Source organism: Gobius niger (assembly GCF_951799975.1).
Source record: "Gobius niger genome assembly, chromosome: 3".
NCBI classification, from domain to species: Eukaryota; Metazoa; Chordata; class Actinopteri; order Gobiiformes; family Gobiidae; genus Gobius; species Gobius niger.
In genome coordinates, this window is record NC_136854.1 from 41,300,998 (window position 1) to 41,372,395 (window position 71,398).

General features: G+C 40.7%; 5 protein-coding genes across 5 annotated transcripts in view; 3 read left to right on the forward strand and 2 right to left on the reverse strand.

The window, feature by feature from the left end:
* Positions 1–7,647: 7,647 nt before the first annotated feature.
* On the reverse strand, positions 7,648–33,178 carry LOC306961105 (uncharacterized protein). Its single transcript, XM_079553721.1, has 11 exons — positions 33,019–33,178; positions 31,256–31,343; positions 28,111–28,261; positions 25,610–25,786; positions 24,246–24,438; positions 19,762–19,847; positions 17,637–17,826; positions 13,593–13,680; positions 11,415–11,565; positions 8,279–8,455; positions 7,648–8,056 (listed from the first exon to the last, which is right to left on the reverse strand). Exons 1-11 carry the CDS (start codon positions 33,128–33,130, stop codon positions 7,859–7,861), a joined length of 1,611 nt encoding a protein of 536 aa, XP_079409847.1. The 5' UTR covers positions 33,131–33,178; the 3' UTR covers positions 7,648–7,858.
* A 1,551-nt stretch (positions 33,179–34,729) lies between these two features.
* Positions 34,730–39,866, reverse strand: ddt (D-dopachrome tautomerase). The gene is made up of 3 exons (XM_079553517.1): positions 39,707–39,866; positions 35,501–35,676; positions 34,730–34,873 (listed from the first exon to the last, which is right to left on the reverse strand). Exons 1-3 carry the CDS (start codon positions 39,812–39,814, stop codon positions 34,801–34,803), a joined length of 357 nt encoding a protein of 118 aa, XP_079409643.1. The 5' UTR covers positions 39,815–39,866; the 3' UTR covers positions 34,730–34,800.
* A 1,145-nt stretch (positions 39,867–41,011) lies between these two features.
* Positions 41,012–45,629, forward strand: chchd10 (coiled-coil-helix-coiled-coil-helix domain containing 10; the record flags this gene model as incomplete). The annotated part of the gene is made up of 4 exons (XM_079553722.1): positions 41,012–41,188; positions 43,408–43,657; positions 45,376–45,517; positions 45,610–45,629. The coding sequence occupies exons 1-4, from the start codon at positions 41,145–41,147 to the stop codon at positions 45,627–45,629; spliced, it is 456 nt and encodes a 151-aa protein (XP_079409848.1). The 5' UTR covers positions 41,012–41,144.
* Positions 45,630–46,973: 1,344 nt separating this feature from the next.
* Positions 46,974–53,376, forward strand: LOC306961107 (uncharacterized protein; the record flags this gene model as incomplete). The annotated part of the gene is made up of 4 exons (XM_079553723.1): positions 46,974–47,318; positions 49,283–49,602; positions 51,062–51,189; positions 52,516–53,376. The coding sequence occupies exons 2-4, from the start codon at positions 49,299–49,301 to the stop codon at positions 53,374–53,376; spliced, it is 1,293 nt and encodes a 430-aa protein (XP_079409849.1). The 5' UTR covers positions 46,974–47,318; positions 49,283–49,298.
* Positions 53,377–65,448: 12,072 nt separating this feature from the next.
* The window catches only part of LOC306960848 (uncharacterized protein), a gene marked incomplete at its 3' end in the record, with an annotated part of 7,280 nt that continues 1,330 nt past the window's right edge, over positions 65,449–71,398 (forward strand). Inside the window, exons 1-3 of the mRNA XM_079553434.1 lie at positions 65,449–66,063; positions 68,720–68,787; positions 69,040–69,145. Of these exons, the coding sequence (XP_079409560.1) occupies positions 65,733–66,063; positions 68,720–68,787; positions 69,040–69,145 (505 nt within the window). The 5' untranslated portion in view covers positions 65,449–65,732. The remainder of the gene's footprint in view (positions 66,064–68,719; positions 68,788–69,039; positions 69,146–71,398) is intronic.

Genomic DNA, 71,398 nt, shown 5'->3' on the forward strand with positions numbered 1-71,398 from the left:
CCGAGATGGTTCATTCGGCTGTAACATGTCAGAGATGTACTTTGGTGCTAAACCATGAAAAGACTTGTAACAAGCAGAGCTGTTTTAAATTCTATTCTCTGAGTGACAGGAAGCCAGTGCAGAGACCAGAGCACTGGACTAATATGGTCGAATTTCCTGTTCTTGTCAGGACTCGAGCAGCGTTCTGGATGTTCTGCAGCTCTAACAGTGAACAGCCATTACAGTATCTAACCTGCTGGAGACAAATGCATGGATAAGTCTCTCTAAGTCTGGTTCTGACACTATTCCTCTGATCTTAGCCATGTTTTTCAGATGGTAAAAAGCTGCTGATGTTATGGCTTTGATGTGGCTGTTTAAGTTCAGGTCTGAGTCCATGATTACTCCTAGATTTTGAACCTGTTTTTTTGGTGTCAGAGAGAGAGACTCCAGGTGACTGATAACACTTTGTCTTTGTGTCTTTGGCCGAAAAACAATGATCTCAGTTTTGTCTGAGTTTAGTTGGAGAAAGTTGTTTTGCCTCCACAGACTGATCTGTTGGATGCAGTGACAGAGTGAATCTTCAGGCCCATGTTCACCAGCCGTCAGTGACACGTAGATCTGAGTGCCATCTACATAGTTGTGGTACGACACATTGTTGCTCAATTCAAAAACAGATCCAGGAAGATGTACAACTGCCTCACCGAGTCATTTTTCCAGCAGAAGCCTTTCACCCCATGGGATATACGTTGGAAGCTAAAGACAGATGTCAGTGTATGAGGTAACGTGACTCGATCCTTTTCGAAGTAACACTATAGTAACAGTACTTATTACTTGGCTGGGTGAGAGCCTGTTTGAGCGTTGGAAAGCTGCGTGTCGATCTAAATATTGCCGCACCAATCAGAGGCCTGGGTCCGACACACACCTCCCCGTGATCCTGTGTCAGTTCCCAGCCTACCAACACGGTAGCGCAGCGGTTAGCGCCTCCGCTTCACAGCTTGAAGGTCCCGGGTTCGATTCCCACCAGGACGGGGCCTTTCTGTGTGGAGTTTGCATGTTCTCCCCATATCTGAGTAGGTTTCCTCCGGGTACTCCGGTTTCCCCCACCACTAAAAACATGTGCAATAGGTGAATCCTCCAGCCAGGTGATTCTGACCATCAGCCTGGCTCCATATCATGGAGATGGGTCCCCGGGCGCGGCACTGCCATCGACCTGCTCCTTACGGGTCGCCCCAGCGGCATCGAAGGATGGGTTAAATGCAGAGGACAAATTTCCCTACGGGGACAATAAAGTAAACAAAAAAAACAAAAACAAACAGCCTTATCACAAACGCCTCTGTCCCGTCCTGGTTTCAAACAGACGCACATGACCTGGCCGCCGTCCCGGGACTCACACGGTCACCCCAGTCCACGGCTGTTCCTAGTCAAATTTACTTTTAGTGTTTGTTGTAGCTGCAGTTTCCATGAGTGGCCAATTGCTTAACCCACTGCATCAGAATAACAGGATCTCGAATGCTAAAAGTTCATTTGTAAAGCAGAAGGAAGCTCATAATGCTTCACAGTTATAGAAACCTCTTCAATTGTGTTGAATCTCCGCCTAGATTTACACAGGCCATTGAAACGTAACAGTTTTTTAAAAAGTAGCTCACAGAGTAAAAAGACCCCTCCTTTCAAGCTGCTCTAGGCGATCCCGTTTTGCCGGTCCGGCACCCGTGCATTACCAATAAGCGCCACCATGTGCACCACCATGTGCGCCACCATGTGTACCACACCCGCACACAGCAGAAGAAGACCTGTGCTGCACCTCACACCTCCCTCACCTGTTTATTACAATAGATCAATGTTCATGTGTTTGTGTTTACACTGTGCGGGGGGGCCCAGCACAGTGTAAACACAAACACATGAACAAGAGATCGCAAATGTTCGTTGCGGGGAAAAAAGTACTGCACTGTGTGTAAACTTATGTTCTAAACGGAATTATTATGTTCTAAATGTCCAATGTCCATGTTCCACCTACTGATGAAAAAAATAAAAAAAAGACACTATTTTGATGCTATTTTAATTTCTAAGCAGCCTGCACAGAAGGGAGAAGCCAAAAACAAAAACGGAGATGTCCAAATCCAGGACTGGATCCTGACACGCAGTCCAGATGTCGACCACAGGGAGGAGTTCAGCTTGGCTTAGTCCCTCCCCTCTATTATTCTCACCTGAGGGTAAACATCTTTGTATTTTAAGTCTTTGTAATTTTATGTCCTAACGACCTAAATCACACGTATTTCAGTCAGAACGACCCTAATCTCAGCTGATCACTGCTAATCACCTGCCTATTGATCTGTCCTGGGCTGAGTTTCAGCCTCATCAACATGACAGAACCCTCGAGATATGGGCTGTAAGAGATTTCTGTGCACTGGAGAGAGATGAAATTGAAGTCTTCCATTCCTGTTCATCGAGGGGTTCTCTCTCTGGGGTTCCCCTCAGGGCTGCGTACTATCGCCATTGCTCTATATCATGTATACAGACAGCTGCAGGTCTGTCCATGAGAGCAGTTACATTGTTAAATTCTCCGATGATACGGCTCTATTGACCCTTTTGCATGGTCCTGCTCTGCCTGCCTTCATCCAGTGGTGCGATGACAACTTTCTTGACTTAAATGTGACAAAAAACTAAAGAGCTTGTTGTTGACTTTAGGAGGAATCCAGAGAGCCCCAAACCGAGCTTTATCCACGGGGAGGAGGTGGAAAAGGTCGACTCTTTTAAGTACTTGGGGACTGTTTTTAATTCCTCTCTACGATTTGATAAAAACACAGAGCAAATTGTCAAACGTGGACAGCAGCGAGTCCACCTGATGAGGAAACTGAACTCTTTTAATGTCTCAGCAAATATTTTAAGTAACTTTTATCATTCTTGTATTGAAAGTGTCTTAACCTCTTCTTTTATTTGCTGGTTTGATGGCCTGTCTGTGAAAAATAAGAACAGTTTGAACCACATTGTCAAAGTGTGGAGTCAGATTTCTGGTGTGCGTTTTGAAGACCTCGCCTCACTCTGTAAGAAAAGAGTCGTCCAAAAGACTCGATCGATTTTGGGTCAACAAAATCATGTCTTGCGGTCGCACTTTACTCTGATGCCCTCCGGGAGGCGATATGTCGTCCCCCAACAGAAAAGAAACCGCTATTCAAAGTCCTTCATTCCGACTGCTGTCAGAAATTCAAATGACAACAGCTAGGAAGGCAGTGTTTATCTTGTTCTTTTTTCCCTAATTTTCACTGGTCCTCTTGTGTCCTGATGCACTTACAGTTCATGACGTCTGTATATGGTCGTATGTGTCTCCATATACTGTTTTTATTTTTACCAGAGAGCAGTGAACAGAATTGCCCAGTGAATTGTTTGCCTTTTTCAGTGAACCACTGAAAAAGTTTTTCTGGATACTTTTGTACTTCTTTACCGTGTTTTTGTGGAGGTTTGGTGGATTTGTTTACTTTTAGAGTCCAAAATGGTCCTGAAGAAAGCAGCTTTTTGAAGGTAAACAAACTGCTAGCTTCTCAGCTAAACCTATTTGAGATCTACAAACATCTTCTTCTGAGACACTGAACAGTGAAGAGGCACCAAGAGCCCCCACACCTGCAGCACGGAGGAGGCGTCACAAGAGGAGCTACAGGAAACAACAAAAGGGACCAACGAGGAGATGGTGAGAGACTGTGGAGGGAGCTGTGCAGGAGGAAGAGGAAGGACGAGGTGGAGCTGACCAGTGCAGGACACCACGCTCTGAGACGGGGACAAGCCCAGGAGGCGGTGCACCGTTTCAGATGATCAGAGGAGACAGAGGTCAGCTACAGTTTCTCCATCCTCCAAGGTCATGCGGGTGGAGTGGCTGAAGGACAACGAGATCATCGACCCGGCCGAGGACAGGAACTTCTACATCACCGTGGACACAACCTGATCATCAAGCAGGCGCGTCTGTCCGACACGGCCAACTACACCTGTGTGGCCAAGAACATCGTGGCCAAGCGCAAGAGCTCCACCGCCGTGGTCATCGTCTACGGATTCCCCATCAACCAGTGCTCCTCCTGTGACCAAAACAGTGAAGATGGCGGCCGCGACACAACCATCTTTCACCAAAGAAAAAAAAAGAGTGGAAAAAGAGTGGTGCGCACTGAATGGGTGCTGCTGCCGGATGCTCTCTCATCGAATGCAATTTCTCCATCTGTGAGATCAATAAAGTATCATCTTATCTTATAAAGTTGTTTTGATTGATTGATTGATTTGATTGAAACTCAGCCCAGGACAGACCAGGAGGCAGGTAATTAACCGTGGTCAACTGAGATTAGGGGCGTTGCTCGGAGACATCTCTTCATCAACACTATATATGCACAAAGAATCAGAGATCAGCTGACGACCTGAACCCCATTGAGTATATTTTGCGATGTGCTGGAGAAGGCTTTGCTCTGTGGTCATGGTCTCCCATCATCAATACAAGATCTTGGTGAAACATGATGGATGGAAATTATTTTTTTTCAGATTTCAGAAGCTTATCAAAACAGCGACTCCTGGTTCACGCTCGCTATCATTTAAACACATAATAAACTAATTAATATTCTGCCATTGTGAGAAATATGTTAGCCACAGTGGAGATGGTTTTCAATTCTAGTTTAGACTTGGTTCAGTCCTGTTTTGATTCTCATCTGAAGTCCTGTTTTAGCTTGCTTTTTAGCACAGTTTTAGTTGTAATTTAGTCCTAGTTCAGCTGTTTTCCAGTTCCGCTTTCTCCCAGTTCGGGGAAATAACTTGTTTTGGAGCGAGTTGTTCCCAGAGGAGGCGTCACATTCACATTCCTCACATTATACAACAGCAGTGTCTGTGTCCCCTTTTCACCGCGCCTTCCACTGTCCAGGCACAAAACACGGCTTTATCTGAAAACCAGCGACTCCGGAGTCAGTTTAAACATTCACAAAACATGCAAAAGGAAAACAGAAAGGTGCTCATTGAGTAGCTTAGTTAATGTGCAACGTTTTATGCAAATCTGCATCAGCTTTCTCAGACCAAAATCCAATATTTGATGGTGAATAGTTCCAAACGTTTTGTCTCCGAGGGCCTGCGGGCCAAACGCGATGAAATACATGCAAATAACATAATAATATACATAATAGTTTATCTATGTAAATATCATGCTACATTAAAACAAATGTTAACCTCTTAACTCCCACCTGAACGGATCCCATTTCATCCAGTTTGACTTTACCCTAATCAAAAAGCTTCTTGGGGAAAAAAGCACCAAAACAGCCACAAAAATGAGAAGAAAACAAGGATGTAAACGCAACAAAAAAGTGACAAAAATTCAACAAAAATGTGACAAAAATTAAACCAAAAAGTGACAAAAATTCAACAAAAATTTGACAAACCTCAACAAAAAATGTAACAAAAATGTGACAAAAATTCAACAAAAATGTGAAAAAAACTCAACCAAAAAGTGACAAAAATTCAACAAAAATTCAACCAAGAAGTGACAAAAATTCAACAAAAATGTGACCAAAAAATCATCAAAAATTCAACAAAAATGTGACAAAAACTCAACCAAAAAGTGACAAAAATTCAACAAAAATTCAACCAAGAAGTGACAAAAATTCAACAAAAATGTGACCAAAAAATCATTAAAAATTCAACAAAAATGTGACAAAAACTCAACCAAAAAGTGACAAAAATTCAACAAAAATTCAACACAAACTCAACCAAAAAGTGACAAAAAATCAATAAAAATGTGACAAAAATTCAACCAAAAAGTGACAAAAATTCAACAAAAATGTGACAAAAACTCAACAAAAATGTGACAAAAATTCATCAAAAATGTGACAAAAACTCAACCAAAAAGTGACAAAAATTCAACAAAAATTCAACCAAGAAGTGACAAAAATTCAACAAAAATGTGACCAAAAAATCATTAAAAATTCAACCAAAAAGTGACAAAAATTCAACAAAAATTCAACAAAAACTCAACCAAAAAGTGACAAAAAATCAATAAAAATGTGACAAAAATTCAACCAAAAAGTGACAAAAATTCAACAAAAATGTGACAAAAACTCAACAAAAATGTGACAAAAATTCATCAAAAATGTGACAAAAACTCAACCAAAAAGTGACAAAAATTCGACAAAAATGTGACAAAAACTCAACCAAAAAGTGACAAAAATTCAACCAAAAAGTGACAAAAATTCAACAAAAATTCAACAAAAATGTGACAAAAACTCAACCAAAAAGTGACAAAAATTCAACAAAAATGTGACAAAAATTCAACCAAAAACTCAACCAAAAAGTGACAAAAATTCGACAAAAATGTGACAAAAACTCAACCAAAAAGTGACAAAAATTCAACAAAAATTCAACCAAAAAGTGACAAAAATTCAACAAAAATGTGACAAAAATTCAACAAAAATGTGACAAAAATAATCAAAAATTCAACAAAAATGTGACAAAAAAAACAAAAACAAAAAAAAGGTGACACAACACAGCAACATCGTGAGGAAAAAGAAGTTTTGCGGGTCTTAGCTTTCAAATGAGGTGTTACACAGGCCTAGCCAAAGAGGACAGAATGCATTTGGTTTAGGCGGGTGGTAAGAGGTTAACTATGGCAAAAGCTTAGTTTTAGTAGAACAAAATCAACAATTGTAGCAGTATAGTGCAAAATGTAAACAACAACACCTGTATCTACAGCACCTACAGTGACTTTGCCTCATTCATTTGTTAACTCAAAGAAAATGCCACATTAGATCATTTTTAACGTGTCAGTTCAGCATAAAGTACATTTTTAACATGTACCTTTGTTGGCGTCAACAACGTTTGCAATAAAAGTTGGAAAAATAGTCACGTTGGTGGGCGATAAGTAACACTGTGATTGATAAACACCAAGACACCACGCGTTTCCTTACCTTTGCAACACGAGTGAAACAGCGCCCCCAATTTGACGCTGGTGGCCAAGAAGTGTACTGCATCCATATTTACCATTGAGAATGAATGGTAGACAGTATTAACAATTAGGTAGGTCACGCTCTGTCTCTGTCGGGCCAATGTAATTATTCTGGTGGGCCGAATTTGATGTTTTTTGTGTTTTGTTTTTCATGTTATTACATTCCCAATATATATTCCGTGCACAGGCTAATGAAAGAGAAACGCCATATACAAAAGTACAGATTTCAATACCTCAGACATGATTTAATAGATTGTGTAACATGTCTCATCACTTTCGATGCCAGGAAGTCCGTTATTGACAAATTCTTACACTAAGGAACGTCCCAATTGACTGTATAACTTCAAATCATAAAGCCGCCCAAGAAGTGACTTCCTGTTTAGATCCAAGACACCAAAATAAAAGCCTAACTATTAACCGACAAAACACTTAAAATGTGTATATTTAATTCTATTCTCATAATGTTGCAAGCACCTGCTGAGCTGATCAATGAGACGAGCTGTGTGCTTTTATTTTGGCGTGCGGGATCGAAACAGGAAGTCACAGAGTCAATTCTTCTGATTACAAATCTTGTTGATTAAGAACTTGTTATAAAAATGATAACAGGACATTGTCTGAGAATTAGATGAATTTACTTCGCCATGAGTACAAAGCTTTACAGACCAAGAGGGAAAACTGTTTAGAGAATCTGCAGTCTTTTATTCAGAACCAGAGCGAGTGTGAATAGAGAAAGATGGATTAATTCTACTTTCACTTGTCATTAAAATTGAGCGTTAGTAGCTTCCACAGTCTCTACAGTCTTTGGGAAAAAAATAACAGGAACATTGCATCCTGTTGAGAATGTTTTGATGCCACTTGAAACCCAGGTATCAAGAGTTACACATTTGGTCAAACTTTACGCCACATTTTTCCGGTTTCTATTTGGTTTTAGCTGATCAGCCTGATGATGCGTGGCCTGAACATTTCCATTTTGCTGACGTCGAGTTGGTGCACGGAGTCTTTCGCCGCCAGGATGGTCTTGTGGGCCTCGTCGAACAGCTCCTTCCCCACGGCCTGCACCACGCGCTCCTTCCACGCGCTCAGCTTCGCCCGGCCCTCGAAGACGTCAACGCCGGCGGCAAACGGCTGGAAACAAGAGGGAACCGTTACTGAGGGACTAAAAGCTGCAAGGTCCTGCTTTAGAAGAGGGTTAGCAAGGTAACTTAAGATAACCCTGGTACTACGAAGCTGTGGTTTGCCAACAGGACTCACGACCACCACCAACAAGCGCAGCCCCAATTAAAATGATTATTCCAAGATTTTAAAATGAGTGGCACAGGTCTAAACCCCGACAGGACCCGCTCTCACCTGCATGACTTCCACGATGGCCACCAGGTCTGCGATGGAGATCTGGTCCCCGCCGATGAAGCCTCCCTCCTTGATAAACGTCTTCTCCAGCAGGTCCAGAGACGCGTTCAGATCCTCCAGAGCGGCCGCCATTTTGTCCTCAGGCACCTCCAGCTTAAACACTACGGGGGCCATCAACTGCACAACGAGCAGAAGCACACGTGAGGTCCTTTACGGGGCTCTACGATCAATCAATCAATGAATCAAGCAACGTTTATTTGTAGCACTTTAAACAACACCAGAAGACCACAGAAAGATACAACCATTTGAATGTAAACTCAATTATTGCATCCACAGAATTACAGTGAAATATGACAATATTTGAGAATGAAGTGTAGGAACTCGGCTTTTGCGGCGCACTGGAGTTCCATCCATCCATCCATCCATCCATCCATCCATCCATCCATCCATCCATCCATCCATCCATCCATCCATTTTCTTCTGCTTTATCCAGGGCCGGGTCGCAGAAGCAGAAGTCTGAGCAGATATGCCCAGACCTTCCGATCCACACACACCTCCTCCAGCTGTTCTGACCCCGAGGCGACACCAGGCCAGCTCAGAGACACAGTCCCACTAGCGTGTCCCGGGCCTTCCACGAGGTCTTGTCCCACTAGGACATGCCTGGAACACCTCCCACGGGAGGCGACCAGGAGGCATCCGGAACAGATGCCTGAGCCACCTCAGCTGCTCCTTTGGACGTGAAGGAGCAGTGACTCTACTCCGAGCTCCTCTCGGGTAACTGAGCTCCTCACCCGATCTCGACTGGAGTTACTGGAGTTACTTCCAGGATATATCTCCAGCTCCCTTGCAGATGTACTAAAATAAGCATCAGGTGGGGTAGGTTTTGTCATTTTTATGCTCTAGCGAGAAAATTGACCACTGCGTGACAAATCAAAATCAATATTGTCTCACCGTAACTTCCAGACTCACCTAATCGTCATGACACACAACCTTTGACTCTATAAATAAAACTGCTCCACTTTGCTCACACTTACCCCTGGCTCACATTAACTACGGTCCGGGTTCGGTCCTGATCCAGTCCGGGTTTGCCCCAAACTACCACTCACAGTGAGTCCAGCACTGTGGCTCCGCCGGCTCCGGCGCCAGACGCTGCGCCAGGCACAGAAACGGCACTCATGAGAACAGAAGTGCACGTGGGTTTGCCTCTTGGTGCGAGTTCACGTGATGATTAGCCCCGTATATACAGTGCCTCTCGAAAGTATTCATACACCTTGAACTTTTGCACAGTTTGTCATATTTACAACCCTAAACATAAAGATTTTATTTGTATTTTTTTACTGAACGTTCACACACAAGTAACCGACAACTGTGAAGTGAAAGCAAAATGATACATGATTCTGTTATTTTTCAAAAAATAGAAAATATGTTTTTAAACCATTCCATTGTAGATTTATCTTTGTGTTTCGGGTCATTGTCCTGCTGAAGGTGAATCTCCGCCCCAGCCTCAGTTCTCTTGCTGACTCCAGCAGGTTTTCCTCCCAACTATTCTTACAATCTCCCCAGTCCCCACTGAGAAAAAGCAGCCCCACAGCATGATGCTTCCCCCCGTATATTTGACACTGGGGATGGTGCACTCAGGACCATGAGCAGTGTTAGGTTTGCTCCATACATAACGTTTTGCATTTGGGCCAAAAAGTTCATTTTTGTCTCATCTGACCAAAGCTCCTTCTTCCACATGGAGCTGTGTCCTCCATATGACTTCTAGCAAACTTCAAACGGGATTTCTTATGGCCTCCTTTCAATAATGGCTTTCTTCTTCCACTCGTACATGAAGGCCAGATTTGTGTAGATACGACTTATAGTTGTCCCATGTACAGATTCCCCCAGCTCAGCGGCAGGACTTCACAGCTCCTCCAGAGTTATCTTGGGGCACTTGGTTACATTTCTTACCAGTGTCCTCCTTGTTTGATCTAATATTTTAGGTGAACAACCGTGTCTTGGTAAGTTGGCAGTGGTGCTTTACTCTTTCCATTTCCAAATGATGGATTGAAAAGTGCCCCGGGAGATGTTTAAATCTTGGGAAATCTTTGTATAACTTAACGCTCATTTAAACTTCTCCATAACTTTATCCCTGACCTCTCTGGAGCTCCTTGGCCTTCATGATGTTGTTTAGTGACCAATACACTCCGACCACAGCTCTGAGGGCCTAAAAGAACAGCTGAAATTATACTGAGAGTAGATTACACACAGGTGCCTCTATTTAACCGTTAGGCCAAGGTGTGAACATTCTGGAATGAATGTTATAAAGGCAATTTAATGCACTCAGAAAATGCTGTATGAATACTTATGCAAGCCCCACTTTTCACTTTTCTATTTAAAAAAAAAAAAAAAACAGAATCATGTATCATTTTGCTTTCACTTCACAGTTGTCTGTTACTTGTGTGTGAACGTTCAGTAAAAAAATCTAAATAAAATCTTGATGTTTAGGGCTGTAAACATGACAAAATGTGCAAAAGTTCAAGGTGTATGAATACTTTCGAGAGGCACTGTACGTAGTTTTTGCCAGTACAACGACTCTCCCCAGTGAAGTGGATGCTTTGCAACACACTAGTGCCCCTTTGTCACTGGTACTGAAGAAATGTTTACATTTACGACGTTACGCGCGTGTACAGGTGGTAAACGAGTCCGGATAAGTAGTGAGAAGACAGATTTTATTTTGAAATACAACTGAGCTTCTTTCCTCACGAGACCCGACTTCCTGTTTGGCTCGTGTTTTTCCGCAGTGCTCCAGGCTCCGGCAAAAACAGACTTCTTGCGGATTCTTTCCGTTGCCGCCGGACGGCCTCGGTAACCGGACCCGGACTTCGCGGAGCAGTGCGAGTGTGCAACATTGGTTTGAATGACTTTGTAAGATCGCGGAGGCCGGACCGGACCTTAACCGGATTTAATGTGAGCCGGGCGTGGGCAGTGAGTCATTTGACAGGCACAATCTCCCTAACCTCTCACATGAATTACAACATAACGACTGTCGACACATGATAGCAGCTGCTGTGACCGACAGGCTGCAGTGACGAAGCATTTTTACTTGTTCATGTTTGATCATTAGTAAAACTGGTTAGTCTTTTGTGTACTGTACCTTCATCCAGAATATCTTGGAGCCGGCCATGCGACACCCCAAGTGCTGCCAGGACAGGTACTCGTTGACCCGCGCTCGCTTCTGCAGGTCTTTGGGAAACCAGTGATCGGCCGTGTTAAACTTCTCCGCCATGTACTCTATCATAGGAATGCTGCAAAACACACACAAAAAAGGAACTTTAGGGCGTTTTGTTCAAATATAGACTTGTTTCATTCTTTATTTTGTTTTTTTTTACGTTTTGTTTTGACATATCATAATGAAAAAAAGGGAAATTGTGAAACTGTATTTCGGATTTCAGACATCAGAAAAACATTAAACAGAGTGTCCTCTTCCGTGTGAGCCAAGCATTTCACAAGACAGAATAATGGTTATTAGCGTCTGGATGATTAAGTTAGCATTCTCCGTTACTTATGTATTTATGGGCTGTTGAACCACTTTAGATTTTTCTCCAAATGTTTTCCCCTTAACTGTTTTCAAACATGACCATATATGGGCGGTTCCAGAGATGCCGTCTGTGTCTATGGTTTGACAGATAAAAAATCTTGCATCTTGAATCGATGAAGTAAACTTAAAGTTAATGTTTGTAGGAGGCTCTCTATGGTTTGCTCAAAGCTGCACATGAACACAAGTACAAGTTTCTGTGAACAGGCCATTTGTCATTTGAAAGCTAAGAACCTCCAGAGTTCAGACACTGAGCTTTAACGACTGGAGCTGCACGGGCGGTGACAGGGACTTTTATCGAGGACGTTTATTTCCAAACTGGCTGAAACTGTAGGAGACTTTCCGATTGGATAATTGTCCTGAGACACAAAACGATCATATTTATTCAATTTACAATGTACAAAAAACTCTTTACAGACTTTAACCTCTTACCAACCGCCAAAACCAAATGCATTCTCTCCTCTTTGACATTGTCGTCACTTTTTCGCTGGATTTTTGTCATATTTTTGCTGGATTTTTGTTTTGTTTTTTGCTGGATTTTTGTCACTTTTTTGCTGGATTTTTGTCATTTTTTGCTGGATTTTTGTCATTTTTTGCTGGATTTTTGTCACTTTTCTGCTGGATATTTGTCACTTTTTTGCTGTTCTTTTGTCACTTTTTTGCTGGATTTTTGTCTTTTTTTTGCTGGATTTCTGTTATTTTTTGGTGGATTTTTGTCACTTTTCTGCTGGATTTTTGTCACTTTTCTGCTGGATTTTTGTCACTTTTTTGCTGGATTTTTGTCACTTTTTTCGCTGGATTTCTGTTATTTTTTTTGCTGGATTTTTGTCTTTTTTTTGCTGGATTTTTGTCATTTTTTGCTGGATTTTTGTCACTTTTCTGCTGGATTTTTGTCACTTTTCTGCTGGATTTTTGTCACTTTTCTGCTGGATTTTTGTCATTTTTTCGCTGGATTTTTGTCACTTTTAGGTGAATTTTTGCCTTTTTTTTGCTGGATTTTTGTCATTTTTTGCTGGATTTTTGTCACTTTTCTGCTGGATTTTTGTCACTTTTCTGCTGGATTTTTGTCACTTTTTTGCTGGATTTTTGTCACTTTTTTCGCTGGATTTCTGTTATTTTTTTTGCTGGATTTTTGTCTTTTTTTTGCTGGATTTTTGTCACTTTTTTGTTGAGTTTTTGTCCTCATTTTCTTCTCGTTTTTTAAATCGCTGTTTTGAAGAAGCTTTTACATTTGGAGAATTTGAAGAACAGGAGAAAACATGTTCAGGTGGGAGTTAAGAGGTTAATGCTGCCCTGCTCTGCTCCACCACCCCCTCCCCTCCCCTCCTCTGACTCTCCACCCTCACCCCTCCCCTCACTCCCCTCCACACCTTAGACCACAGGCTGCTGATATTAAAATCGTCGTCAATAAAACCAATATTTAATGTTTACCTCATGTCTACATCGCATTAACTTTAATTAACAGCTGATTTCCGCAGTCAGGTGGGGAAGTCAGGCAGCTTGTTTTGACCCGTCTTTCTCCCCCCCCCCCCCCCCCCCCCGACTTGTGCGAGCGTTCATGTGCATTTTTCAACTCGTAAAAACATTTCCCAGAGGACCTCGTGAATAACAACGGCTAAAGAGCAAACATCATGAGACGGCAGACTCATGATCCGACTTTCTTACAAACACAGCGATGAGGCTTCTATTACACCAGTGTTTGAACAGTCTCTGGCAGGACGGGATTTTCCTCTGTACCTCTCGGCCATGCAGAAGTCTCCATCTTTGAGCGCCGGCACTTTTTTCAGGGGATTGACTTTTACGAACTCCTCCTTGTGCTGCTCCCCTGAAACAGTTACACAAACATATGACCAGGTCAGTCAGTGGGTGGACTCTCACAACATCTTATAACTTATGGGGCGTTGTACGTAAAAAAGAAAATAAAAGGGCGGAGTTTGACATTTTAAATGCACTTGGAACTGGAGCTACTTAAACTGTGATGACGCTACTGCATTTAGTTTAAGTAATGTTCCTCAGTTACAGATAAGTCAAATATTTCTATAGCTCGTTCCTTTTGTAACAGTTGCACATAAGGCCTGAGATGGCAGTAGTGAGCATAAAATCACAAACTTGTATCTAGCCCCTTTAAAGCAGTACTAAATAACTCTTCCCCCTAGAGGCCATAAGCGCAACTGCAGGTGTAGTAGCAAGTTACGATTTTTTAACTTATTAATTGTCTTGGAGAGTAAATACTACGCTGACAGGAAAGGCGAAGGGAGAGAGGGTTACTGTGCATCCAGTTATACAATGGAAATATTTTTTTTCAATCAAACTTGGCTGTGAATACTGTTTAAAGTGACGTTAGCCCGCAGTTAGCTTTGCCCGTTAGCATGTTAGCTTCTTCTTCGTGATTACATTAGTGTGTATTGCTTTCTCCGCACCGGTGGCAGTGAAGTTGCAAACATGGTTTTCTGGCCACAGACACCAGGGGGAGATGAAAGACCCTCCAATCATCCCATAAACACTTGTATTACCCCCACAGGGACTACGGAAAGGATATATTAAGGTAAACACGTTACTTAGTACTGCTTTAAAGCCACACCGCGTAGAATTTTAACCAAATTATTAAATTGAAATTCATGCATTTGTTTTATAACAGATATTTTCATCATTTAAAGAGGGGGTATTCTGCTTTTTTCAATCACATAGCACCAGTCTATATCACACTACAATGATGACCAAACCTTCTGTTGGTCTGTAAATGCAGTAAATTAGAAAAACTGCCTTGTATAAAATGTCTCTCTCAAAATGGCTGTAGTGAATGTCTTGAAATAGGCCTCTGTCTCTTTAAGAACCTCTGTCCCTTTCCGACACGCCCCCTCCACACGCTGTCTGTGGCATCAGTGGGGAGGGGGTTCTGCTGAGGAGCAGTGGTCGGTTACTCGGCTGGTGACGAAAGCTCGGAGGCGTCTCCAGGAGGTGGGGGCGTTCCTAGGAGGACTCAGACAAACCTATCCCTAAAATGGCCGCCATCAGAGTTTGTACAGATTACTCAAAAATACGTGAATGTGCCAAGGCAACACTTCAGGCATGTTTTTAATGAGGGAGTGACATGATAAAATGATGTAAAGCTTGAAAAAGTTGATTTTGCATAATACCCCCCCTTTAAAAATCCCTCATAAATGTACCACATGAGTCTTTGCTGTGAGCGGCTCAGCTCTCCTAAGACATGACTGTAACTTTACCGGGAGTGGGGACGTCTCCAGCTCGTCTCCATGGAGATGTCAACTAAAGTTAGCAGAATGTGAGATTTAAACAGGTTAGGTCCTGATTCAAAGCCATTCTTTGATTAACCACTGCAAAAATAGCATTTCCTGTGTCGAGCATGTTTTGTACTGATGACAACAGCATAGTCCAAAAGGTTACGCAGTGTGCCTTTAAAGGAATAGTTCACCGTGTTCTTACCTGAGCTGAGACGGGCGCCCTCAGTCAGGCAGAACGACCTTGTTAGCATTTGGCCTCTCCCAATGTATTCCTATAGCTCCAAACGGGGGTGAAGTTGGAAGTGACCACGTTCTTCCACGCATCAACTCGTCTAAGCTCAGGTAAGAACATATCTCAGTATGAAAAAAACTGTGGCCTGTTCCTTTAATCTTAAAATATCCCAAAGTGAACAGGAAATACACTGAAATACGACTTTGGCTGAAAATAAAGGGGAAAAAATGCAAATAAATGTACAAACGATGCACTTATCGTATTGTTTATGTGTTTATCTTATTGGACGATAAGTCCTCGTGCACTTTCAAGGACAGGGAAAAGGATCGTTTACAACAGGGGTGGGAAACGTCAGGTCCAGGGGCCAAATCCGGCCCTCCGGCACAGAACCTCTGGCCCTCAAGGTGATTATGAGAAACATTTTGACACAAATCAGAAAGTACTTCAACATTTTTAAGGTTAAATGGGAGAAATACTGTCAATACACCCAATTAGGTCATATTATGTTACCATGTACAACTCCGGCATTTGTAGAACTGGAAAAAATAAATAAAAAATTATAGAAGAAATGACAGAAACCTACTTGAATTAAGAGATTGAATCTAAAGTTTGAGTAGATTTGGTCTTAGATCAGATAAAACATCTTATCACCAATGGAACAAGTCATTATTCTCTCAACTCAGATTATATTGCATCATTTCAACTGAAAAACAAATCTTTTTAAAAGTAAAAGTTAATTTGTCTGATTTCAAAGTGGGTTTCATGCTTGTTCCATCGGCATCAGCGTTTGTATCTTTATCTTACACTAGTCCAAACAGACTCAAGTTCAACATAAAGAACCTTTATTCAAGCAATTTTAAGTCATTTATCTCATTTAAGGTGGTATTTTTTCCAGTTTAGTGCTTTACTTTGGCCCTCGGTCATTTTACAAGGAAAAAAAATTGGCCCTCACGTTAAGAAAACTTGCCTCCCCCTGGTTTACAAGGTCGGTTTAATAATTATCCCACAGCTGCAAAATGAGTGAGTTTTAAGTGACAGTTTGATATTATACAACTGTGTGTTCGCTTCAGGGCCGAGAGTTACATCATGAAGACGTTCATCAAAACAAATTCTGAAATGAAAAAGGCATCAGCTGATCGGTCGCATGATAAGCTACACTTCCATCCGCCTCAATAAACTTCATCAGCCATTTGGCACCAGGCAGGTGGACGCAGGCTTTACGAGGGTTGCATTTTTTTGTCACTTTTTGTCACATTTTTGTCATTCTTTCGTCGATTTTTTATCACATTTGTCATATTTTTGTCATTTTTTGTCACATTTTTGTCACTTTTTTGTAAAATCTTTATCATATTTTTGTCATTTTTTAATCGTATTTTTGTCATTTTTTGTCAATTTTTTTAAATTTTTTGTAAAAAATGTTATCAATATTTTGTCATTTTTTTGTCAAATTTTTATCATATTTTTGTAATTTTTTGGTCATTTTTTGTCACATTTTTTGTCACATTTTTTGTCACATTTTTTGTCACATTTATGTCATTTTTTTGTCAAATTTTTATAATTTTTTTGTCATTTTTTGTCATTTTTTGTCACATTTTTGTCATTTTTTTGTCTTTTTTTGTCAAATTTGTGTCAAATTTTTATCAATATTTTGTCATTTTTTTGGTCATTTTTTGTCACATTTTTTGTCACATTTTTTGTCACATTTATGTCATTTTTTTGTCAAATTTTTATAATTTTTTTGTCATTTTTTGTCATTTTTTGTCACATTTTTGTCATTTTTTTGTCTTTTTGTCAAATTTTTGTCAAATTTTTATCAATATTTTGTCATTTTTTTGTCATTTTTTGTCACATTTTTGTCATTTTTTTGTCACTTTTTGTCCATTTTTTTGTCATTTTTTTGTCATTTTTTGTCACATTTTTATCACATTTTTGTCATTTTTTGGTCATTTTTTGGTCTTTTTTTGTCATTTTTTTGTCACATTTTTGTCATTTTTTCGTCGATTTTTTAATCACATTTTTGTCATATTTTTATCATATTTTTGTCATTTTTTGTCACATTTTTGTCATTTTTTAGTCAAATTTTGTGTACACTTCCATCCGCCTCAATAAACTTCCTCAGCAGTTTGGCACCAGGCACGTGAACGCGGGCTTCACGAGGGTTGCGAAATAAAAACAGCAAGCGAGTCCATCCAAAGTCAATCAGTCACAAAACACGCGCGCTATTCTTCACGCTTGTTGGTGCGTTTCCAAAGCGCGCGCGCGCACACACCCGCCTCGCCCTTTTATATCACCGACATTCGCACTCACCGTTCATCAGCGAAATCAGCCTGACCTCCACGGGAAGATTGTTCTTTTTGGCGAACAGATACACCGAGCGGCAGGGCTGGGAGAGCATGTCCAGGAACAGCTCCATCTTAAACACAGACGCGGGAGGATTCAGCGGTTTGGAGGGAGAGGTTTGGTCTGCAGAGGCTGGAGAAGGAGCACGAGCGTGAAACTTTTATTATAAGCGAGGGGAAAAAAGTTCACGCCCCCCAAAATCTGTGTGAAGGTTTAGCCCCGCCCCCTTGCGTCGATGTGTGTCAGAGGTGGAATCAAGTGTTCTTAGTTTCCAAGTCACAGATGAGTCCAAGCCAAAGTCTCATGCTTTGAATTACAAATCCCTCCGACAGTCAGAGGATGTGGAATCAAAGGACAAAGTGCAAACAAACAAGCAGAGGTGGGAAGTACTCAGTTACATTATGAAGTAGCTCCGTGTTACTTCTCATTGTGGCTGATGTTAAAGTGAAGTGTGTTTCTTAGCAAAACAGTCACTAGTGTCACCGGGAGTAAATCTTTAACCTCTGAACCCCCGTCTTTACCAAGTGTATTTTCTCCCAATTCAGCCTTACCTTAACCTCTGAACTCCGGCCTGAACCGAGAGGATCTTTTTCCTCACGTCATCCGATTTTTTTTCCATCATTTTTTTGTTGGGTGTTCAACTCATTTTTGTAACTTTTTTGTCCTTTTTTTTCACACTTTTGTAATTTTTTCGTCAATTTTTGTCACATTTTAGTCAATTTTTTGTCAATTTTTTGTAATTTTTGGTCAAATTTTTATCAAATTTTCGCAGATTTTTTATCACATTTTTGTCATTTTTTCGTCAATTTTTGTCACATTTTAGTCAATTTTTTGTCAATTTTTTGTAATTTTTGGTCAAATTTTTATCAAATTTTCGCAGATTTTTTATCACATTTTTGTCATTTTTTTGTCAAATTTTTATCATATTTTTGTATTTTTTTGTAACATTTTATCACATTTTTGTCAAATTTTTGTCATTTTTTTGTCACATTTTTATCACATTTTTGTCATTTTTTGTCACATTTTTGTCATTTTTTTTTTGTCTTTTTTGTCATTTTATGTAATTTTTTGTCAATTTTTTATCACATTTTTGTTGAGTTTTTGTCACTTTTTGGTCACATTTTTGTCACATTTTTTTGTTGAATTTTTGTCACTTTTTGGTTGCGTTTTTGTCAAATATTTGTTCAATTTTTGCCATTTTTTTGTTGCGTTTACATCCTTGTTTTCTTCTCATTTCTTTGTGGCTGTTTTGGTGCTTTTTTTTCCCAAGAAGCGTTTTGATCCGTTCAGGTGGGAGTTAAGAGGTTAAGTGACAAATCATTATTTTGACACATAAAACAGATGTATTTTTCTGTTTTGTTCATTAATTCTTCATAGCAATTTCGTGGTTTACATTTTAATGATATTTCCTTTGAAAATATAAAATGCTTCACTTTATTTCATGTTTTGTTTCTCATCATTTATGTCTCGACTCAAACACTCACTCAGTCACTCACAATACTCAAGTAAAGTTTTCTCTAAACACTCTTTACTCTTATCTGAGTTAATATTTGGTCACTACTTTTAACTTCTGCTTCAGTTAAATTATTTTAAAGTGTAGTTCGCATTAGTCTTACTTGAGTGAATATTTTGGGAACTCTAAGTAATAATAGAATAAAGGTTAGCACATTAGTAACATGGCAGTAGGGTTAGAAGATCCGGTTTCTTTCTAAAACTCACCACACTAAGTCAAGTCAAGTTCATGTATAGAAAACGCACCCTTTGTTTGAACGACACACCCCAAAGATTTATCCACTTAGTTAAAAGTTAAAAACCGAAAGCGTTCATTGTCATGTTAAAACTAGGTATAATATAAAGTGACAATAGCAGGGTGGATGAATGACTTTTTACAGCGCACTCTTTGGAGGTATTCACCTTTTTCCACCCCGCCCACTTTTGCCACTTGAGCCACTTATTGGGTGGGAGCCTAGTTCTTTAATCAAACGGCATCTTTTGAGTCTTTCCTGTTAAACGGGCCTGATCACCCCTTTTTTATGAGCTTGGTCCCTAAGGGCAACCCCGGTCCAGTTGTGATTTTAGGGGCCCCCTTCACAGTCTCAGCAGAGATGCACAGCTTTCCCCATGGCACACTGCTGCTCTTCCAGGAGGATCCAGAGTTACTTCCCCCAGCAATATCCACTTGAGGCCGGAAGAGGGCATTCAGTGTGCAAAGACAAAGGTCCAACATAGCAGTGTCCTATTAGAAATAATTTTGTAGGAATGTATCATCCATATGCATGAATGCGAGTGTGTGTGTAGTCGGTGCTTTCTTTTAAAGGGATATTTCAGGATTTTTGACATAGGGCCTCATTTCCTAGTTATCCAGAGTGTGGCTGGTACCTGGAGATATTTTTTGTTGTAATTCATGCAGTTCTTATGTTTGAAGAGTTTCGTGGCGCTAGGCTAATGCAAGGCTAGCACATTTCTATGGTATCGGCTAGCCTGCATTAAAGGGGGGGTATTATGCAAAATCGACTTTTTCAAGCTTTACATCATGTTATTATGTCGTTCCCTCATTAAAAACATGCCTGAAGTGTTGCCTTGGCACATTCACGTATTTTTGAGTAATCTGTAAAAGCTCTGGTGGCGGCCATTTTAGGGATAGGTTTGCCTGAGTCCTCCTAGGAACGCCCCCACCTCCTGGAGACGCCTCCGAGCTTTCGTCACTGATGCCACAGACAGCGTGTGGAGGGGGCGTGTCGGAAAGGCTCAGAGGTTCTTAAAGAGACAGAGGCCTATTTCAAGACATTCACTACAGCCATTTTGAGAGAGCAATTTTACACAAGGCAGTTATTCTAATTTACTGCATTTACAGACCAACAGAAGGTTTCCTCATCATTGTAGTGTGATATAGACTGGTGCTATGTGATTGAAAAAAGCATAATACCCCCATTTTAAAAACAGTGTGACCCGCTCCACAGAGCACCTGAGGCAAATCACTTACAACACCAGACTAACCATATAAATGTCTGTGTCAATAGAATAATTTGTCGAATATAACTGACCTTGCATCACATGAATGATCGCATTTTGAGGGACTATTTTCTAGCAGATCACTCCGCCGCCGCGTAGCTTATACAACCACGAAGCTGATGCGCCTCAAATATAAGGTATTTTAAATGCAAAATGTTCAAATGATTCTATGGACACAGACATTTATATGGTTAGTCTGGTGTTATAAGTGATTTGCCTCAGGGGTCAGACTGTTTTTAATGCAGGCTAGCTGATACCATAGAAATGCGCTAGCCTTGCATTAGCCTAGCGCCACGAAACTCTTCAAACATAAGAACTGCTTGAATTACAAAAAAAAATATCTCCAGGTATCAGCAACACTCTGGATAACTAGGAAATGAGGCCCTTTGTCAAAAATCCTGAAACATCCCTTTAACCTTGCCTTCCTCATTCATAACCTACGTTTATTTCCACACTGTCCATCTTTGTGGGCAACTTTTTGCTTAGTTTACAGCACTACACCGTCACACGCCAGCTGGAGACCAAAATCCAATATTTGATAGAATAAGCTAATAGGCTGACAGCACTATTAGTTGACTGAAGCATTCGGTTACCTTTTCCACTACTATGAAAGTGACAAAAGCTTGAAAGTGATTATTTGATAGATTTGCATGAAAAAACGTTAGTGTAATATGTCTCATCAAAGCAGCAGCCCAGACTATCTATGCAAATGAGTCCGTTAAAGACAAATACTTACACGGGGGACCGTCCCAATTCCTCAGATTACAAACCACGTCATTTAATGAATCTTGTTGATCAAAATACTTGTAATAAAAATGACGACGGGACATCATCTGAGAATTAGACACATTTATTTCGCCAAGAGAACAAAGCTCACTGGCCTGGCACGAACCAGACTGATCCTCCATGTTCAGAGATACATGAGCCAATCATAGCACGGGAGGCGGGACTTAACGGTGCATCATCTAGGATTTCCCATAAGCCAGTGCTCCTCCTGTAACCAAAACAGTGAAGATGGCGGCCGCGACACAACGGTCTTTCACCAGTGCCCTTTGTTCGGTTTTGTGGACGACAAACATCATGGTGTAGGACAGGGGGAGGCAACGTCAGGCCCGTGGGCCAAATCCGGCCCTCCAGCACAGAACCTCTGGCCCTCAAGATGATTTTGAGAAACATTATTACACAAATAAGAGAGTACTTTTAAAGGAACAGGCCACCGTTTTTACACACTGAGATATGTTCTTACCTGAGCTTTGACGAGTTCTTTAGGACCTGTCTGATCTTCCCCCGTGCCTTCAGTCACGTAAACACAGCGCAGACGGCGTTAGCATTTAGCCTCTCCCTCTCTCCTCTATAGCTCCAAAACAGGTCAAGATAGAAGCTACCAAGCTCTTCCACGTTTTCCCTATTTAAATATGGTTACGTGAAGTGTTCCACTACAAAGTATAATTACACAAAATTAAACAATGTGGATTTTCTAAGCGGATAAAAGGGGGGACTATATTGTAATAATACCAGGAGTAGTTTGGCATCCGCACAGTAAAGTGAAGATTACTGCATGGATTTTGAACTACTCCTGGTATTATTACGTCTTACATTATAGTACATCATGTAACCATATTTAAATAGGGAAAACGTGGAAGAGCTTGGTAGCTTCTATCTTGACCTGTTTTGGAGCCATAGAGGAGAGAGGGAGAGGCTAAATGCTAACGCCGTCTGCGCTGTGTTTACGTGACTGAAGGCACGGGTGAAGATCAGACAGGTCCTAAAGAACTCGTCAAAGCTAAGGTAAGAACATATCTCAGTATGTAAAAACGGTGGCCTATTCCTTTAACATTATTAGTTTAAATGGGAGAAACAAAGGTAGAAATACTGTCAATACACCCAATGAGCTCATATATTATGTGCAATACTGACATTTGAAAGAAGTGCACTGGAAAAAGAATAATTGTTTTAAGGAAGAAATGACATAAAATTAAGAGATTGAATCTAAGGTTTGAGTAGATTTGGTCTGGTCTTAGACGAGATAAAACCTCTTGTAGTCGTTATTCTCTTAATTCAGATCATTTTGTGTAATTTCAAGCGAAAAACAATTATTTGTCTGATTTCAAGTGTGTTTTATTCTTGTTCCATTGGCGCTGTAGCATTTGTATCTTGGATTAGTTCAAACCGACTCAAATTCAACATAAAAGAACTTTAATTCAAGCAATTTCAAGTCATTTATCTCATTTAAGATGATCATTTTTCCAGTGTTGTGCTTTACTTTGGGCTAATAATCGGCGGCTTCGGCCCTCGGTCTGTTTACAATACAGAAGTCTCTTTTTGTTTGGTTGGTTCGCTCTCGTTCAAACTGCGATCCTTAGCCCCGCCTCCAGTCTCGATTTGGAAATTGCGTCCTACTACCACAATTCCAGACTGTCTTTATATGTATTTATAAATACATAAATAAAGCCAGTCTGGTTTTATGCCAGGCTAAAAGCTCACAGCCCCAGAGGGAAAACTGTTTTGACAATCTGCAGTTATTTATTCAGAACCAGAGAGAGTGTGACTAAAGTATTTGTGGCAACACAGAAGAGCGGACTGTTCTTCTTCATGAGTTCATAACTGTACAACAAAGTAAGATGGATATTAATTCTACTTTCACTTGCCATTTAAATTTCTATCTACAGCCTGTGGAAGAAATTGACGCGAATTTTGCATTGTGTTGAGAATGTTTTGATGGCACTCGAAACCTATCAAGAATGATCCTGTGACGGATTGACACTTTGTTATTCTTTTTGTTTTTTATTTTTATTATGATTGTTAAGTTCTTTTTAGGGGTGCCAGTCAGGTTTCCCTCCTGACGTATAGGATAAAGGGGTTTGTTATAATCGGTGAGTTTTCCTTACAATGCTGCAATGCTACAATCCTCACAAGGGCATGTGCTACATGGCATAAACCCTTTTGTATATATGACATACTATGAACACCATCAACACAGACAGAACATGTGGGTTATGCAAGTGTGTATTATAAATAAATACTGATATCCAAATAATATCAGTAGTGTTCAGATTTTTCTTCCCCCCGTACACAAAATAAATCCCCACTCAAAAAGGGAAAAAGTCCACAGGAGCCAGAAAGTGCCCCCCAATTTCCTCCGCTCCACAGCGTATCTAAATAAACAAAAACTGTGGTTGGCTTAATTTGTCCCTTCCAACATTTCCTTTTCAAAAATACACACACAAAAGCATTAACTTGTACGTACTGCGAGAGCACTAAGTGACGTCACACTGACGTAATGCGGAAGTGCGGTCTAGCCAGCACCAGAGTGATCTACAGTAAACATCAGTATTATTTTAGCATACTTTTATCAAGGCTCGAAACCACAGCAAAAACGCAGAATAATACATCAATCAAGGCACAAAGAAAGAAAACTCACGGACAATCTAGAGTCCAAGCGGACCTGTACGTGCGGTGCGCGGAATGACGTCACCAACGTACGTAGCAACCAGGAAGCGGTAGGTCCGGTTCATTTGGTCAAATCTTACGCCAAATGTTTCCGTTTTCTGTTCAGCTTTTAGCTCATCATCCTGAGAACCAGCGGCATGTACAATTTCATGTTGTCGGGGTCGAGATGTTTCATGGAGTCGTTGGCCGCCAGGACCGTCTTATGGGCCTCGTCGAACAGCTCCTTCCCCACGGCCTGCACCACGCGCTCCTTCCACGCACTCAGCCTCGCACGGCCCTGGAACACGTCCACGCCGGCGGCAAACGGCTGGAAACAAGAGGGAACCGTTACTGAAGGACGATGAGTTGTAAAGGTCCTGCTTTAGTCCAGGTCTGACACGCGACTACACCGACACTTAAAGCAGTACTAAGTAACTCTTCCCCCTAGAGGCCATAAGCGCAACTGCAGGTGTAGTAGCAAGTTCCGATTTTTTGTCTTGGAGAGTAAATACTACGCTGACAGCAAAGGCGAAGGGGGAGAGGGTTACTGTGCATCCAATTATACAATGGAAATATTTGTTTTCACTCAAACTTGGCTGTAAATACTGTTTAAAGTGACGTTAGCCCGCTGTTAGCTTTGCCCGTTAGCCTGTTAGCTTCTTCTTCGTGATTTCATTAGGGTGTATTGGTTGCTCCGGTCCGGTGGCAGTCAAGTTGCAAACATGGTTTTCTGGCCAGAGACACCAGGGGGCGATGAAAGACCCTCCAATCATCCCATAAACACTTGTATTACCCCCACAGGGACTACGGAACGGATTTATTAAGGTAAACTCGTTACTTAGTACTGCTTTAACCTTGTACTACGAAGAGGGTCAGTGAGGTAACTTACAAGATAGCCCTGGTTTAGTGGCAGGGCCGGATTTAAGTAAAATGGGCCCCGGGGCTAAAGTTTTTTCAGGGGCCCCCATACTGTATGTCTGTCTGATTTCTCTCTCTCTACAATGACAGGATAAATGAATGAATTTTTACATTTTGAACACAAGCACAAGTAACTTCTTAAACATAGTACTAGTTTAAAAATATAAAAATAAGGACCCCATTTTGAGCTCCGAGGCGCTCGCGGAAGAACCTTTGCTACTGCCAGACTGGTGGGGGGACTTATTTAAAAAGGGGGGCCCTCCCACAGAGATCTTTTTTATTTTAATAGTGCAATTTGGTGCATTCTCACGCATTTTAACAGACCAGTAGGTACATATTTTTTCCCAGTGTCGACTCAAAGAAAATGGCTCAGACCCTGCCTAGACCTGGTTTAGACCTGGTTTAGACCTGGTTTAGACCTGGTTTAGACCTGGTTTAGTCTTGGTTTAGTCTTGGTTTAGTCCTGGTTTAGTCTTGGTTTAGTCTTGGTTTAGTCTTGGTTTAGTCTTGGTTTAGACCTGGTTTAGACCTGGTTTAGACCTGGTTTAGACCTGGTTTACTATGACCAAACCCGCTCTCACCTGCATGATTTCCACGATGGCCACCAGGTCTGCGATGGAGATCTGGTCCCCGCCGATGAAGCCTCCCTCCTGGATAAACGTCTTCTCCATCAGGTCCAGGGACGCGTTCAGATCCTGCAGAGAACCCGCCATTTTGTCCTCCGGCACCTCCAGCTTAAACACTACGGGGGCCATCAACTGCACAACGAGCAGAAGCACACGTGAGGTCCTTTACGGGGCTCTACAGTTTATTTATGGCACTTTACAACAACACCAGGAAGACCAAAGTGCTTCCAAAACCATTTGAAACTCAACTCAATTATTGCATCCACAGAATTACAGCAAAATATGTCAATATTTGAGAATGAAGCGTAGGAACTCGGCTTTTGCGGCGCATTGGAGTTACTTCCAGGATATCTCCAGCTCCCTTGCAGATAAACGCCATAAAAAAAAGCATCAGGTGGGGTAAGTTTGGTCATTTTTATACTTAAGGACGTTAAGGGAGACAAATCAAAATCAATATTGTCTCACCTTAAAGGGATATTTCAGGATTTTTGACATAGGGCCCCATTTCCTAGATATCCAGAGTGTTGCTGATTTCTGGAGATGTTTTTTTTTGTAATTCATGCAGTTCTTATATTTGAAGAGTTTCGTGGCGCTAGGCTAATGCAAGGCTAGCGCAAAAACAGTGTGACCCGCTCCACAGAGCACCTGAGGCAAATCACTTATAACACCAGACTAACCATATAAATGTCTGTGTCCATAGAATCATTTTTAATAATAATAATAATAATACATTTTATTTATATTGCACTTTACATTTCAACGAAACCTCAAAGTGCTACAACAGAAGAATAAAATCAGATAAAAACAAAAAGAACATTCACATAGTAAAACAAAGCAGCAAACAAACAAATTAGTCCGAATAAGCCTTTTTAAATAAATGCGTTTTCAGGCCTTTTTTAAAGGCCTCAACACTCTGGGGAGCCCTCAGGGACTCTGGCAGGGCATTCCAGAGTCTAGGGGTGACTGCCTTAAAGGCCCTGTCTCCCATCGTGGAGAGCTTGGTCACGGGCTGGTGAAGGGTGTGGGTGAAAGTGGACCGTAGGCGCCTTGTGGTGGTGTGGGGAGTAACTAGCTCAGTGAGGTATGCCGGTGTAGCGATTTCAAACTACCCCCCCAATTCACCTTACCCCCCGGTACTTTGAAATTGATTTCAGACTACCCCCAGGGGTAACCTGAAACTGATTTCAAGTTACCCCCCCTGATTTCAGATTACCCCCGCCACAACATGTATTGTTTGTTTGGCTGTGTTAAATAGAAAATGCCCGGATGTTAATTGCTAATAATAGCTACAACTCTCGTAACTTTTCATCTGGTAAGGTTAGCTTTAGTTCGTAAACTCCACTATCCTTAAGGTTAGGGCTAAGGTAAGGTTAGCTTTAGTTCGTAAACTCCACTATCCTTAAGGTTAGGGCTAAGGTAAGGTTAGCTTTAGTTCGTAAACTCCACTATCCTTAAGGTTACGGCTCCAACCGCGGTTCCTGTAAGGTATTTTATGGATGAAGAAAGCAGTTGAGAAGGGGGTAATCTGAAATCAGGGGGGGTAGCTTGAAATCGCGTTCATCTTACCCCCGGGGGTAACTTGAAACTGATTTCAAAGTACCGGGGGGTAGCCTGAAATGGGGGCTAGTTTAAAATCTTTACACCGGGGCTGTTCCATGGATACACTGGTATGTGAGGAGGAAGATTTTGTAGTGGATTCTGTAATGGACGGGCAGCCAATGAAGGGACCGGAGGACGGGGGTTATTTGGTCATATTTGCGCCTCCTCGTCAGGATCCTGGCTGCACAGTTTTGGATGTGCTGGAACTTCAGCAGGCTCTTACCAGGGATCCCGACGAGGAGGGCATTTTTGGAATATAACTGACCTGCATCACATGAATGATCGCATTTTGAGGGACTATTTTCTAGCAGATCACTCCGCCGCCGCGTAGCTTATACAACCACGAAGCTGATGCTGCTCAAATATAAGGTCTTTTAAATGCAGAAATGTTCAAATGATTCTATCGACACAGACATTTATATGGTTAGTCTGGTGTTATAAGTGATTTGCCTCAGGTGCTCTGTGGACCGGGGCAGGCTGTTTTTAATGCAGGCTAGCTGATACCATAGAAATGCGCTAGCCTTGCGTTAGCCTAGCGCCACGAAGCTCTTCAAACAGAAGAACTGCATAAATTACAAAATAAAAATCCCCAGAAATCAGCAACACTCTGGATAACTAGGAAATGAGGCCCTTTGTCAAACATCCTGAAATATTCCTTTAACTTCCAGACTCACCTAAACACTGCTCCACTTTGCTCACACTAACAGTGAGTCACGATCTGAACCAAAGAGAAAACAGGAACGATTGGGGGGGGATTTCTCCGTCAAAATTCACTTCAACTTTTTCGTATTGTTGCTCCACACTGGCTTGTCCGTTTTGATTATTAGTAAAACTGGTTCATCTTTTGTGTACTGTACCTTCATCCAGAATATCTTGGAGCCGTGGAATCGAATCCCGAAGTGCTGCCAGGACAGGTACTCGTTGACCCGCGCTCGCTTCTGCAGGTCTTTGGGAAACCAGTGATCGGCCGTGTTAAACTTCTCCGCCATGTACTCCATCATAGGAATGCTGCAAAACACACAAAAATGTTGAGTGCGAGTGAAGCTACAGCCAAACAATGATGAAAAACAACTTCTGCCGTGCCCGTAATCGCTCCAACAATCAAAAAACATAATGCGGAACGACAAAGCTCTGCACACGAGGTTCACGAGAGCTTTTCTCCTGATCGACTTTTCAGAAATCAGTAGATAAAAAGTTTCGGATTATCTGAAAGGGGCTACGTGCAAGTTGGCCATTTTATACTCACTACTGCCACCTCTGGTCATACGTGTAACTGCAGCTTCTATATTAAGCTCGTGCATGGCGGCAATTCGGACCCGAAGTCACAACTTTTCGAGTGACAGTGCAGGATTTTAGAGGCAGTTGTGGTGAACAGGTCTGGGCTCATTCTACACCACAGGAAAGTACATAATTTTAACATTTTTAAACTCCGTATAGTCCCTTTAAGCTTTGGTTGAGTGGAATTGGATATATTCATTTCAGTCTCTTCGTTTACAGTAGCGAACCAAGGCGCAATGCATTATGGTATTGCGCAAGGAGCGAATTGGATAAATGTTCTGAGACACACAATTTACAATATTCAAAACACTCTACAGACCTTGACAAAGTACTTTTTCATTAAAAAAATAAATTGCTCGTTTTGAGGTGTGTAAACCAGAATACGATTTATCGATGTCAACTATTTCAGTAATCAATTACTTGTTTCAGCCCAAGAACCTTCAAACCTCTGAACGTTGACGACCGGAGGCTGCACTAGATGTAATTAGTAGGGCTGGGACGATAAGATTTTTTTCACGGCCCGATATGTATAAGGTTAAGGTTAAAGGGTCGCTCAAAAAGTTGTTACTTCAGGTCTGAAGTCATGCACGAGCTTAAAGGGATATTTCATGATTTTTGACATAGGGCCTCATTTCCTAGTTATCCAGAGTGTTGCTGATTTCTGGAGATATTTGTTTTGTAATTCAAGCAGTTCTTATGTTTGAAGAGTTTCGTGGCGCTAGGCTAATGCAAGGCTAGCGCATTCCTATGGTATCAGCTAAGCCTGCATTGAAAACAGTGGCAAATCACTTATAACACCAGACTAACCATATAAATGTCTGTGTCGATATAGTAATTTTAACCATTTTGCATTTAAAATAACTTATATTTGAGCAGCATCAGCTTCGTGGTTGTATAAGCTACGCGGCGGCGGAGTGATCTGCTAGAAAATAGTCCCTCAAAATGCGATCATTCATGTGATGCAGGTCAGTTATATTCCAAACATTATTCTATCGACACAGACTTTTATATGAAAGTGAATGAATTACAAAAAAAAAAAAATCTCCAGAAATCAGCAACACTCTGGAGAACTAGGAAATGAGGCCCTATGTCAAAAATCCTGAAATATCCCTTTAAAGGGGGGGTATTACGCAAAATTGACTTTTTCAAGCTTTACATCATGTTATTATGTCACTCCCTCATTAAAAACATGCCTGAAGTGTTGCCTTGGCACATTCCAGTGTTAATTTTGACAACATATTTTAATTTAGTTTTAGTCTTAGTCTTTTGACGAAAATGTAATTCAATTTTAGTCTAGTTTTAGTCGACTAAAATTGCAAGTAAATTTAGTCGACTAAATTTAAGACGAATTTAGTGGACTTTGCATTGATAATATTCATTATAATCATGTTTAATCTTGTTCCTCTGCTTCATGGAGCTGCTCCTCATGAACAAAGCTCAGAGTTGATCCTTTGGCAGAGAATTTAAATGATCTGAGGCTCTTTCAGACGCTCAATAGAAGTTTGGATGATTTTAGTCTCTCCTTTTCCTTTTTATTTAGTTCTATTTTAGTCGACTAAAATATCTGGACATTTTAGTCATAGTTTTAGTCTCATGAAAAACGTTTAATTTAGTTTTAGTCCAATTTTGTCGTCAAAAATATCATTTTGACTAAAATTAAGACTAAATATTTTAGTCGACGAAATTAACACTGGCACATTCACGTATTTTTGAGTAATCTGTAAAAACTCTGATAAGATAAGATAAGATGATACTTTATTGATCTCACAGATGGAGAAATTGCATTCGATGAGAGAGCATCCGGCAGCAGCACCCATTCAGTGCGCACCACTCAATGGCGGCCATTTTAGGGATAGGTTTGCCTGAGTCCTCCTAGGAACGCCCCCACCTCCTGGAGACGCCTCCGAGCTTTCGTCACCAGCCGAGAAACCAACCACTGCTCCTCAGCAGAACCCCCTCCCCACTGATGCCACAGACAGCGTGTGGAGGGGGCGTGTCGGAAAGGCTCAGAGGTTCTTAAAGAGACAGAGGCCTATTTCAAGACATTCGCTACAGCCATTTTGAGAGAGACATTTTATACAAGGCAGTTATTCTAATTTCCTGCATTTACAGACCAACAAAAGGTTTGCTCATCATTGTAGTGTGATATAGACTGGTGCTATGTGACTGAAAAAAGCATAATACCCCCTCTTTAATATAGGAGCTGCAGTTACGCACAAGACCTGAGGTGGCAGTAGTGAGCATCGAACCCTGGACCTTCTAGCACGAGTTTAAACCATTTGACTTTTATTGAAGTGTTAAGATTGAACAGAAAATGTAACAAAGTGTAACTGTTATTTTGTCCCAGCCCTGCTTATTAGGCTTTGATTGAGGGAGTCTCTATGTTCATTTTGAAGCTGGTTTTAGCCAAAGTATCTGGAAGTGAAATTGAGGATAAGTTAATATTAAAATTGTTATCAGTAAAACCAATATCTGATTTGAATGTTTACCTCATTTCTACATCGCACTGGTCAGTTTAATTAACAAGTCATCCCTGTGGTGGGGAAGTCAGGCAGCTTTCTTTTTCCATTCATTTTTCAACTCGCAAAAACATTTCCCCGTGGACCGCGTGAATCATCATGAGACGGCAGACTCATGATCTGACTTTCTTACAAACACAGCGATGAGGCTTCTATTGCACCAGTGTTTGAACAGTCTCTGGCAGGACGGGATTTTCTTCTGTACCTCTCGGCCAGGCAGAAGTCTCCATCTTTGAGCGCCGGCACTTTTCTGAGGGGATTGACTTTTCCGAACTCCTCCGTGTGCTGCTCCCCTGAAACAGTGACACAAACATATAACCAGGTCAGTCAGTAGGTGGACTCTCACAACATCTAATAACTTCTACTATTGCAACAACGTATGGAGCACGTAAAAAAGGAAACAACATAAAAGAGATGGACAGACGGATCGGTGCGGCGTCAGCAGTGATGCGGTCGCTGTATCGGTCTGTCGTGATGAAGAGGGAGCTGAGTCGGGGCAAAGCTCTCGATTTACCGATCGATCTACGTTCCCGCCCTCACCTATGGTCATGAGATTTGGGTCATGACCGAAAGGACAAGATCGCGAATACAAGCGGCCGAAATGAGTTTCCTTCGCAGGGTGGCTGGGCGCACCCTCCGAGATCGGGTGAGGAGCTCAGTTACCCGGGAGGAGCTCGAAGTAGAGTCGCTGCTCCTTCACGTCGAAAGGAGCAGCTGAGGTGGCTCGGGCATCTGTTCCGGATGCCTCCTGGTCCTCCCGCGGGAGGTGTTCCAGGCATGTCCTAGTGGGACAAGGCCTCGTGGAAGACCCAGGACACGCTGGTGGGACTATGTCTCCGAGCTGGCCTGGTGTGGCCTCGGGGTCCCCCCAGAACAGCTGGAGGAGGTGTGTGTGGATCGGGAAGTCTGGGCATCTCTGCTGAGACTGCTGCCCCTGCGACCCGGCCCGGATAAAGCAGAAGAAAATGGATGGATGGCATTCTACGCCGACTTGGGAAACACGTTAGAACGAGTTGCTAATACGTTCTAATGAGCTGGTGTTACGTTCGAACGAGAAAGCTCAGTCAAAAATGTTACGCCAAGCTCACATTAAATCCGGTTAAGGTCCGGTACGGCCTCCGCACTGGCAGCAGCGAGTTGCTGTATTTATTGGACTATAAGTCCTTGAAGTCACTTGCAGGGGACAGGGAAAAGGAGAGTTTACAAGGTCGGTTTAGTATTTTCTCATAAAATGATTAATTATTATGAAGTGACAGTTTGATATTATGCAACTGTGTGTTCGCCTAAAGGTGTCTACACACCAGACGCGGCTCTCACGGCAGGTGCGGTTGATCCTGTATATTGTCAATGGGAAGTGCGCGCACATGTGCGGGTGATGAGTGCGCGTGGCGGCAGGTGCGGAAGAGCGGGGCGAACGAGCAGCAACACGCGCCAGCTGTTCAGAGCGGAGTGAACACAAACCCGAAAAAGTATTGAAATAATATCTGAGAGAGAAAGAGGCGAGATTTGCCTCAAATGTCAGAGAAATACAGGCTGGTAAAACTATTCCACTGTCAAAGTACAAACAAAGTCAAAGTACAAACAAACAATCGGGAAACCGTTTAAGTTCATGTCTTAGTGCTGAGCAGCAACTGCGCAGTTTTTTCCCCCTAGAATCGCAGCGGCTCCGCCTGAAGTGAACACATGAGCGTCTGAAGAGGTAATGAAAGCAGCGGCGCGGTCCGTGAGGAGTGTCGGCACCACAGACTGTGTATATATAAGCATATACAGGCACATTTAAGGCTGGTTATAACATGAAGATGTTCATCAACACAAATCTGTCAAATTCTGCATGAAAAAGGCATCAGCTGATCGGTTCATGATAAGTTACACTTCCATCCGCCTCAATGAACGCGCTTCTTCTCACTACTTTACGAAGCGCACGCGCCGCCTCGCCCCATTATGTCCACATGTAACAGCAACACTCACTGTTCATCAGCGAAACCAGCTTGACCTCCACAGGAAGATGATTCTTTTTGGCGAACAGAAAAACCGAGCGGCAGGGCTGGGAGAGCAAGTCCAGGAACAGCTCCAGAGCCATTTTAAACACAAACGCGGGATGAGTCAGTGGTTTGGATGGAGAGGTTTGTATCTCTGGTTTGCAGAGGCTGGACAAGGAGATAGAGAGAGTGCGTGAAACTTTTATTTTGTGCATGTAACAAATTCACGCCCCCAAAATCTGTGTGACGGTTTATCTCCGCCCCTTTGTGATTTGTTTTTAGGTGGAAACAAGTGACAAGTCCTTAGTTTTCAGGTCACAGATGAGTCCAAGCCAAAGTCTCATGCTTTGAATTACAAATCCTTCCTCAGTTCAGTTTTGCAGCAGCACAGAGAGAGTTTGTAATGACAGCAGTTTAAAAAGTCCTGCTTGTCTTTTATAGAGATGATAAAATGATACTGATAATCGATATATTGTTATTTGTCACAGTCCAGTTACAGCCTTAACTTTTACCTGCAAAAGGTGAAAAAATGGACACATGACATGAGTCTTAAGATTGGAAATTTAACCCCTTAACTCCCACCTGAACAGAGCACATTTTCTCCAGTTTGGCTTTAACCCCAGTCCAAAAGCTTCTGGGAAAAAAGCTGTGAAAATAGCAACAAAACTGAGACGTAAACAATGATGGAAATGTGAGAAAAAAGTGAGAAAACATTGACAAAAACATTGACAAAAAAAGTGACGAAAAAGTGGCAAAAATGTGACAAAAAGACAAAAAAAGGACAAAAATGTGATAAAAAAAGACAAAAAACGTCAAAAAGTGACAAAAAAATACAAAAATATGATAAAAATTTGACAAAAAAATTACAAAAAATTGACAAAGACAAAAAAAATGACAAATGTGATAAAAAAAAATGACGAAAAAAATGACATGTGACAAAAAATTGATGAAAAATTGACAAAAAATGACGAAAAAATGTGACTAAACTAACTAAAAAAATAAGAGACAAAAATGTGATAAAAAAAAATTACAAAGTTGCAAAAATGAGTTGACCACCCAAAAAAAAATGATGGAAAAAAAAAATCTGACGTGAGGAAAAAGATCCTTTCGGTTGATCGGGCGGGAGTTAAAAGGTTAAAAAGCAAATAAATCACAATAAACGGACAATAAATAGTAATAATGTGACATGTTTTATTGGGCACAAGTTATTATACAGTACATTATTTGATTCTACAGTAGGGTTGGTCCTTCGTTTTTCAAAGTCACGCTGCATTAATACTAATAACCTGGTCTTATTTAACACAGTATGTCTACGAGTTAATAGTTACATTTGTGATTAAACTTCTAAATTCACCAAAATGCAAATATAGAACTGCTAAAGCCGACAAATGCTGAACAGTGGGTCATTTATGACACAACCGGACTTGGTTTTAAGCTCAGGAGGTTTAAAATCCACCATAGTAGCACTGTGTATATTACAAATTACTGTCAAAACACCCATTTAGTGTTAATAAATTAAAATATTCCAATACTTTGATTAGAAAGTACTTCATATACCGTCACGTGAGGTCTGGATCTCGTTTATCCAACATTGATAAAAATAATCATCATTTTGAGGTTGACCTAAAACCTTCATTTCGGAATACTGACTTATTCTATGGTAACGAAAACACATATCGTTGACTGGACTGGGTTGATTGAGTGGAAAATCTTTGAAAATCCTCCACTACGAAAAATCTCTTCTTGTTGCCTGTGACTTCGCAGGCGACGTTCACAGGAAGCTCATGACAGTTCCCTTCTTGCCCACTTGATGGGGCTGTAGAGCGTGGAACAGGATCAAGACTCTGCAAAGTAAACGTTTCACCATCATTAGATTAAGTAGAAACAGCAAAATAAAGAACATTTTTGAAATTCAGATCCGTCCATTAGAGACGTTTGTGTGTCAAGAAAAATGTACATTTTCGGGAAAATAAAATTGGTTGTTTAACCTCTTACCGCATGGAGTAATACCAGGAGTAAGAACAGTAAAGTGAAGATTACTGCGCGGATGTCGAACCACTCCTGGTATTATTCCGCCTTACAATATAGTCCCCCCTTTTATCCGCTTAGAAAATCCACATTGTTTAATTTTGTGTAATTATACTTTGTAGTGGAACACTTCACGTAACCATATTTAAATAGGGAAAACGTGGAAGAGCTTGGTAGCTTCTATCTTGACCTGTTTTGGAGCTATAGAGGAGAGAGGGAGAGGCTAAATGCTAACGCCGTCTGCGCTGTGTTTACATGACTGAAGGCACGGGTGAAGATCAGACAGGTCCTAAGGAACTCGTCAAAGCTAAGGTAAGAACATATCTCAGTGTGTAAAAACGGTGGCCTATTCCTTTAAGGTGGGGGTTAAGAGCGGATCTCCATGGTAACGCAGGTCAGTCAGCGCCATCCCGGAGGATAACATTACAGTAAGTCCAGCTCACCTGTCTTCAGGGAGGCCGAGTTCGCTGGTGAGTAAGCTGCAGATCTTTGCGCTGTGCTCCTTGTTCTTCTCTGCGGTGTCCGTGACTCCGATGGCAGCGACGGAGAGGACGACACATGGAGAGGAGGAGCCTCCGATCAGCATGGGCAGCCCGGGGTGAAGCACCAGGTTCATACGCTGAGCGGGAATCAACCAAATCACACATCAGTCTCAAAGTTCACATGAATAATCTGTATAAGTAATTGATTGATTTATAAGTGATTCAAGGCCGTGGGAACCCAGGGGGCTGAGGGCGCTGCAGCACCCCCTGGTGGATAGTTTGTGAACTGCAGGCAATATAAACCCCTTAACTCCCACCTGAACCGAGCACATTTTCTCCAGCTTTACCCCAATCCAAAAGCTTCTGTGTGAAAATAGCAACAAAACTGAGACGAAAACAATGATGGAAATGTGACAAAAAAGTGAGAAAACATTGACAAAAAAGTGACGAAAAAAGTGACAAATAAAATGACAAAAAAAAAAAAAAAGACAAAAAATGTGACAAAAAAATGACAAAAAAAGACAAAAAAACGAGTTGAATACCCCCCCAAAAAAAGATGGAAGAAAATCTGCTGACGTGAGGAAAACGATCCATTTAGATGAGTTTTGTAGATCTTAGCTTTCAAATGAGGTGTTACACTGGCCTACAGGATTTGGGTAAAGCTGAACTGGAGAAAATGCTCTCGGTTCAGGCGGGAGTTAAGAGGTTAATAAATAGGATTTATGCACAGAAAAAGTATTTTGGGGGTAAATTTTGTCCCTCAGCGCCCCCTAACTAAAATATCTTCCCACGGCTCTGAAGTGACTGATTCCACGATCTTGTAGAACATTTATGACTGAAGTATGAACTGAACTTGAACAGAACAATTTCAATGTTCATCAAGTTGTTTTAGTCAAAAGTAATATTTTGGCTGCCTACAATTAGACTAAAACTAAACGTTTTTATGAGACTAAAACTATTAATTAACTGTGACTAAATAAAAATGAAAAGAGACTAAAATCTTCCAAAACTCTCAAGGACAGTTTGAAAGAGCCTCATATCATTTAAATTCAAAGCCAAATGAACAGCTCTGAGCTTTGTTCATGTGGGAGAAGCTCCATAAAACAGAGGACCATGACTGCCTTAAGCGATGTCTTTTTGAAATGTTTTCATCAGTAGGTGTCAGTAGTGAACTCTGCCCCCCCTCCCCTCACCTGGCTTTCCCCGTCGTCCACGCCCCTCCCTCCCCTCCACACTGTTTAGACCTCACGCTGCTCTGATTGCATTCAATGAGCTACGGAAATCTCATTAATCTTGTGTGAAACACACATTCATCCACATAAATAAGATATGTTCAAAGTAAATATTTTCAGATTTACATTTATTTTGCTAAACTGCAACTTTCATGAAAGTCTGTCACCTTTTTGGACATTTAGAACATAATAATTCCATTTCGAACTAAGTTTACAGCGCAGAACTTTTCCCCCCCCAACCCTTGAACGCCTCAGCCTCTCCTCTGGTGCTGCTTTGCTTTGCAAGGGAAAAAAAGGAAAAAGCCCTGAAGCTCCTGTAGGTATTGGATTAATAAACTGGAGGATTTCAGCTGCATCAGAGCAGGTCGGTCACATGTTTGTCTGTTCACCATCTCTTTGTAAACTTCTGTCATAATGCTAAACTGTTAGCCGCTAACTGTTGCTGCAACTTCTGCTACATTTGCGATCTCTTGTTCACGAGTTTGTGTCGTCATGGAGTATGGAGTGAATGTACAATTGTCTCATGTAAAGCGCTTTGTGACTATGTCTGTGAAAGGCGCTGTATAAATAAAGATCTTCTTCTTCTTCTTCTGGTGTGGTGGTCATGTTTTCATTGCTTTTCATTTTTTTTTCATTTCATTTTATTTATTTATTTATTTCAAAAGTTAAACCGCCAAGCCAACACAGTATGAATGAAACGGAGCAGAGGAGAAGAACAAGTCTTATAATATCTGCCCCTTTTGTTACTTCACACTTTACACTTCACACTGTTGTCCTTTGGAAAAGGGTATGTATTTATGTCTACATACATATATTTACAGTCTTATGTATGTATGTATATATATATATATATATATATATATATATATATATATATATATATATATATATATATATATATATACAGTATTAACAGATGTTTTTGTATTCTATATTCAGTTTTTTCAATATATAAAATACAGAACCTTCGTATTCTTGAATACGAAGGTATTCAAGAATACCTTCGTATTCAAGAATGGTCAAAAAGAAACAATCCGTCGTCTTCATGTTTGTTCAAATCAAATATCCCACATTATTCATGTCCAAGTACTTCATACTTTTTTAACATTGTAGCTTTTATGTTTATTTTAAACTCCAGGAGAGTTTCACTTCTTTCTGGAGTTTATTCCATAAACCGATTCCTGTCACTGTAACAGTTCGTTCCATTGCTTTAGAATTGAACCTGGGCTTGTTAAAGATGTCTGTTCCTTTCAGATTATACTGACTCTCTCTTTTCTCAAACCTTTCTTGGATGTTCACTGGCAATATTTTTCTATTTGCTTTATACAACACCTGGAGGATATTATACTCTACTATATCCTCAAAATTGCGTTTTTGCTGCATTTCTTTTGCTTTTTCATCATGTTTTTGTTGGGGTTTTTTGGACATGTTTTCGCCACATTTCCGTCACTTTATTGTTGTGTTTTCATCGCTATACTTTTTTCCCCCTCTTTTTTATATAAATCTTTTTTCCCCTGTCACTCCCTGCACTGTGGATAATGGGAGAGAGTGAGATTACATAAAGTCTCCATAGCAGGGAAAGACATTGGGAAAACCTGTGCAAACTGTGTCCAAACTCCAGCACAAAGCCCTTAACAAACACTACAGTTGTAAATCATATCACTAGTGGGAGGTCTTTGGGGCTCGACCTCAGAGACTCTTTCAAGGACATGGGAATAACGTTGGTATGTTTGGAGCCCAGATGTTTCAAACTTCATCCCGGGGCCTCACCCTGCTTTCTATTGTTAAACAAGCTCGAAACGAATCGCTTTGTTTTTAAAAGCGGAATACATGCAGCTGAGATGAATATGGTTTAAATAGTCACATTTTTGAGGATTTAGGACGAAAATGTTTGCTCAAGATAGCTTTATTGTGAAAGGATCGCCGGAAGTGAAGGTCAAGTAGTCGCTAAAAATGAATGAAATAAAATATGTGCCTGTAATGATAAATTAACCTCACTTTTTTTGTCACATTTTCGTCACATTTTTCATAACTTTTTCGTTATATTTTTGTCAATTTTTTATCACTTTTTTGTCATTTTTTGTCACTTTTTCGTCACTTTTTAGTTATATTTTTGTCGCATTTTTGTCACTTTTTCATCACATTTTTGTCACTTTTTTGTCACTTTTTCGTCACTTTTTTATCACTTTTTTGTCACATTTTCGTCACATTTTCATCACATTTTTGTCACATTTTTCATAACTTTTTCGTCACTTTTTAGTTATATTTTTGTCAATTTTTTATCACTTTTTTGTCACATTTATGTTTTTTTTGTTGCATTTTCATCACACGTTTTTGTCATTTTTGTCGCTTTTTTGTCCCTCATCTGTTGCTATTTTGTGGCCTTTATGTTGTGTTTTCATTTTAAATTTGTTTCACTTTTTTGTCACTTTTTGTCTATTTACGTCACTCTTTTGTACCTTTTCTGTTGCGTTTTTGTCGCTCTTTTGTTGCATTTTTAACCCGAGCCACTATGCCCGCTGTTTAACCCCCTATACAAACATTTACTAAATAGTGGTGGATAGGGAAGGCAAGTTCACGTTGTTTTCCTATTATTTGTACTACTAACATGGAAGGGATTCAAAACATACAGTAAATCTTTGCACATCCTTTAAAAATGAATGACTACTTTTCACAAGAAAGGGTTAAACATTGCATATATTGATTCTCAAAGTTAATCTAATCATGCACAACTCATTCAATCATTGCAGATAAAAAATAAATAAACATATAAGCACGAACACTGGCACTTTAAGCAAACAAATAGTTAAAACAGCGCATCTTACGTAAGTTTAAACGAGAAACAGATTGAGAGTGAGAGAGAGAGTGGGGTCGCGCGCTGACCCTTTGCACACAAACAGCATCTCCTCTGTTTTCGTAATAAAATATGACTTACGTCTTCTGGTTTGCCCAAACTAGCCGCAGTTACGGAGGTGAACTTTTTCAGAAAGTCTTCGTTAAAACTGCTCGCAGGCAGGTTACTCTGGAGGTCGAGAAAAGGCATGTCGAGGGCAGAAACGTGCAGGAGTGAAGACTGAGATAGCGGTATCAACAGGATGGAGGCGGCCAGGAGGAAACTGCTTCCGGTTTCATATTTTCGATTAAAAGCGGTCATTGATATTGGATAAACCGCTCGTAATACCGTTCATGTAGCGTAAATAAAGCGGAATACATGCAGCTGAGATGAATATGGTTTAAATAGTCACATTTTTGAGGATTTAGGACGAAATTGTTCACTCAAAATAGCTTTATTGTGAAAGGATCACCGGAAGTGAAGGTCAATTAGTCGCTAAAAATGAATGAAATAAAATATGTGCCTGTAATGATAAATTAACCTCACTTTTTTGTAACATTTTCGTCACATTTTCATCACTTTTTCGTCACATTTTTGTCAATTTTTTAAAATAATTTTTGTCACTTTTTCATCACATTTTTGTCGCATTTTTCATCAATTTTTAGTTATATTTTTGTCGCATTTTTGTCACTTTTTCATCACATTTTCATCACATTTTTGTCACTTTTTCGTCACTTTTTTGTCACTTTTTTGTCACTTTTTAGTTATATTTTTGTCGCATTTTTGTCGGTTTTTCGTCACATTTTCATCACTTTTTCGTCACATTTTTGTCAATTTTTAAAAATTATTTTAGTCACTTTTTCATCAAATTTTTGTCACATTTTTCACCACTTTTTCGTCACTTTTTCGTTATATTTTTGTCGCATTTTTGTCACTTTTTCATCACATTTTTGTCACTTTTTTGTCACATTTTTGTCACTTTTGTGGCTTTTTTGTTGCATTTTCATCACACATTTTTGTCATTTCTGTCGCTTTTTTGTCCCTTATCTGTTGCTATTTTGTGGCCTTCATGTTGTGTTTTCATTTCAGATTTGTGTCACTTTTTTGTCACTTTTTGTCTATTTACGTCACTCTTTTGTACCTTTTCTGTTGCGTTTTCATCACACATTTTTGTCACTTTTTCATCGCTTTCCCCCCCCCCATTTTTGTCGCTCTTTTGTTGCATTTTCATCCTCACTGACACTTTTCCCAAGAACCTTTTAGCTTTTAAGCCAAACTGGAGAAAATGTGCTCGGTTCACGTGGGGGGTTCAAAGGGTTAATTTTTTTCCCCGCACGCTACTCTCGCGATGCTTCTCGGTGAACAACGCCAAATGCCTATCCCGTAAGTAAATCTCGCGATGTTCGACGCCGGTAAGCCACACTTGCAAGGTCAGTTCCCCATGTGAGCGCAGAAGTGTCGTCTCTAATTTGGAAAGCTCCTTCCAGAAAGCTCCGTGGACTTTTCCTACGCATTTTGATAAACTTCTACTGATCTGAAAATGAGAGGAAGTCGCAGTCGCTCTTCAGCCCCCGCTCCTTACAGGTAACATTATTCAATTAACATTATTATTTAACAACATATCAGCGTCATGTTTTAAAAGGAACGCACGCACACAACTTTAACTTAAATACTTATTAAAACATATTCCAGGATGTTAATATTGTGGTCACTGCTGATAAAATGGTGCTTTATTACATTATTCAAGTGACCATGTGGTTGCATCATAGAAAGAATGATGGGGTCCTGCAAGGTCAGTGGTCAAAGTGAAGGTTTATTGTGTAACACTCACTTTTTTTTTACTGCTGTAGATTGAATAATAATTGTTGGAAAATTGTTGGTAGTTCAGTAAGCACAATATTACACACAACAGCTGAATAACACACCATAGATGATTCATTTTACATCATGTATATACCACTGCACTAGAGCTCTTTTACCTTCACTACAGATGGAAAATGTCATGTGGGATGCATGGCTCCAAAAGATTAAGTTTTATTCAAGTTTACAGGCAAAATATCTAGAGTAGAACAATTGAAGTTATATATTTGAAAAAGTGTCTTGTCTGACAAACACACTAAAAAAAAAGTGGCTCAATTTTCAATTATAACAATATTGATGAAGATGATTCTCAAAGAAGGAATGTGTGATGCCAGTTTTGTCTGATATATATAACATGATGTATTCATTTATAACATAAATAAAGGAATAACAAATAAATGATTTAAAAAATATTAAGAATAAACTAAAATCTGAACTTTAACGACTGCTACAGTTGTTTGTATTTACCAGTTACGCATGACTGCACTTCTCTTACTCTCTCTTTTTTTTTTTTTTTCTTTTTTCCGATATCATGTGTCTTATTATATTGACATTTAGTTTAGTTTTAGGTTTATTAGTTTATTTAACAAGGTACAAACAGATGAAAAAAATTGGGAGGCTGGAGTGCTACTTGGATGTAAAATAGTTCAGTCTTTTGGGTGCTCCTCAGTGCAGGGATCCTGTTTCAGCAAAAAATCAAAAAAAAACTGAGGCACTCCAAAAGTAGAAATATTAAAAAGCCTTTATTTAAACATGGCTAGTAAAGATGAAATTGCCAACGCGTTTCGGCTCTAGGTGATGGCTCGAGATGGCTGCCTCTGTACAGCTGTAAGCTTACAGCATTGGTCACATGTCCCAAATGGGTCACAGGTACAAACAGATGTGTTCACGGGAAAAGGAGAGCACCCCGATCATACATAAAGCTGCAGTTTGTGACTTTAACTTTACAAACGTTGTTTACAGTTTAACTCTTGATACACACCAGGTACAAATAGATGGAGGCGTCTATTTGTACTCGTGTATGAACGTACAAATTCTATATATAGGAAAGTTGGGTAACACTTTATTTTATTACGGGCCGGTAAGTCCATGGTACATACAGTGGTAATTACAGTGGTAATTACAGTGGTAAGTACTAATATTTACAGTGATAATTCTAGGTTATTATTGTGGTACTAAAAGTCATAATTACTAGTATTAGGGTTATGGGTTAGGGAGACACAGAGTTACCACTGTATCTCTCGCTACTATGAGATACAGTGGTAACTCTTAGTAATGAAGGTTGTACTTCTATGTACTTTGATGCTTTAAATGATAGTTTCTAGTAGTTTCAGTGATACATCTATGGTACTTATTGGTAATTCAAGGATACTACAGCAGCAATTCATAGGTAGTAAATGTGATACTTCTACAAACAGACGTAATGTCTAGGATTGTGTGACTATAAAACAACATAAAACAGCATTAGGGAAAACAAGAAGTACAACATTCATTACTCAGAGTTACCACTGAATCTAGAAGTACATACCTTGTAATTCTCACTATAGTATCCTTTAAGTACCACAATAAGTACCTATAATTACCACTGTAAGTACCATTGTAAGTACCACTGTAAGTACCACAATAAGTACCTAGAATTACCAGTGTAAATACCACTGTAAGTACCAAGGACTTACCGGCCCGTAATGTAGGTACGCAAGTGTTACCGAAAGTTGAAGGGAATACAAAAACATTTTTCAAGCATTTTAATCGTCCTTTGACAGGTCCGTAAGACCTATTTTTATCGTTGATGGTCATACTAATGATAAAAAAGGAAAAAATAAATACAAAAAGATTTACCAGGCATTTTCTCAGTCCTTAACCCCCTAACCCTATCCCCGACACTGGAAGGCTGTTGTTCAGTTTGTAATGATCTCCCTCATAATTTCCTCCTCCCTCTCCAGCCCCCCTCCGTCGCACCACGCGCCCGCTCCCGCTCACCCCCCTCCCGCCGCCGTGGCTGCGGCTCCGGCCCCGGCTCCGTCCCAGGGCCCTGGACTCATGGCCCAGATGGCGACCACCGCCGCCGGGGTGGCCGTGGGCTCCGCGGTGGGGCACGTGATGGGAAGTGCCCTCACTGGAGCCTTCAGCGGAGGCAGCAGCAGCAGCAGCAGCAGCAGCAGCAGTCCAGAGCCCGCCAGGCCAGCGTACCAGGTAACACAGCCTTCATATGAAGCCGCTTTGATCAAGATGAGGCTAAAACAGGCATGCGTGTACAGCCCACGATGAGGAGCCAAGATAAGACTCAACTCGACTTTGCTTCATTATCCTTGAGGGAAATTTGGTTTGCATTTAGTAGTAGCTCAAGCAGTAAACAGTAGGAATGGGCCAGGATCTCATGCCACAAGATCTTGCAAAATAGAAATGCAAAACATTGTTTTGGCCTGAGTAGAGTAATATTGTGGACTTTTCCTTTATTTTACTGCATCCAATATATTCATTGTAGACGGCTTAAAGGTACATAAAGGACCCTCAATAAGTAAGTCAGAAACAGCCCTCTAGTCCAGACAGGACTAACTAGGACCCAGAACCCATAGATAGATACAGACGGCGTCTCGTCATAGAAGAGGGCGTGGCTTCGCCGAGGGGGCCATTTTCTGGTGGAATATCAACTTATTTATCACATAAATAAAGTCAAGTGTAAATCAGGCCTGTATGGATATTTTCTCACAGCAGATTATTCAGTAGAAGTGAAAAAACTGCAGTTGTAGCTAGCGCGAGCTAACCGTTAGCATTAGCCCACATGTAGCATCAAGTTAGCATGCTCCGTTATTCATGTATTTATGGGCTGTTGAACCATTTTGCTCCTCCCCATGTCTTTGTATCATTTTTTAGTAGAAACTATGTTCATATTTCAGCATTTGTTGCAGTAGTTTTTGAATAATCTAATATCTATACAGACGGCATCTCTGGAATCGCCCATATATGGAAAACAGTTAAGGGGGAAAACAATTTTGAAAAAATGTAAACTTTCTCTAATTATTCAAAAGCTTCTTTAACAAATGCCGAATTAAGAATATAGTTTTCTTCTAAGTAAATATACAAAGACATGGGGAGGAGCAAAGTGGTTCGACAGCCCATAAATACATGAATAACGGAGAATGCTAACTTGATGCTACATGTTAGCATCGGGCTAATTCTAATGGTTAGCTAGCGCTAGCTACAACTGCCGTTTTTTCACTTCTACTGAACAATCTGCTGTGAGAAAATATCCATATGGACCCAATTTACACTTGACTTTATTTATGTGATAAAAAAGTTCATATTCCACCAGAAAAAGGCTAAAAAGAGTGGAAAATTGTGTTTCTTCTTTTGGGAAACACAGTTTTTCAGTCTTTTTAGCCATTTTCTGCCGAAATATAGACTTATTTTTCACATACAAATAAAGTCAAGTCTAAATAAGGTCCATATGGATATTTTTTCACAGCAGATTGTTGAAGCGTAGAAGCGACAAAACCGGCAGTCATAGCAAGCGCTAGCTAGCGTTAGCATTAGCAAGACGCTAACATGTAGCATCATGTTAGCATTCTCCGTTTTTTCTTTTTTTTTATGTATATATGGGCTGTTGAACCACTTAGCTCCTTTGTATCTTCATTTAGTAGAAAACTATATTCATAATTCAGCGTTTGTTAAAGTAGTTTTTGAATAATTAGAGAAAGTTTCGATTTTTCTCCAAATTGTTTTCCCCCTTAACTGTTTTCAAACATGACCATATATGGGCGATTCCAGAGATGCCATCTGTATCTACACTAAATGTCATTGAGGAGCTTGCGGGAAACAAAAAGCAGAATTTAAAGTGTCCTGTGTCAAACAAAATGGAACACACTCATTATAGAAGTCTTGTTGCTCATCTTTTATTTGTGTGTCTGTAGGAGCCTCCACGTCCGGCCCCGGCTCCCGCTCAGCCCTGTCATTTCGAGGTGAGGCAGTTCCTGGACTGTGCCACGACCCAGAGCGACCTCAGCTTGTGCGAAGGCTTCGGCGAGGCCCTAAAACAGTGCAAGTTCTCCACTGGTACGGCCACTGACAGTCACGATTTTATAGTGTATATGCTTTGGTATTGGCTTCTGGAGGGATTATAATCTTGTTTTTTCCTCCTTTTGCAGGCGTGACGTCTCTCGTTTGAGGCTGAGCGCGTCTCCGGACCAGTCGAGTCTCTGCTGAAGCTCGTACACACCTCATATATCGCACCGTTCTGCTCCGCTTCACTGTACTTGTAGCACCGGAGTCGACTCATAGTTACAATAATCTGTGGTTCATGGAAACGGCGGGCGGTTGATCGATGACTGTTGAATTTTGAAGAAGAATGTGAATTATTGAGTATTTTCTTAATGTACAGAAATAAAAATAACTTATTAATTCAGACATCTTTGCTTCCTCTTGTTCTTGGGTTGAATAGCTTGTTTGTAATTGCAATAGAGTCGATTATTTGCTCTTTTTCAAGCTAAATCTACAGAGCTACAGAGTTCAGGATTGCAGCAATAACACACAAATGGAGATTTTAAAAGTTAAAATACTGGAGATATTGTTCACATTAAAACACTTGGGTACTACAGTGTGTTTGATGTATTTACTACTACTGTTCCACTGCTTTTTACTTCCACTTTATATAATGTTTTTAGCTAATGTTAGTCTATGGAAAATCCTTACTGATCCAGGACTGCCCCTTTGTGGACAAGAAATGTAGCAACAGGTTTCTCTGAACAGTGCTAACCAATGCATACTTCCTCTTATCTCTTAGAAGACGAAATGTAAGTACAAAGATTCACCAGTCAAAACGTTAAAAATATTAGAAGCAATTTTCTTACATTTCCTATTCCACCTAAAGCTAAAGAAGTGCGCTTTAAAACTATGAACAAGAGTCATCCCAAATTAAATGTAATATTGGTGAGAATAAAGAACATCTGTTCTTTACAAAAAGCTTCTGGGACAGTTTTTGTTTATGGGCTTCATATCATAATTTAGAAATAATGTATTTGACTGTGGGACTGTTGAGGAGTAGTCAGTAAAAAAAAATATATATATACATATACTTTTTTTTTTTTACTGACTACAATGCTCCTTCATAAATTCATGCTCAATTATGTTTGAAAAATGTAAGTCTGTAAGCTTCATTTGTTTATAAAAATAAAAATAAAAAGTCTATGGGAAATGTTTGCTAGCGCCTAGAAACATGGTGAATCTCCGTGGCAACCGTGAATTGTTGAAAGTGCTCCAATGTGGTGGAAAATCTTGCCTAACTCGTCATGTAGATATATACGCAAATAAATGAAGCAAAAATAAAGTGTTTATTTATTTATTTTAATTGCAAAACTAGAATACGTACATTTTGCGTTTACAACACTATATCGTTACTCTCCAGTCCAGCAGGGGGCGCGCTGTGCTCCGTTCACTGTTTACGGAAGTGGTCAACATTGAACTTCCGCTTTTTTCCACAACAGCAGAAACGGATCCCGTGAAGTTTCGCCTCCTTTTAAACGCTACAAACTGGACAAATCACCAAAAACTTGACACACAACCCGTCATTTTATTCCATGTAAATTCCCGTGTCGCTTGCGTGTTCAGTCTTTTCGTAAATACACGTTCATAGCGACTTTTCTTTGCATTTCCGCATCAGTTTCCTTTTATTCTCCATCAACAAAGGGACAGAAAGAAACATCTCGCTATTTTTCTCTCTTTGAAACTTTTACACTCGTGTTTTTTTAATTACTTTTTGTGTTTTTAAATGTTTTTTTAAAGGAAGTTGGGTGATCAGAATGTCCCACTTGGATTGTACTGCGTTTTAAAATAGAATCTAGTGTCAAGCAAACTGAAGGTGAGTCATATTTATTTGCATCAGCTACAATAATAAGTTTGTATTAATAGTAATGGTTGGAGATGCAACTCATTTATTTTTGGTGATGGTACAAACAGCCCAGTACTTTCTACTTACAGCAAGATTAAGGTTACAAAATATGCCAAGTAGGAAAATCTTAATGGTGCCTCTTTTGTTTCAGCTTATTATACAATTTTAACAAACTAACAATCTTTATTTGTAACCGGGCGCATTTTCTCCAGTTCAGCTATACCCAAATCTAAATTAGCTTCTTCATTCATGCCATTCATAACAAAATGTACTTGTATGTTTATCTGTTTATGAATCATATATGTAAATGTATCCGTTAGAGTTCGATGGCATAAAATGATGGCTGCTGCTTTATACTGTTGTACTAGGGAGGGATGTTTCATTGGGATGTTGTGATGACCAAGCATTTCTAAGGTGGCCTTCCTTAAATTAAATTCTAATTAGCGGGCTTAGGCTGACACATTAAAATTTAAATGAAAAGAAAACAAATAAACAAACAAAATGAAAGAAAGAAAAAACTAAATGAAGAGATAAACAAAACAGTGAGTATTAAAAAAAATAAAAAATAAAAAAAAAGATCATGGCCTCCCTACTATTATAACTGATATTTATTATGTTATTGTCATACATTAAAGGGACTATACAGAGTTTAATAATGTTAAAATTCAGTATTTTCCTCCCCCTACATGTTCCAGCCATGTCCAACTGCCTCTATAATCCTGCACTGTCACTCAGAAAGGTGTTACTTCGGGTCTGAAGTGCCGTCATGCATGAGCTTAAAGGGGCTAGATGCAAGTTAGCCATTTTATACTCACTACTGCCACCTCAGGTCATTCTTATAACTGCACCTTCTATATTAAAGGAATAGGCCACCATTTTTCCATACTGAGATATGTTCTTACCTTAGCTTTGACGAGTTCTTTAGGACCTGTCTGATCTTCCCCCGTGCCTTCAGTCACGTAAACACAGCGCAGACGGCGTTAGCATTTAGCCTCTCCCTCTCTCCTCTATAGCTCCAAAACAGGTCAAGATAGAAGCTACCAAGCTTTTCCACGTTTTCCCTATTTAAATATGGTTACGTGAAGTGTTACATTACAAAGTATAATTACACAAAATTAAACAATGTGGATTTTCTAAGCGGATAAAAGGGGGAACTATATTGTAAGGCGTAATAATACCAGGAGTAATTTGGCATCCGCACAGTAAAGTGAAGATTACTGCGCGGATTTTGAACTACTCCTGGTATTACTAGTAGTCCTAAAGAACTCGTCAAAGCTGAGGTAAGAACATATCTCAGTATGTAAAAACGGTGGCCTATTCCTTTAAGCTCGTGCAATAAAGCTCAATTCGGACCCGAAGTAACACCTTTCTGAGTGACAGTGCAGGATTTTAGAGGCAGTTGTGGTGAACATGGCTGGAACATGTAGGGGGAGGAAAATACTGAATTTTAACATTTTTAAACTCTGTATAGTCCCTTTAATATAGAAACTGCAGTTACATGTATGACCTGAGGTGGCAGTAGTAGTAGTACAAAATGTCCAACTTGCATATAGTCTAAGTGTAACAATGCATTTTTTTTTACTTTTATTGTTGTTTATTTGCCCTTTGGTGGGTGGGACATGAGGGGAAAAACACAATAAACAAGTGAGAAAAACATGATGAAAAAGCCACTACAGAGTGACAGAAAAAGTGATAAAAAGCGATGAAGAAATCAACAAAATATGACTAAAACACGAAACAAATGCTTTAAAAAAAATCTGTCATCTCGGCGACAACAAAACAAAAAGTTACAATCAGTTTTAAATGAGGCATTACACTGGTCTATAGGCTGTCGGTTAAGGCTAGAGGTTAACGATAAACGAGGTCAGAACATTTCCAATCTGAAGTCACATGGACACAGTCGACTCGTTCTAATTTACCGTGGCCTTTTTCAGACGTCACTCTGTAAACATGTCCACGGCGGCCGAGTTGAACGCTCAGATCGCGTCCATCGTGGAGGTCCTGGCGAACTCTGCGGTGGCGGAGATCTGTAAGGCGGTGGAGGACGGGTACACGGTGGTGAACCTGGAGATGTCGCGGAGCCTGAAGGAGAACGAGTGTCTGCGGCGAAGGGTGCGGCTGCTGGAGCTGCAGGTGTCCAGGTACCGAGCGGAGCAGCGGCTGAAGCCACAGCCGGAGGGCGCCGCGTCCGGGAGAGCGTTCCCGGTCCGGCTGCTCCATCACCGCACGGGCAGAGAAACCCCCACGGGAACAGGTGAACCTTTACTGTTCGCAAACATCCGTGACTTCTGTGTGTTTTAGGAACTGTCATGATTAAACACATGATTTTTGTTTTTTAAATACTTATAGCAGTACTAAGTAACGTGTTTACCTTAATAAATCCTTTCCGTAGTCCCTGTGGAGGTAATACAAGTGTTTATGGGATGATTGGAGGGTCTTTCATCTCCCCCTGGTGTCTCTGGCCAGAAACCCATGTTTACAACTTGACTGCCACCGGACCGGAGTCACCAATACACACTAATAATAGAATCGCAAAGAAGAAGCTAACAGGCTAATGGGTAAAGCTAACTGCGGGCTAGCGTCACTTTAAACAGTATTTACAGCCAAGTTTGAGTGAAAAGAATTATTTCCATTGTGTAATTGGATGAACAATATTCCTCTGTCTTTTCGCCTTTTCTGTCAGCGTAGTATTTACTCTCCAAGACAATTAATAAATTGAAAAAATCGCAACTTGCTACGACATCTGGAGTTGCGTTTATGGCCTCTAGGGTCAAGAGTTACTTAGTACTGCTTTAAAAGTCCTGTATCATGCGATTTTAGCCAATCACAATTAAACTATAGGCATTTATATGATATATTGTACCACTATGGAGCCCTTATTTTTGTGAGAATTATGAGTATTTTCTGCAGGTATTTTACCAACCAGAAAGACAAGATGCTTGGATTCAGTTAACTCCGCCTCTCTCTCCGAGTCGATGCCGCCCATGCAACTTTAGCAGTAGCAGAAATAAAAATATTGCAGGAGTTGACAAATGCAACACAGCTCCTGAGTAAAGTCCTGCACCTCTCGCAGCCAAACGTGCATTTTTGCCGAGACATTATCGTTGGGTAAGAAAAAAAGAGCAGTTGATTTCCAGAGTAGGTTGGAAAGGAGCCTCCTCTTCACAACTTCGGGGCAGAAATGACTTTGTTTGAACGCTCGGGGGTGTGTTTGTTTATCCTGCAGGGGCAGCACAGGCGTGTCGGGCACTTCCTGGTTTTGCAATGTTTCGTAAGATGGTCAAAGTCAGTCGTTTAACAGGAGAGGGTGGAGCAGCTGCTCAGAGAACAGGATTCAGGACAAAAACACTCTGCGGGTGTTTTTGATAAGGAAATAGCTTTACAGTGTGATTAAAGGCTCCAAAGTTGATTTTGCAAGATATAGGACCTTTATACTCACTACTGCCACCTCAGGTCATACGTGTAACTGCAGATTCTATATTAAGCTCGTGCATGACGGCGCTTATTTGAATTAACAATTTTCTGAGTGACAGTGCAGGATTTTAGAGGCAGTTGTGGTGAACAGGTCTGAGCTCATTCTACACATTAGGACATTGTTGAAACATGAAGGGGGAGGAAAATACTTAATTTTAACATTTTTAAACTCCGTATAGTCTCTTTAAGTTTGTGCAGTCCACTTATTATTTTAATAGTAATATTTTTTCTTTCCCCAGGCTCGAGTCTGCAGAACAGGAGCAGGTTTATGAACAAATCCTTGGTGTCTCAGCCTCAACAGAAAACTCCTCCCACTGATCTGGACCAGGACCCCGACCAGGACGTGGTCACTACGACTAAAACAGAGGTAATTCACAACACGTCCCTAAACCAGCAACAACTACACGAGGGAAGTCACGATTCTGCATTTCTGAGTAACGATTATTGTGAGGAAAAATATTGTCATTTTACAATTGTTCATCATTATCGAAAATACTGAAAAAAAAATGTAAGGGTTCTTTTAATTAATAACCTGTTGAACATTCAGTGCGTCTTTTATGCTTTGACCCTTATGTAAAACAGGCCTAATAAAATAATGATTTGAATAGTTCCTAAACAAATGAACCAGAATCAGCTGATTTCAAGGCACTCGCACAGTTTCACTCTCCTTTTTACCGTTCACTCTTCCCTTGGCAACGTTATGCAGTTATCACGTGAAAAGAAGGCAAAGGAGACCACACTCAAACCACTCAGATCCGTGTATAATCAGGCTTTAAAGGCACTCGATAAAAAAACACTTCATCATCATCACTGCAATATCCTGAGTAAGTACAAACTGCTCAGACAATCTAATTCTATACAATAATCTAAGAACTATATTCAAAATCACCAATAACGCAGCTCCACCACCACTGAAGAACTTTGTCAGACTTTGTTCTGAGCAAAATACAAGAGCTGCTCGATCCACTGCAAATAAAAACTGTGTCATACTAAAAAGATCGTCAGCCTTTGCACAATGTGCCTCTCGTTTCGCTCCATTAAACAGTGGAACGAACTTCCAGACAGTTTGAAACTGTCTGTGGATTTTAATAGTTTTACTTGAAATTTGAAAATGTACATTTTAGATCATCAGTCGTGTCAGCATTAATGAATGTACTGTAAACTATAGAGATTGTTTAGTTTTTTGGGTTTTTTTTGTGTACACTTTTAGGAAAAGCAAAGAACGTATTTTATACCGTGATTTTATTGTAGATTGGATTTATAGATTGTAATTGTAATGTTTTATGTTCACACCTGTCCAGGGACTGCGGATGGAAAATAGCTGCTGAGCTAAATCTGGAACAAACCATCTCCTCTTGTAAAGACTAATGGTTCTGTACATTGTCCCTGTTTCAATAAATAATGATGATGATGATTTTTATGATTATTATTTGGGCTGGATTTCACACTGGGCGGAGTTTCTCTAGTCTTTACTGATGAGTCTGCACCGTTTACCGTGGTCCTACAATTCTAAAATCTCGACATCCCACTGAAAAGATAAATAATAAAACATAGTGGATGAGTTGACTGGTTGAAGGTAAACTTTAGTTGCAGCTCTAATTATAAGGTTTTATTTTCAATTCAAGATAATTTAACTATTCCATGACTGTTTTTTTGCAGCTTATCCCACACTGACCTCTTTGTTTCTGTCCAGCCCGCAGAGTCCGAGGAGAACAGCGATCTGGTCATTGTGAAAGTCGAGGGCAGCGTTTCCATCGAAGGGCCCAGTATCTCCAACATCAAAAGCAGTTCAGCACCTACGGCCCGCCCCTCTGACTCTCAGGCCCAAACCGGCAGCCAAACAGAGGTCAGTGGATCCCAGCCCTTCAACAGGACACAATGCGGGACTCAACAAACCAAAACACACGACAAAACCCCTCCCTGTGCATTGGATTCGGACGTTATTTTCATTGACGGGGCTTTTGAGAAGGAAAAGGATGCTACGAGTGAGAGACTGTCATCGAATCGGCAGAATTACGCTGATAAAACGTGGATTTCTTTTCAAACTCCTCAATGTTCTTCTACCTTTAGTGAAACAGCAGGGATTTCTTCATTTGTTTCTAGCCCAGCACGATTCGATCAGGGGACGGTAAACTTGCAATCAAATGTGGCTTCTCAAAACGCCGCGGGTTCGTACCAGCAGCCTGCGAGTTTTCAACCGGACGCTAAAGTTTCGAGGCAATCTTTCAACGGGGGGTTCGGCGGACAGAACTTTTCCATGCGGCCGTTTTCCTGCCCCAAATGCCCCATGAGGTATGCCCTGGAGGCGGAGCTGGCGAAGCACGTCGCGACGGCGCACAAGATCCGCAAGTACCTCTGCGGCCTCTGCGGGAAAGGCTTCATCAGCAAGAGTCAGCTGGTGATCCACCAAAACGTGCACACGGGAGAGCGGCCGTTCAAATGCACCGTGTGCAACGGTGTCTTTTCACATCCCAGTAACCTGCGGAGACACATGAGGCTTCAGCACCAGCAACAACAACAACAACAACAACAACAACAGACAGGAACATGCTGAGTCTGATCCAGTGATGAGCTGCCAGTTTGTAGAGAAGGCTATACGGAGTTTAAAAATGTTAAAATTATGTATTTTCCTCCCCCTACATGTTCCAACAATGTCCTAATGTGTAGAATGAGCCCAGACCTGTTCACCTCAACTGCCTCTAAAATCATGAACTGTCGCTCATAAAAGGTGTTGATTCGGGTCTGAAGTGCCGTCATGCACAAGCTTAATATAGAAGGTGCAGTTACACGTATGACCTGAGGTGGCAGTAGTGAGTATAAAATGGCGAACTTGCATCTAGCCCCTTTAAACGTCCACTGTGAAGGAAATGTTTAATGACTGTAAAAGGATAGTGTTGTGTTGAAGCTGCCTTAAGCGATGTCTTTTTGAAATTTGAAATGTTTTCATCAGTAGGTGTCAGTTGTGAACTCTGCCCCTCCCCCCTTGCCTGGCTCTCCCCCGCCGTCCACGCCCCTCCCTCCCCTCCACACTGTTTAAACCACACACTGCTCTGATTGCATTCAATGAGCTACGGAAATCTCATTAATAAGTAAATATTTTGAGATTTACATTTATTTTGCTAAACTGTAACTTTCATGAAAGTCCGTCACTTTTTTGGACATTTAGAACGTAGTAATTCCATTTAGAACTAAGTTTACAGCGCAGAACTTTTTTTTCCCCTCTCCTCTGGTGCTGCTTTGCTTTGTGAGGAAAAAGCCCTGAGGCTCCTGTAGGTATTGGATTAATAAACATGAGGATTTCAGCTGCATCAGAGCAGGTCGGTCACATGTTTGTCAGTTCACCATCTCTTTGTAAAGTTCTGTCATGATGCTAAACTGTTAGCCGCTAACTGTTGCTGCGTCTCCTGCTTCGAACCAGTGTTAATTTCGTCGACTAAAATATTTAGTCTTAATTTTAGTCAAAGTGATATTTTTGACGACTAAAATTGGACTAAAACTAAATTACAAGTTTCTCATGAGACTAAAACTATGACTAAAATGTTTAGTCGACTAAAATAAGACTAAATAAAAATGAAAGGAAGAGACTAAAATCATTCAAACTTCTATTGATCGTCTGAAAGAGCCTCAGAGCAGGTAAATTCTCTGTTAAAGGATCAGCTCTGAGCTTTGTTCATGTGGAGCAGCTCCATGAAGCAGAGGAACAACATTAAATATGATATTAAATATGATAATATGATGAAATATTATCAATGCAAAGTCGACTAAATTAGTCTTAAATTTAGTCGACTAAATTGACATGCAATTTTTGTCGACTAAAACTAGACTAAAATTGAAAGAATTTTTTCGACTAAATCTCGACTAAAATTACATTACATTTTAGTCAAAAGACTAAGACTAAAACTAAATTAAAATATGTTGTCAAAATTAACACTGCTTCGAACATTTGCGATCTCTTGTTCATGTGTTTGTGTTTACACGGCGCATCTAGAGGAGCTTATTGGTAATGCATCAGTGCCGGACCGGCAAAACGGGATCGCTTAGAGCAGCTTTTAAAAAAAAAACTTTTTACCTCCTCCCAAAATACAAATAAAGATTTAAAGCTAAGTTTGCTGTGCTGGACTCCTGCTGTTCATTTGTCTAATTGGTGATAAATAAGTTCATATTTGGCGACACAACCAGCATAACCTCCACTTTATACAATTATATGATGGATTTTTTTTACATAAATCACTGTGAAAGTATTCAGAGTATTCAGAGCACAATGCTTTGATTACACAAAGTAACAGAATACATCACTAAATACAGTTTATGGCAAGTATTCAGTAATATGAAGCTAAACACAATTTCAAACTGATTTTCCCAACACTGTTGATACAGGTGTCGCTTTGTCAGTACAAAATACTAGTTTTATTAGAAATGTGAGAATCTTATTTAAAATGTCTATTTCTGAATGCAGGTCGTTTCAGGTTCGCCCCAACGTTTTTATTTTGTAAAAGTAGCACAAATGTAATAAGTGTCTTTATGTCTATTAGATGTTTTTAATTCCGCATTTTTTCTAAATGAAAACTATCTGCTTATATCCACAATTTTTGGGAACATTTAAAAAATAAAATAGATTAAACAAAAATAACTTGAAATTTGTGTCTGTAGTTTTTTAAAATGTACTATTTAAGATACGTGATGGACAAAAGTGCTTAGGGGCCTGTTTTTACCTTGTTTAGTGAAATATACAAAAGTGTAAAGTATATAAAATATACTCTGATAACACTTTATTTTACACTGCTCCCAACCAAATTTAGTTCAATGTAATGTGCTCTGTAACAATGTGTAATAAGTTGTACCTATGGGTTAGATACACGGTGGAATAATAAGTATTTGTAGTTTGTACATAATGTAATAAGACATAATTCTAATTCTAACCCTAAGGATCTCGTGTCCTATTATTACACATTATTATACATTATGTACTTTCAAAGTACTAATACAAGTTATTCCATTGTGTACGTACCACATAGGTACAACTTATGACAGATTATTACAGCGCACATTACATTAAACTAAATTTAGTTTGGTGCAATGCATCAAGGTAGTGTAAAATAAAGTGATACCGATACTTTTAATTGTTTGAAATTATTCTACTCCTTTACACGTGAGTTTTAAAAACTTGAGGCGCACCGCAGAAATTATTGTACATTTGAAAATGTATTTTACATGATTCTTTTTAATGTAACATTTACAAACTGCACCTTTCATAGCAAGTCAAGGCACCATCAGTGTAACACGAAAAATAAATAATAATAATAATAACTAGAAATGCAATGGCTGCGCCATTGCGATTGACTGCGGAATTGCGGGAAGCGAATGCAGAAATTGCATAAACGGTTCAAATTGCATAAATTGCTTAATTTGCATAATCTAATTTGCATAAACTGGTAAAATGCATAAAATGTCATGTTGCATAAACTGCATAAAGTGGTAAAATGCATGAATGGGTTAATTTGCATAAATTATGTAAATTGCATAAGCTCTTTAAAATGCATAAATCCTGAATGGCATAAACGGTTTAAAATGCATAAAGTGGTTACTTTGCATAAATTGTTAATATTGAATAAACTTTTATATTCCATAAACTGGTCAAACTGTTGAAATGGCCTCAGTGCTTGATTGGCAGAAGCTGCACAAATGGCTGAAAGTCCTGGAGTCTCCTGATTGGCTGGATTCCCCCATACACACCAATGCAAAAATTTCAAACTCTCGTATAAAAAAACTGGAAAACTGCAGGAGGCCAATTTTTTCTCAAAACCCACAAGTTGCATAAGCTGAACATGCACAAAGTGCAGAAATTGCATAAAATGCAGAAAAAAGTGCAGAAAAGCATGGATTTGCGGCAGCCCCATTATAAGTCAATGGGAAAAATCTCCGACATTTCGTCCGATTGCGGAAAAACCATAAGTTGCAGAAGTCCCAAAAGTAATAGCACCTTCTCCTCAACATGCGGAACGTTTTGATGCATAACTTGCATAAATTGCACAAAGCATGAAGGTGCTGAAAGCTCTAGAAAATCGGGAAAAAGATGGAAGAGGAATAATAATAAAGAACATGAAAACCAATAATTGACTGCGGAAGAATTCCGCAGTCAATCAATAAAGAACATGAAAACCAATAATTGACTGCGGAAGAATTCCGCAGTCAATCAATGATGAGCGGGTCCCATTCAGCCCCCTTAATTGAAAAGGGTTCCCGAGTCCTGTGTGAACCTTAATGGCCGCTCTATCTCCTCCTACGAAGCCTGTTCCTGAACCCCTTAACTCCCACCTGAACCGAGCACATTTTTGACTTTACCCCAATCCAAAAGCTTCTGGAAAAAAGGTGGGAAAATAACGACAGAATTGAGACGAAAACAATGATGAAGATGTGACATGTGATAGAAAAATGTGACAAAAAATGTGACAAAAAATGACAAAAAAGACCCAAAAATGAACAAAAAAATGACAAAAAATCACAAAAATTTACAAAAAGTTTACAAAACAATTTAAAAAAAAGGGAAAAAAATTACAGAAAGTAACAAAAAATGAAAAAAAAAAAAAAAAAAAGTGGCAGAAAATTGACGTAAAATGATGGAAAAAATGATGAAAAAGTGGCAAAAATGAGACAAAAATGTGATAAAAATTTGAAAAAAAAAATTGACAAAAAAGTTACAAAAATGAGTTGGAAACCCCACAAAAAATGATGGGAAAAAAAATCTCTAATCTTCACTTTACTGTGCGGATGCCAAATTACTCCTGGTATTATTACGCCTTACAATATAGTCCCCCCTTTTATTCGCTTAGAAAATCCACATTGTTTAATTTTGTGAAATTATACTTTGTAGTGGAACACTTCACGTAACCATATTTAAATAGGGAAAACGTGGAAGAGCTTGGTAGCTTCTATCTTGACCAGTTTTGGAGCTATAGTGGAGAGAGGGAGAGGCTAAATGCTAACGCCGTCTGCGCTGTGTTTACGTGACTGAAGGCACGGGGGAAGATCAGACAGGTCCTAAAGAACTCGTCAAAGCTAAGGTAAGAACAAATCTCAGTATGTAAAAACGGTGGCCTATTCCTTTAAGTAAACATTTGGACAATCCTTCCAAGATTCAAAACAAAGCCTTAATCAAGTCAAATATTACCTATAGCATGGAGAGCCAGGACCACAAATTGGGTCGCAAACCCATTTCAGGGAAAATTTCTTTCAATTTTTATCTTCTATAAAAGTACAGTTAGCGATCCTAGTTAGCGTTAGTATGTAGCATAAAGCTAACGTTAACTTCCTGGTTAGAATAGTCAGTTTTTGTTTATGTATTTGTAGGCTGTTGGCCCACTTTGCTCCTGTCAGTGTGTCTGTATCTTTATTTAGGGGCTGAGGGGGGTGGGGGGGTTTGGCGCAGTGGCTTGTGGGATGGCACATAGCTCCTAATCACCGGCTAGTTAGCATCAGAGGTCCCTATGCTAAAGTGGCCATGATAGTTAGCATCAAGGCTCCTTTTCCTAACTACTTCCTAACTGACTTACCAATTCGGAAGCAACTTGCCATGGCGGACGCTGACGACGCACATCCGGTTTGGCGTAAGAGCTCTTAGCAATCTGACCATTTCGGACGCAGCATCAGACTCAGCGTTTTTTTTTTACTTTTTTAGCTGTTTTGTGGCGAACTATAAACATTTATCACATTAAAATAAAGTCAAGTCTAAATCAGGCCCATGTGGATGTTTTATTCTGCAATCCTAGTTAGCGTTAGCATGTAGCTAACGTTAACTTCCTGGTTAGCATAGTCAGTTTTTGTTTATGTATTTGTAGGCTGTTGGCCCACTTTGCTCCTCTCAGTGTGTCTATCTTTATTTAGCATTTTTTTTCTTCTTTATTTTCTCTGGCTGCCTTGAACATGACCATATATGGCTGTTTCTATAGTAGCACCAATTTAGCTTAAACATTCCGTGCACAGTCTACTTCCTGTATTCTGACAGTGTTGCCAGGAGCAACGGTGAGGTCATCATTCCGTCATCACCCGACACCTTTGAGATTGAACACATCACAAACGTCAGTTCGAAACAGCCTTTGCAAACGGACACTGCTTTCACAGGAACACTCGCGTTTTACAAACCGTTCTCAGCTAAAGACATTCTTTGCTCGTTCTGCCTTGTTCAAACTCGTTAACATGGACGCAGGCAAATACTTCATCGCCCTCGTCACACGGGCAAAAGAGTGCAATCTCACCCTGCACTTAAAGGAGTCGTATGAGACGACCGACCCCGATAACCTCTTCTCTCGTATTGAGGCCGGGGAATTCTGTGTAGAGGCACGAGGGACGAGCCTAACGGCTGCCCGGGAGGAGGCCTCTATCCAGATGTTGGAGAAATTGGAGAGTTTAGCTCCCATCTCCAACAAAAACGCTGTCGACACAAGGCCCACAGAGATGGAAAGGTCTTCATCTGTCGATAAAAGCCCCACAGAACTGGAGAACGGCAAGGTTAACCCTAAGCCCCACGATCGTCCAGATTTTGGCTTAGGAAAGGACCCATCGATGCGTCTGTCCGAGCTACAAATGGTTCGTAAACAGCCGTACGCTACGTACCGCCAGATCCATGGGCAAATTAAAGGAGCAGAATTGCTTTTCACCATCGAAGCCGCCTTAGACAAGGTCAGCGCTGTCGGCACTGGCTCCACTAAGAAGGAAGCAAAGCGACGAGCGTCCACAGCTCTGCTCCAGAAGATGGGCTATCAGGTCCCAGAAACAGACCTTCTGGACTTGACTGCCCCACAGACCAGCTCCCCTCCTCTCCACACACTCAGAGAGGAGCCAACTCCAGTGGACAGGTCACTGCAGAAGCAAGATACAGCAAACCAACCCCAAACAACCGCCCCACCAACATCCAAGAGGAACAAGAAGCCTGTCCACATCGGGCCGGACTTTGGTCTAGGAAAAGATCCATGTTCTCGCCTGTCAGAGCTTCAAATGCTCCGCAGGGAGAAGTACGCTGTGTACCGCACGCTGGAGGAGAAAGCGTTGGAAAACAACAGCTATATGTTCACCATCGAGGCATCACTGAACCAGTTCAGAGCGACAGGAAAAGGTTGCACAAAGAAAGAGGCGAAAAAAAGAGCTTCCACAGCTCTGCTCCTCACGATGGGCTTCACAGTCCCAGAGGAGGAACTTCTTAGCGAGAACGTTTCCCAAAAACATCAAGTCACATCTGAACCCCACGAGAGAGAAGAGCAGTGTTCAGAAGACACGTCACCTTCACAAGAGCGAACAGAGAACCTCGACTGTTCAGAGGTGAACTCCCAAGACCTCCAGGATTCAGCTAAACACAGTGAGAGCAAGGCAGACGAAAAGCTGAGTCCACTACACGGTTCAGAGTCTCAGAGTGAGCAGCAGACGCCTGAGGAGAGAGAAACATGCTCCTCTGAGAACAGACTGGATAACATTACAGCACCAGAGAAACCAACAGAGGTCAAAACGCCAGAGGGACCCAGAGACGATGTGGATGAGTCTGTCACAGAGGAACCACATGTCGCTCCACTGTCCACTGCAACATCAGACGACTCAGGCACTTCAGAATACTCTACGACTGGAATCCTCGAGCAGGGTCCCGAGGAGACCCGTCCCGGAGTAGTCAACACTTTGGGAGACAGTTTGAAGGACACTGAATATCCTGACCAAAGCCCAGTGCTCTGGTCAGACTCTGAGACCAGCCCAACCTCAGAGGAGCTCAGTTCAGCAGATTTCTCCAGTTACAAAGACAGTTCCAGATGCACTGACTATCTCTGGGTAGAAGGGATTTCGAAGCTCTTCCAAAGCCCAGAGGGGAGCCAAATATCGGAAGAACTACAGATCTTGACCTCTTCAGAATCTCGCTGGTTAGACGACCTGTCTAACATCTTCCAAAGCCCAGTGGAAGTCCCAGGAGGCAAGAGTGTGGAGAAAACACCAGAGACATCAGACAGCAGCTCTGATGTTCACCAAAGTCCATCAGAGACCCAAAGTGTAAGGGAACAAGAGAATCTGGATGAAAACACCCAAACCACAAAGGATGCCACGATCCCAGAGAAAACACAACTTCCAGAAAACTCTACAGAACCAGAAGGTCAGGAGGAAGTCACAGAGACCACTGAAGCTGGAGAGATTCTCCCAGACCACTCAGTGGAGACAGACCCTGATTCTTCAGTAGGCTCGGAAACTAGACTTGATGTCGGAAGTCTAGAGGAGACAAGGCAGGAAGATCTCTCATATGCAACAAACACCATCTCTGACGGCCACCAGATTCTGCAGGAGATCTTTAACATCGCATTAAACAGTCCACTGTGGGCTGAAGCTCGAGAAGATGTGAATGAAGATCTTGCCACAGAACACATAGATACAGGGATCCCTGAACTGTCCCACAAAGATGATTCAGTGGACAACATCTCTGACATCTATGAAGACTCCATCGAAAGTCCAGAGGAGCCTTCATGCCCTGAAGACATCTGCTCTGTGAACAATCAAAGTCCATCAGAGACATCACGTCCAGAAAAACAAGACATTCAGGACGATGACACAAACTATAAAAGCGCAGAGAGTCTTGTTGAGACTCAAAACGAGACCAGGCCCAAAGACACCATCTCTGACGGCCACCAGATTCTGCAGGAGGTTTTTAATCTCGCATTGAACAGTCCACTGTGGGCTGAAAGTCTAGAAGATGTGGATGAAAACCTCACAACAGAGGAGCCGGGTGAAGATTCAAAGCTCAAAGAACTCTTACACACAGAGGACTTCTTTGACATCTATGAAGACTCTTTCGAAAGTCCAAATGAGCCTTCATGCCGTGATGACGTCTGCTCTGAAGGCCACAAAAGCCTGGATGAGAGTCAAGATCCCGCCCCAGAAAATCAAATTGAGTCCAAAATCCTACATGATCCCAGAGAAGATCTGTGTGACGAAGACTCCACAGAAGCTCCTGAGACCGTCTCCGACCGCACTTTGGAGAGATCCGTGATCTTGGTCATGGTGAAGAAACTTCTCAAGGATCGGCCGGCCCACCTGAGGTACTACCATGACAAGCTGGTGGACCTGCTGGTGAAGGCCTCCCTGGACCACTTCAAAGTCCCCGAAGGAGTCCACCTTAAACCAAAGAACGTGCAGAAGCTGGGCAAAGCCGCCGCCCGGGACTTGATCCACGAGTACGGAGGTTCCCTGGAGGTTCTGCTCGCTGCCGTGGGAACAAAGACCTTGGAGTTCCAGGAGGATGCTGTGAAACACCTGAACATCCGCCTCAGCGCCTTCAAGAACCGGCCAAAGTCTGGACTGAGGCGATTCTTCTCCAAATGGGACAAGCCGTATTATTAGACAGCGGCTCAGAGCTTTATTTTATTTTATTTTATTTTATTTTATTTTATTTTATTTTATTTTATTTTATTTTATTTTATTTTATTTTATTTTATTTTATTTTATTTTATTTTATTTTATTTTATTTTATTTTATTTTATTTTATTTTATTTTATTTTATTTTATTTTGTTTTGTTTTGTTTTGTTTTGTTTTGTTTTGTTTTGTTTTGTTTTGTTTTGTTTTGTTTTGTTTTGTTTTGTTTTGTTTTGTTTTGTTTTGTTTTGTTTTGTTTTGTTTTGTTTGGTTTGGTTTGGTTTGGTTTGGTTTGGTTTGGTTTGGTTTGGTTTGGTTTGGTTTGGTTTGGTTTGGTTTGGTTTGGTTTGGTTTGGTTTGGTTTGGGTTGGGTTGGGTTGGGTTGGGTTGGGTTGGGTTGGGTTGGGTTGGGTTGGGTTGGGTTGGGTTTTGTTTTGTTTTGTTTTGTTTTGTTTTGTTTTGTTTTGTTTTGTTTTGTTTTGTTTTGTTTTGTTTTGTTTTGTTTTGTTTTGTTTTGTTTTGTTGTGTTTTGTTGTGTTGTGTTGTGTTGTGTTGTGTTGTGTTGTGTTGTGTTGTGTTGTGTTGTGTTTATTCATTTGTTTATTTATTATTATTATTTATTATCTATTTATTTATTTTTTTACTTTTCTTTATCTTTTCGTATTGTTTGGTTTCAATATTGTTTGATTTCATTTAATTTGGTTTGGTTCGTCTCTGCAGAGGTTTTCTTTATTATTATTTTAGTGTAGTTTTTCTTAATTTAGTTCTAGTTTCTTTGGTTAAGTTTATTTTGGCAGATCCAGGGACCTTCTTCAAAGTTACCGACTTTGGGGGAGACTTAACCCTGTGTTCTCTGAGTTTTAACACTTTGTAATTAACCTTAACCTTATTTAGCCTTAATGACTGATGAATTAACACTTAATTCATCGTGAACATTCACTCATCATTCATTAGTTAAGTGTGACTGACACTTCATTAATACTTAACAATTTATTTGTAAAGTATGTGGAGAACTATTCCATTATTAGTTAGGCATTAACTGCATTAACTGTAGTGGTTTAGTTATTGTTAGTCATACTTCACTAATGACTGATGAGTGAATGTTCACGATGAATTAAGTATTAATTTGTCTTTTATTAAGGCTGAAAAAGGTGTAGGTTTTACAAAATGTCACAGTTTTCTTTATTGTTATTTAGTTTGTTTGTTTATTTGGTTACGTTTTAGTCTAGTGTAGTTCAGGTTTAAGTTTAGTGTAGTTTTTTTTCTTAATTTAGTTTCAGTTTCTTTGGTTACGTTTATTTTTGGCAGATCCGGGGACACTTTATAATTAACCTTAACCTTATTTAGCCTTAATGACTGATGAGTTAACACTTAATTCATCGTGAACATTCACTCATCAGTCATTAGTTAAGTGTGACTGACACTTCATTAATACTTAACAATGTATTTGTAAAGTATGTGGAGAACTATTCCATTATTAGTTAGGCATTAACTGCATTAACTGTAGTGGTTTAGTTATTGTTAGTCATACTTCACTAATGACTGATGAGTGAATGTTCACGATGAATTAAGTGTTAATTTGTCTTTTATTAAGGCTGAAAAAGGTGTCGGTTTTATAAAGTGTTTCCGTCTTCTTTATTATCATTTAGTTTCTTAGTTTATTTGGTTACATTTAAGTCTAGTGTAGTTTTTTATTTAGTTCCAGTTTCTTTGATTAAGTTCATCTCGGCAGAGCAAGTACCTTAATTATTTATAAACATTCAATAATTATTACTTTTTTACTTTATTACACTTCTTTTTATTTACCTGATCATTCACAAAATCAATAATAAATAATAAATAAATGAATGGCATCTGTGTTTTTCTTCTCTGAACAAATAATTTAAAACAGACTTTTCTCTGTGTCGTTGGTGCAGACACGTACGGGCGCCTCTCGCTCCTGAACTCCATGGGGCAGGAGATCTCTCGCTGTAAGACGTCAGTGCGACGCGGACAGCCCAACCCTGTTTACAAGGAGACCTTCATGTTCCAGGTCCTGAATCCATCCACCCAACCATCCATCCATCCATCCATCCGTTCATCCAAATTAGGTTTTTATTCCACTCGTAAACAACATCTCCACCAGACTCCGCACTTTACAGGCTGTGACTGAACAAGATTTTGAAAGAATTAGAAGTTTTACCACAGATATAACTAGAAATGCAATGGCTGCGCCATTGCGATTGACTGCGGAATTGCGGGAAGCGAATGCAGAAATTGCATAAACGGTTCAAATTGCATAAATTGCTTAATTTGCATAATCTAATTTGCATAAACTGGTAAAATGCATAAAATGTCATGTTGCATAAACTGCATAAACTGGTAAAATGCATGAATGGGTTAATTTGCATAAATTATGTAAATTGCATAAGCTCTTTAAAATGCATAAATCCTGAATGGCATAAACGGTTTAAAATGCATAAAGTAGTTACTTTGCATAAATTGTTAATATTGCATAAACTTTTATATTCCATAAACTGGTCAAACTGTTGAAATGGCCTCAGGGCTTGATTGGCAGAAGCACAAATGGCTGAAAGGCCTGGAGTCTCCCCATTGGCTGGATTCCCCCATACACACCAATGCAAAAATTTCAAACTCCCGTATAAAAAAACTGGAAATCTGCCGAAGGCCAATTTTTTCTCAAAACCCACAAGTTGCATAAGCTGAACATGCACAAAGTGCAGAAATTGCATAAAATGCAGAAAAAAGTGCAGAAAAGCATGGATTTGCGGCAGCCCCATTATAAGTCAATGGGAAAAATCTCCGACATTTTGGCCGATTGCGGAAAAACCGTAAGTTGCAGAAGTCCCAAAAGTAATAGCACCTTCTCCTCAACATGCGGAACGTTTTGATGCATAACTTGCATAAATTGCACAAAGCATGAAGGTGCTGAAAGCTCTAGAAAATCGGGAAAAAGATGGAAGAGGAATAATAATAAAGAACATGAAAACCAATAATTGACTGCGGAAGAATTCCGCAGTCAATCAATAATAAAATAATAAACATCCTACTTCAGGGTCAAGGGTCGGTTAAATGTGTTGATTTAGAAGCTTCATTGCTTTTCTTAATTCCATAACTTTTAAAGATTAAACTTATTAATAAAACGTCTAAATGCAGATGAGGATTACGTTTTCCAGACCGTTGTCAAATTAGATTTTTTTTTGTATGAATTTTACTGTGAATGTTTTAATAACAGCTCCATGTGTGACCGTGACATGTTTCATCCTTTTACTGTGAAGTGATGCTGATCAACAGACCTACGTCATCACCAGGCGACGCTCGCACCATCTTTCACAGACACATCTTTGCTCCGATTTAGCAACAACAAAACCGCACTGACAGCGGCTTTAACCACCCTCCCCGGCTTTTGCATGACTTCTATCCGCCTCCTGCGCCCTCTGCTGCGGGAAACGTAGCCCCCAAACACCCGCTGTCCGCCAAACCCCTGCGTAAAACCCCCTTAAGAAAAAAAAAAAAAAACTAGCCCCCCCCCGATAATGGCGACAGATTGCGTTGGTTTCCAGGCTCAGATCGCCTCCATCGTTGAGATTTTGGCCAACTCTGCCGTGGCGGAGATCTGCAAGCTGGTGGAGGAGGGCTACGAGGCGCTGAGGTCCCAGATGGAGCAGGAGCGAGTGGAGAGCCAGCGGTTCCAGGAGGACAGCGAGCGCGAGAACGATGCGCTGCGCCAAAAGCTGCGCCAGATGGACGCCAAAGTGCGCAGCTACGAGCGCAAGATGAGGAGACGCGGCGGCGGAAACAACAACCAGCAGCTGCACAGACTGGTGGAAAACAACATGCACGCGGCACATTACAGGCCACAGGAAGGTAAACTGTGCGCGTGGCCGGCCTGTTGCGCGCTAAAGAAGCTAACGGGGATGTGTTTTTTGGGGGGGTGTCTGTGTGGCAGTGGATTTCGTGCTTGTTTTGACTCGGCCCTTGTCTCTCGCCTTTGATTTGCATGATAATTACCTCACAGTCTGCGTTTGTTTAGGCCTGGTGGGCGTCTCTCCCTCTGTGTGTGTGTGTGTGTGTGTGTGTGTGTGTGTGTGTGTGTGTGTGTGTGTGTGTGTGTGTGTGTGTGTGTGTGTGTGTGTGTGTGTGTGTGTGTGTGTGTGTGTGTGTGTGTGTGTGTGTGTGTGTGTGTGTGTGTGTTAGCCATGGTTTTGCTTCTGATTTGGACATGACAAGAACCAGCTCAAGACTCAACACTAACTAAAATCGCAAAGTACATAATAGTCTCTTTTAGTATTTCAACATTTCTCCATGGATTTGTCTGGAAAAATTGCAAACTCTTTTGGAGCCATAGGAATATGCTGGGAGAGGCCAAATGCGAACAACATCTTTGGTCTTTTTGCGTGACTGAGGGCACGCAGTTCTTCCATGCGGTGATATGTTCTTACCTGAGCTTAGACGAGTTGATACGTACCTGTCTGTCTGAAAATAGTTTCCTGATTCTTTGTCTGTGCTTTGGTGACGAGTGGAATAGTTTTACTACCTTTCTCTGACACTTAATGCAAATCTCCCTCCTGCCTCTCCCGGATATTATAACAGTATTGTGTGGTTTGAGTTTGCAGTATCTGTCTGTCCAGCGATGATGTCATGGCAAAATCCCCTTTAAAACATATTTGTAATCCAGTGTGTCGTCATTGCCTTCGTGTTTGCATACGTTTATTATAGGTTAAAGCCTGGGCTCAGGAACGGCTTTTCCACTTCTTTCCAGGCAGTAACTGTTTGACTGTGTCTTTATGATGTAGTGGAGGTGGTTATGTTGCTCCAAATTCAATGATCTGTGCCCTTTTTTTCTCCAATGTTGTTACTCCCAGACTCCTCACGCCGCGCTCACCCGCTGTAGAAACAGGTGAAGCTCGTTGCCCTCTGATCACACCTGCACCTGGGGTCGCATTTGACATTGGCTGCGTCTGAAACCATCAAATTGTAGCCTCTAAGCACTAGCACTAACACAACTAACTCCTTAACCTTTCATGGGTCGACTGTTAGATCTGTGCAGTTAGTGAACTAGAGCTTCAGCAGCATTTTGAACAATCCGTCCGTCCTTAAACTGGGGAAAGGGAAGTGACATCACCAACAGCTGTTTTTCTTCTTCTTTAAAGTTACTGGTGGAGTGCAGGCCAAACAAAAGTGCATGTCGCCCCCTACTGTACAGTGTCCAACAACAACATAGTGTCCAAACAAAGACATTTAAGGAGAAAAATAAATCCAAATGAGCCAAACATTCCCCTTTAGTGTTATTTTATTTCAGCAGCTGTTTCTTAAAGTTACAGCAGCAAATGATCCATGTGGCTTAAGTTTCTACTAAATGAAAACAAAAGCATTTAATCTGTTTCCTGAGTTTCCTCTTTAACACTGACATGTGACTGAGCTGTGGGGACGACAACATGGATTTATCACTTTATAAAGTCTGGCTTGTGCAGAATCTTAATTTTTAATTATTATTATTTTTATTATTAAATGTGCTCCTGTCAATCAACAGTGGTTGCGCATGAATCACTCCAGGGTGGGGGGTGGGGGGGTTTGGCACAGTGGCTTATGGGATGGCACATAGCTCCTAATCACTGGCTAGTTAGCATCAGAGGTAAACTTCGTAGCGTTCATTGTGTCTACTTGTATTCTAGTATCACTTTTTAGGTTCGTTTTGCCAGACACCAAGGTTAGAAATGTTAAAGATCTTTTACATGAAACATGTAAAGGTAAAGATCTTTAACATTTCTAACCTTAGTGTCTGGCAAAACAAACCTAAAAAGTGATACTAGCATCAGAGGTCCCTATGCTAAAGTGGCTATGATAGTTAGCATCAGAGGTCCCTATGCTAAAGTGACTATGATAGTTAGCACCAGAGGTCCCTATGCTAAAGTGACCATGATAGTTAGCATCAGAGGTCACTATGCTAAAGTGGCCATGATAGTTAGCATCAGAGGTCCCTATGCTAAAGTGGCTATGATAGTTAGCATCAGAGGTCCCTATGCTAAAGTGACTATGATAGTTAGCACCAGAGGTCCCTATGCTAAAGTGACCATGATAGTTAGCATCAGAGGTCCCTATGCTAAAGTGGCCATGATAGTTAGCATCAGAGGTCCCTATGCTAAAGTGGCTATGATAGTTAGCATCGAGGCTCCTTTTCCTAACTCCTTCCTAACTGACTTACCAATTCGGAAGCATCTTGCCATGGCGGACGCTGACACACATCCGGTTTGGCGTAAGAGCTCTTACCAATCTGCTCGTTTCGGACGCAGCCATTGACAATATTCAGTAATCAACCACACCTGCCGTGCGATCCGCATTAGGTGTGAAAGCACAGGAACAGGCCACCGTCTTTCCTTACTGAGATATGTTCTTACCTGAGCTTAGACGAGTTCATACGTACCTGTCTGGTCTTTGTGCCTGTTTGGAGCTTTAGGAATATGCTATAGGCTGATATCCTGCATCTATTCCACCGTCTAAATGTTCTTTCTTTTATCTGTAGTAACTGAAGACATCATCGTTCCTGTTACTGTCGGTGAAGAAGACCAGACATTTCCACACGCATCCATGGTAATGAGAGAAAACCTTAACAAATATATGTTTTTTGGAGGATGAGTGGCTGGGTGCTCTCTTAGCAATAAGGTGAGAAGCTCGGAGTAGACTTGCTGCTCCTCCACGTCGAGAGAAGTTTAGGGAGATGTTGGAGCCACGGTCTGAAGCTCAGTAACGTGGAAGAGCGACAGAAAGGATCAACCTGTTGGCTTGGTTTGTTAAATCCAGCATCCAAAAACGCTTTCTCTTACTTTCGTTTGTTTCCATCAGGAGGAAGATGTGTCAGTCGTGAAAGAAGAACAAATGGAGAAAGACGACTGTAACCTGGATCTGAAAGTGGAGGTGAACATCCGAGCGGAGTGTGGAGTTTCCACCGGTGAGACCAAGATATTCAGCTCTTGTTCCTGCGTTTACATCAAACGTGTCAAAGTGTTTTTAATCCATGGTTATTCCATATGGCGCTTATTATGTTAAAACAATGTTATAGAAATACTAAATGAGGGGCTTTGTTGTTTTTCTGATATTCTGATCTTGCGTCACATGTTCAGGCGCTCGCAGCTCAACAGGCGGCATCATGTGCCCAGCAGACCCTCCTCTCGCCCGGGCATCTGCTCGAGGACACGAGATCAGCTGACTGCCTTACGCTTCACCGGGCAGGGTTAATGCAGCCGCCCCGGTTTCAACCCATACGGGCTCACGCCTAGGGATGGGTGCCGTTTATATCGATGCCAAGTACTTTAACGATACCTGCTTTTCGGTTCCGGTGCCTTAACGGTACTTTTTCCGATACGTATGTTATTTTAATTCAATAAAAATAACGTGTATTAAAAGTATCATTCAGGAAAAAGACCGAAAACAGCACAACAGAGGCTCCAAAGGAGCAGCAGCGTCGCCTGTGACTTCTGTTTTGAGCAGAATTTCCACTTAAGCCGAGATAAAAGAGAGAAACGACGTTATTACCTCCTGAGCTGCAGAGTCAGATCCACATCAGGACACGGTTTCTTTCAGCGAAACTTTTCTAAACTCACTGCACTTTGACGAAGCGAAAGCTCCACACGTCAAAGACCCTCACATGGTGAGAGCCTCACTCTGACACTCATCATTTACCAAAACTGTACCAACAATGTCTAATACAGAGTGAGCGCTCACTTTTCTAAGAACCAGCTTGGATATTCCCGTCTCTGCAGCTGCTGTAAAGTTGTAACAACAGCTCGTAAGCTCCGCCCAACAGCACGTAAGCTCCGCCTCCGGGTCTGTCGCTAAAGGTAAAGACGTCTTTCTTGTTGTCACTGCTTGGTTTTGCTTTTCAATTTGCCTAAAAACTAAGGTTTCTTATTCAGTCCTGGTTTAGACCTGGCTCAGTCCTGGCTCAGTCCTGACGCAGACTCTGCCATCTCTATTACAAAAGTTTAGTGCGTTGTAGCTTTGCTTCGATTTAAGGCCAATTTGTCTTGTGAAGTCTGAAGAGGCCTGTGAGTTATAGCTATAAGTTGTAGCTTTTCTTCGCTCCATTTGCGCTGAAGCGGCTCATTATCTGCACATACCTGCATTTTTTGGACTTAATGCGGGTCTGGAGAGAAAAAGAACCGAAAACTGGCACCGAAAGAATTTTATTTTTTCGATACCACCCCCGACCGGAGCTTTTCGGTCGGTTCCAAGTAGGTACCGTTTAACGGTGCCCATCCCTAATCACGCCTCCCTTTAAGTTTGGAAAGTGGGAGGCTGTGAGGGCTGTGTCCCGTTCTCTTTCAGGCATGAGCGTTCCTTTTTTTTGGCACTGTTCTTTGAACTGAGAAAGATGATTGTAAAAAAAAAATCAGTATTGACCCTTTTTTCTACAGCAGGGGTGTCAAACTCATTTAAAGGCTACACATACCTCACTGTGCATGTAATGAGTCTATCATATATTAGTTTCACAGTTTAAGTTAACATATGTAAATGCACTATTTCATGATATTCTAATTTTATGATGAGCATGTGGGTTTGCGTGGGGGCCCTGGGGACATGTCCCCACAAATATTTCAGGATGGCCAAGTTGTCTCCACCAACTTCATGTGGAGATCTTCACATTGTGCGATCTTTCACAAAGACTTGACTCAGATGTGGCACTTTAGGCTTGGGGGAGGACGATCGGCATCACAACACTTTTTGTTTTGCGTTGATTGGTCAGATACAGATACAGTATTAATATTTTCGGTCTGTTTATGGAGCCTTATTACGTGAGCTGTATTTACGCGTCCGACGGAAAAAGGCAATGTTTCTCGTTCATTTATGTCAGATGCTTCATTCAACAACGATCAGAAAATGGTTGTTTAGCTCTTTCCATAACTTATTTTCAAGAGGAGAGTGGGTTCTGTTCCATGTTCTGTGAGGGGAGGGGCAGCGCGGGGAGATCAGAGACATTTTCAGTTACAAAAACAAAACTAAAACAAAGAGTCATATTCATTTGGTTCCCGGTTCGATCCCTGTGTGGAGTTTACACGTGCTCCCTATGTCTGCGTAGGTTTCCTTTGGTTTCCCCCGACTTCCAAAGGCATGGTGGTGAGGTCGGCTCACACTGGTGATGCACAGAGTAGCTCCGGACTGACCCAACATCTGATCTACGCAATTTAAAATGACAATAATGTTC

Excerpts from the sequence above, each read along its gene's own strand:
- ddt (XM_079553517.1), bottom strand. The coding sequence starts at position 39,814 with ATGCCTTTTCTCGACCTCCAGAGTAACCTGCCTGCGAGCAGTTTTAAC. Across the intron at positions 35,677-39,706 it reads GTTTGGGCAAACCAGAAGAC|CGTATGAACCTGGTGCTTCA; the intron begins GTAAGTCATATT and ends ATTCCCGCTCAG. Across the intron at positions 34,874-35,500 it reads CTCGGCCTCCCTGAAGACAG|AGTCTTGATCCTGTTCCACG; the intron begins GTGAGCTGGACT and ends TTTACTTTGCAG.
- LOC306961105 (XM_079553721.1), bottom strand. The coding sequence starts at position 33,130 with ATGGCTCTGGAGCTGTTCCTGGACTTGCTCTCCCAGCCCTGCCGCTCG. Across the intron at positions 28,262-31,255 it reads GACTTCTGCCTGGCCGAGAG|CATTCCTATGATGGAGTACA; the intron begins GTACAGAAGAAA and ends TGTGTTTTGCAG. Across the intron at positions 19,848-24,245 it reads GCTGGTTCTCAGGATGATGA|TGGATATTGCTGGGGGAAGT; the intron begins GCTAAAAGCTGA and ends TCCGGCCTCAAG.